Source organism: Lycium barbarum, chromosome 5 (genome assembly GCF_019175385.1).
Source record: "Lycium barbarum isolate Lr01 chromosome 5, ASM1917538v2, whole genome shotgun sequence".
In the NCBI taxonomy this organism is placed as follows: domain Eukaryota; kingdom Viridiplantae; phylum Streptophyta; class Magnoliopsida; order Solanales; family Solanaceae; genus Lycium; species Lycium barbarum.
This window is the reverse complement of record NC_083341.1, coordinates 131,972,871-132,044,959: the sequence shown is the minus strand read 5'-3', so window position 1 is coordinate 132,044,959 and position 72,089 is coordinate 131,972,871. Positions and strand designations below refer to the sequence as shown.

Below are 72,089 nucleotides of genomic sequence, written 5' to 3'. Positions count from 1 at the left end.
TCGGTAAGGAGATCGGGATCAAAAGTCCCCTTTGGACTCACTTCGAGTAAATTAACCAGGATTATAGGAAAATCCGGGGGTAACGGGCCCACCTCGGGCCGGATGAGGTAGCGTGTACGATTTACGCATGTCACGTGTCACAGCGTTGCTTGTGAGGGTCTTAGGGTAATCGGGTCCCATTTATACACGTTATAGGGGTCTAGGAGGTCTTTTCATCATTTGGCACCTTTCTAGTTCAATTCTAGTGAGCAAAAAGTAGAAAACTTTAGGTGCGGGTTCCGGGGAATAGGGTTGTCCCCGAGGCTCGTACCCGACTTAGTACAACTAAGACATGCCATAGAAAGAAGGGTGAAGCCTCACATACCTCTTTCCGCTCCTTTTGATATCCCAAATTCACGTCACAATCTCGTCGAAATCTGCGAATTGGTCATTTTTACCAAAACTTTCATTAGTATACTTTGAGTTAAAATCTTAAGGAAACACTTTGCTACCGAAATTTTGGCAGCATTTCCTCTGTAAGTGTACCAATCCCGAGAATAAGGCTCGGCCCCAAATCAACAACAACCATCCGGGAATGTAACCCGGCCAAACCAACAATGATATTAACAACACCAATAAGAGGTTCAAAGCTCATTCTAACATTAATAACTCTTTATTATACCATTCGACGCTATTTCGTTTTCATTCAATCAACTGCATACGATCGACCCAACACCCACGCTCATACGTTCAAGTACCAACATAAACCATTTGAACAAGATTCAAGAATGCCTCGGACAAACCACAAAATAGTCAAACAATTCAAACAACGCACCATAGAATCCAAAATCTTCCAACTTCCATAGGAACCATCACAACACATTCCTTTCTTCAAAATTCATAATCTATACCCACAAACCACTCTCTTACCACATTATTATCATGATTTACAAGAATTATATTAGGTTCGCATTAGTTTCCACAACAAACCATAAACTACTATAATCCCAACTTTGAATCATTAAACTTATTTTTGCGTTCTAAAATCCACAACGACACAACTAATATACTAAATAAAATTAATTCATCCTTCCTTCAATAAACAACATCACACACGGCCTCAACACTACATACACATTTTCATGCATTCCATCCATTCCTCCACTCTACAACATATACAAATCACCCATAACACAAACAACAATCAAAATACTAAATAAAACAATTGAATCATTGCCTTGCAACTATCCATACACACGGCCACACCTCAACACACACATATTTCACAAATTTCACTCATTTCTACATACTACAACACTTCAACAATATTCATAACACATAAAAGAGGGTTAGTTCTTTACCTTCATTCTTCATCTTCTCCACTTGGTTAAAGCTCATGAATCATCCATATGAGTGCTTTGCTTGCTCCAATAATTCCACCATGTTAAAGAGCATCCTCTACTTAGTATAAAAACCAAAGGAAAATAATTCTCCAACATCAAAATGGAGGGGCTGGTTTCGGCCAGCCCCCTAAACCGAACCCCTCTCTCCCTCTTTCTTTTATTTTTGCTCTTCATTTCTTGTCTTAAATTAGAAGGAACATGTATATATATATATATATATATATATATGCCTATAATTGCAAGCATGTGAGGGGAACATTGTTGACACCCAATTTTGTCCCTCCTTTATTTAATTTACGCGGGTTTCTAAATTTACTGACGAGCTAAATACTTTATTTTTCACAATATTTTATCGCTACTACTATTAACATCGCCACTTTTATTTTCAACATTATGAGCATTACTTTATCACAAATTTTAAATGGTTAGTCATCGTTTTCGTTTCAGGTTCGGATTCGTTAAATTAATTACAAGACAACAATTTGTAAAATCCTTACTTTCTATATACTAATTACTGTTTATCTTCACATAATAAATATTGTACTAGTTATTAATTTGGAAGCCCAAAATAATTAAATAGCGGAGGAAGGATCAACAATTCAACTTAAATTTAGCACTGTCTCCTCTCACCTTAAATTCAACTTGTGTTTCAAATCTCACTTCCAGGCCTTTTTCTCTTTGAAATCTGAGCTTTAAATCTTTCACATATTCGTCTTCAAACCCAATAAAGAATTTTCAAATAGTAACTGTTCTATCTAACCTTGCTTCTTCACATTTCATGAGTAGTTTATGATTTTCCCATAATGACTTTGCTATAACAAACTTATTATCATTGGTTACTACATGAATAGAAACCATCATGTATATATTAAGATGCGTATATGAAAGTATACCCAGTACACATATGGGGCTAAAGAGCTGCTTTTAATAGTGATCATTCTTCTCTTAAATATGAGGTTATTTCCCAGTTTGAATTGTATCAAAGCAGTATGATCTTTGAGTACTTAAATAGGCTTTAAATATGCAAGAATGTGTTTTATTAACTATCGTTATGAGTTATTAAATTGGTCAGCTCTGCGTCAAAGTAATTATGTGCTATTCTAAGCTTTAGTAATTCCCAAACATCCTGTAAGATGCAGATGGACATTATGCAGTTATAACGATATACATTTATGATGCAAATTGGTAAAGTAGAAATCTTTTGTTTAATTTTGGTGCATTGCATAGGGAAAACTGTTTTTTCCGAATCAAGACCTTGCTGTGCATTGGTTAAGTTTGTTCTATGTGTGTATGAAACATAGGTATTGGACTCAACTATGTTTAGTCATTGCCTTCAAAAGAGAAAACTTGTATAAGAATAAGTATGATAAGTGTGAACACACCCATGCTTAAAAGAAATGAGGGAAGGAACTTTAACTATGAATTTTGTATGATTACATTAAGTCCTTAAACTGCATAACCTATGTTTGTTGGTCCTTCATTGTTTCCTCTTTCCCTGATCAGTTGTCTCTGTCTAGAGGAATTGAACATTCTCCATGATAATTGAGGTTTAAAGTTAAATACTATTTTATAAGTTGAATGACATGTCTGTGCCTCTATTCCTCCCTTCTCTTCTTCTTGATGTACTGCTAAGATAAGGATAATTTGCCTAAGATAATCCCCCTCAAACACATAGCTTCCAGTTACATTCCTGGCGAGCATTAGTTAAAAAATATCATCTTTTCAGTTTTATAATCATTGTGTTTGGTTATTAGGAAACGTGAGAGCAAGTGTTTGCTATAATCAGCTAGACTGATTCTTTGTTTTAGTGCAAATTTTGAGACGAGATTGTTGTTGGTGTTTGCTATACTGTTTTGAGGGTATATTTTACGTGTTTAGTCTTATTCGTCGATTATATACTAATCCTTTTCTTTTCATTTTTTTTGCACGACATCTCGCATACGAGTCCAAGCGACTCGTCATATCCTTCCGCATTTGGCGTTGGGCTAAAGCCCAACATGACTCCTCTCGTGTCCACCCCCTGTCGGCAGCAATATATAAATCTGGGCCGAAGCCCAATAGTATGAAGAGTTTGCAGCTGTTGGCCTTAATAAATGGGCCAAACCCATTTACTCTTTTACTCTCTTTATTTTATTGTTGTATATTTTATTTGCTTTGTATGACTAACATCTTATCTTATTTTATTTTCCTAATTCAGATGAATTTTAACAAAATAGTGGGGCTTAGTTTAACAATGGTTAATTAATTTAAGGAAAACCGATCAATCCCATAAGCTTCACTTGTTTTCTTGTTATTGATTTTCAAGAGCATGTCTTTATAATATTTCAAGAAAAAATTAAAAATGTATATTCTATGTCCGTTCTCGCTCTATATCACGTTACAAACAATTTTCTAGAACTCACATTGTAATGCAATATATTTTTCGATAGATGTAAATATAAATTCAAGTATATTTTATGAATACATTTTCAAGAATTATACATATTTTTAGTCAAATTTATTAAATAAAAAATGAGAAAATGAAAGAAAGTCATGGCCTTTTCGTTGTATTTAAGAACATAAGTCTAGACATTTACATTCACATAATATCATTTTATTTAAAGATCATTTTGCGTCAAATTACCTTTTTTTAAAAGATTATTATTCATAGGAAAATCATCCTATTTTATCTACAAATCTTATTTTTTTGGATAACATTACTATACTTTTACTTATTTATTTAGGGACTTAACAATATCCTTAAATATCATTTAACATTTTCCTCTTTTACGCAAAATTATTATGTCTTCCACAAATATCATTCTAAACAATATCATTTTACTTTCGTTTAAAATCTTAACAACATTTATAAGTCGTATTTCAAAACAACATTATAAAATACTCTTTTATACAAATTATTATTATTTTTACAAGTTCTATTTTAAATAAAATTCTTACATATCTATCTATAACTTTAGCCATACTTACAAAACTGCTTTCCTTTTTTCTATAATACTATATTTACATTTAGCCTAATTAATTTTTAGTCCGGTCGGTTAACCATTGTTAATGGGTCTTAAAGGGTGCCTAATACCTTCCCTTTAGACTAATTGAACCCTTACCTAGAATCTTAAGTTTCGCAGACCTTAAACAGAGTTAACTTTAAACATAACTTTAATAAATTTTAGGTGTCCTAATTCACCATGAATAATTAGGTGGCGACTCCTTTAAACAAAACAAACAAAATAACAGGAATCTCCAATACGTCATACTTCTACTTTAACCCGGGTTAAAATGGGGTGTGACAGCTTGGCGACTCCACCGGGTTAAAATGGGGTGTGACAGCTTGGCGACTCTGCTGGGGAATTACTTAGGTTCTAACCATAACGGACTTAGTTTAAATAGGTTTTGTGTGCTTATTTTAATTACTTTATTTGTTTGTTAACTGTTTTTACATGCTATTAATTGTTTGCTTGATATAAACTGTTTGTTTGATATAAACTGTTTATGTGTTACTGCTTTGATAAACTGTCATTCTGTTCATATTTCTTCCACTCCTGGAAAACTCACACATATTCACACACTCAAAACGGCTTCGCGGTTCGCGCCCGTTCACTATTAAATTACCTTTTAGTTGGATCGATCTTGTGGATTTAGTCGATCGGCGGTGCAGTCGACGGCCACGGACTTTTCACTCCCAAGTTGTCCGCTTGGGGGAACCTTGTGTCATAGGAAGCCAACTCTTAGTCAGCTTAAGATAGAGCTAAACCAACACCCTTTATTAAGAGCATACATTTTATGACCTAGGAGGTTTAATACCCTTGGTGTATTAAACCCATTAGACGACTTTACCCAAACGTCCAAGCGGGTTCACGACCCCGAATGACACCAATCATACTTTATATGCATGTTTGAAGGATAATTGTGCCTAAATATTGACTATTTGCTCTAATTAATTAAACTTTAGGAAAGAGGGAATGACTGACGTTTCTATGACAGGTATGCATTTGCGTCGGAGTACAACAAATGACGAAGGGCATCACAAATGGAACTGGAAGTTAGGCATAGAAATTTTATTTACTTTATTTAGATTAGGAAACACCTTATGTTGTATTCATTTGACATGTAATAAATATTACATTATCTTGTACTTTATTTGAGAAATAGAATCTGTTTAATTAATCAAAGCAACGGGATGACATATTATGGCACACTTTACCCTTCAAACAAACGTTAGGCCTACCTCTGGCACAAAGAGGTCACATGCATATTAGGACGCGTTATTGTTTGATATACTTGTTTGACAACTTGTTTGACTTTATTTGATGAATTATTTGCTACATGTCTTACTTGACTTTACGTGATCTTGACTTTACCTAGAGATGTTCATGAGACTAACATCATTTATACTTTATGTTTCTTTTATTTTATTCCCAAAAAAGTTGATTCGTGTTGACACTCGAGCTGGCTGACCATCCTTACCTCACAAGGTCAAAGACATCATCATTACCGCGACGTAGTTGGGCTATTCAAGGAAAAGAAATTATTATGTCTGATGCAACCGCATCTATTTCAACTGGTGTGGAAAACATTGTGATCTCTAGCGATCCGCCCGAGACTTCCGAACACGGAACTGCTATTCAACGGGATGAACATATCGCCCGCCTGACTCAAGAAATTGAGAATCTACGTGGAGAACTAAATCGGGTTAGGGACTTGACCAATTTATCCATCACACCCCAAAGTTCACCCTCTGAACCTACAAATACTGCACCAGACCCACCTCGTTTCCCATCACTCGAATCCCCAGTTCCTGAGCATTTTCCTCCCCGAAACAATGCACCTACCAACAACAACTTACCTCCGATCACCCCCGCAAATCCACCAAATCCATCATCCGCCTATACTCCCCCACAAGGTCAACCACCCACTTACACTAGCTATACTCCTTCACAAAATCAACCACCCACTTACACTACCTATGCTACTCATAATCCACCACCCATCAACCCACCAAGTCAATCGCTAGTGCACACTCCCTATGTTCCTTTGCCCACCAACACTAATCCACTACCCACAACCACTCCTCTAAACCCACCAAATCAAACACCTACAAACACCACTTATAACACACCACCTCCGGTCCAAAACACTCCCATCGCCCAAACTTATCCAACCCAGCATATACACGGGGCACACTTTGTCACCCCTAATGCACAATGCGTTCCTCCGGTATATGCCGCAGAAACACAAGCCTTTACCAATCCAATAACGGTCAGGTTCCAACCCGAAGTAGATCAATACGAAGAAATGGAAAAGGATGCAAAGGCAGGGGCAGATAACATATTGCTAAGAGAGATCCACAGTCTCAAAGAAGCAATGAGAAACCTTCAAGTTGCTAGGGGAACCAAGAGTGTAGAATATAAAGATCTCTGTGTTCAACCTGACGTCGATTTACCCGTAGGTTACAAACCGCCGAAATTTGATACATTCAATGGAACAGGCGACCCTCATACACACTTAAGGGCTTATTGTGACAAACTGGTTGGAGTGGGCAGAGACCAGAACATAAGAATGAAACTCTTCATAAGAAGCTTATCTGGCGAAGCATTTACTTGGTATACACAACAGGATGTCCGTAAATGGCGTGGTTGGAGTGACATGGCGCAAGACTTTATGGACAGGTTCAGTTTTAACACCGATATCACGCCGGATAGAGTCTACATGACTAAGTTAACCAAGAAAGTAGCTGAGACATTCCGCGAGTATGCGTTACGTTGGAGATCAGAAGCGGCCAGGGTTCAACCTCCGATGAATGATAGAGAAATGACTGCTACCTTCATTGAATGCCAGGCTGGCATATTTTATGAGAAAATGATAGGTATGATGGGACAAAAATTCACAGAAGTTGTCCGAATGGGAGAAGCCTTAGAAGAAGGAATCAAATCGGGGAAAATTCAGGATCTTATTGCTTTACAAGCAATAAACAAAGCTATTCAATCTGGTTCTATCAACGGGGTTAAAAAGAAGAAAGAAGATGTCGCTGCAGTCATGAACGCCCGAGGGCATGAGCCGAGCCAAGCCGTTCCATACTTTAACCACCCACAACAACCTTTCTACCCTTACCACTACCCTGAACCCTACCAAGCTCCACTATCCCCTTACCCTGTCTACAACGCCCAAGCAAACTACTACCAACCCCGAGCGTCTCCACATCAAAACCCACGTCCGTATAAACCCAACCAAGCTCCAACTTACCAAAATCGGCCACATACTATACCTAGAGCCCGTCCAAGCCCTGACACCAAAAACACCCATAATTACACTCAGATCGCTGAACCCTTGGCTCAACTATTCGAAAGAATGAAAGCAGCAGGCATAATACAACCGATTGAAGGGAAAATTCCCGAACCTATCCCAAAATGGTTTGATGGTTCCAAACGCTGTGCATACCACTCTGGAGTTGTTGGGCACGCCACTGAAGATTGCTATGGACTTAAAAACAAATCGAAGACCTGATTAAGGAAGGAGTAATCCAGCTCGCTGAAGCTAAGCCCAATGTGGTCAACAATCCTTTGCCTGCTCACGGAGGTGCCAAGATTTGAAGGAGTCCAGTGCGGAAAGGGACATGTCATCAACTTTTGTCGTTCCCGTGAACAATCCAAAGACAAACACACATGAAGATTACTGCTACAACTACTCACAACATCGAGACACCTACCACACGAGGTTCCGAACCAGGGGAGACTCTGAAGAATTGGACTCGTACTCCGTCCCCGATTCGCCGGGAGTCTTGGTAGCATGAACATGTAGTGAATTTGTTTTCTTTTATTGATGCTTGAACCGCACCCAAAATTTTATTTGTTTTGCTTCATCTTGTGGAAGTTTGAATTGCAAAAACTATGAATGCATTTCTGATTCTCCTTAATCATCTATTTTCTACTTTATTTATCAAAACTGTCAACTTTACGATTGTGACATAAAATGAATGAATAGACAACATACATCCCGAGAGAGTAACAACAAAACTAGGGGACAAGACAAGATTCCACTCGAGAAATTGAAATAGCCAATAGGTGATAACATAAGCCTAAAAGCTAGCAATTCAAGAAGAAATCAAAGTACGACATTAGGTTAGATAACCTAGTTTGCAACCTTTCCTTTAGGTGCGAACTACGCTTGACCTGATTCCTCGGTGGATACGTAGGCAGCCCACATAGGGACTCGGTCATACTAGGTTAGATTTTTTTGCCATTTATATGCGTACGAACTACGTTCTAACCTGATTCCCGAGGTGGGATACGTAGGCAGCCCACATAGGGTTCGGTTGCGCTATAACAGAAAATCCAAAAAACCCTTATACAAGGAGAACTACATATGGATGGATTCCCTCGGGGGGATTCGTAGACCATCAACATGCAGGTCAATTATATCTAGATAGAAATCCTACAAACCTTTAGCCATTTACATAACAGAACTACGCTGACCTGATTCCCATGACGGGATACGTAGGCAATCCAGATCGGGTTCGGCCCCTTATTAGAAAATTTTAAACCATTCTTATATACCTTACGAACTACGTTTGACCTGATTCCTGGTGGATACGTAGGCAGCCCACATAGGGACTCGGTCATACTAGGTTAGAATTTTTCCCATTTTTGCATGCGTACGAACTACGTTCCGACCTGATTCCCGAGGTGGGATACGTAGGCAGCCCACATAGGGTTCGGTTGCGCTATAACAGAAAATCTAAAAATTATTACACAAAGAAAACCACACAGGGCCTGATTCCCTTGGCAGGATTCGTAGACTATCAACATACAGATCCGTCGCACTTAGATAAAAATCCAACAAGCCTTTTACCGTTTATATAACAGAACTACGCTGACCTGATTCCCTTGGTGGGATACGTAGGCAATCCACATCGGGTTCGGTCCCTTTATTAGAAAGCTTCAGACCATTTTATGTTTCCGAACTACGTTCTGACCTGATTCCTTTGGAAGGATACGTAGGCAACCTAAACAAGGTTCGGTCACACCACAACATAAGTTTAGCATACCCTTCTGAACCCAAAACTGGGGCATATTTTAAAAAGAAATAGACAAAGGAACGGTTGGACATTGACAAGTTTAAGGCTACCAGACAGGAAATAGTATAGACAAATGACTTTTCAATTGTTTCAGAAGTATCACAATCTGAAGTTGGCACAAATATTTTACAACTTACATACATTTACATATATATCTTTCCTTACATACATACATTTACACATATATATTTCACAACTTATATACATATAGTTACATTTCCTTATACATATACTTACATACCTACCTTTCAAATGAAATACTTTCTTTCAATTGATTCACTACTGTTCATCTACCGAGGCTTGAACGGAGATCACAAGATCCAAACAAACAAGACAAATGGAACGCCAACAACGTCAAGCTTCGAGTCAACATGAATCAACTTCCCCCTCCCAAACTAAGAATTTTTCTTTGAGTGCAGGAACTTAAGACCGCGAGATCAACAGTCAAGTCTATCAATCATGGCAGAAAAGCATCATCTGGCTCAATATGGCCTCGCCTAAAAAGCCAAACGACTTTATTTCTAACTCTATCTTTAATTTTTATTTTCATCACAATAACTTTATGACTTTATATACCTGTTTTGTAGGTTGACGAAGTTGGAGGCGAATTAAATCAGGATCGCACGTCATTAGTTCAGCCTGTCACGATACCATCAACATCATAAGCCAAACGGATATTCTACCGCTTTGCTCCATACTTTACCAATTACTTTATCATATACTTCACCAGCTTTAACCATTTTACTCTGAACTTTGCAAGAATTATTGTCAAGTCCCCGAAGACAACCGGAGACACATCATCAAATCTCTGAAGACAACCGGAGATGTATCATCAAGTCCCCGAAGACAACCGGAGACGCATCATCAAGTCCCCGAAGACAACCGGAGACAGATCATCAAGTCCCGAAGACAACCGGGCATCACTGGGCTATACTGCCCCATATGCATAAGCCAGACGGCTACACATCATCAACTCTAATGATTTACCTTGAACTTTACAGGAATATCATCAAGTCCCCGAAGAAAACCGGAGACACAGCATCAAGTCCCCGAAGACAACCGGAGACACAACATCAAGTCCCCGAAGACAACCGGAGACACAACATCAAGTCCCCGAAGACAACCGGAGACACAACATCAAGTCCCCGAAGACAACCGGAGACACAGCATCAAGTCCCCGAAGACAACCGGAGACACAGCATCAAGTCCCCGAAGACAACCGGAGACACAGCATCAAGTCCCCGAAGACAACCGGAGACACAACATCAAGTCCCCGAAGACAACCGGAGACACAACATCAAGTCCCCGAAGACAACCGGAGACAGAGCATCAAGTCCCCGAAGACAACCGGAGACACAGCATCAAGTCCCCGAAGACAACCGGAGACAGAGCATCAAGTCCCCGAAGACAACCGGAGACACAGCATCAAGTCCCCGAAGACAACCGGAGACACAACATCAAGTCCCCGAAGACAACCGGAGACACAACATCAAGTCCCCGAAGACAACCGGAGGCACAGCATCAAGTCCCCGAAGACAACCGGAGGCACAGCATCAAGTCCCCGAAAACAACCGGAGACACAACATCAAGTCCCCGAAAACAACCGGAGACGCATCATCAAGTCCCCGAAGACAACCGGAGATATCGCATGGCTACACGGCCTCACCTGCATAAGCCAAACGGCTATACACTTACTTTACTCCTTACTTCATTTCTTTATTTCATCATCTACTTTACCTACTTTAACGAATTTACCTTAAATTTCGCAGATATCATTTATCATCGAGTCCCGGAAGACAGCCGGAGGCCTTATCACTATCATTCTTCAACTGTAACTAAAGACCTTATTACATCCTCGACATACGCATCACACATTCATTCAAGTCCCTGAAGACAACCAGAGACAACATTTGGCCACACTGCATCATTATAAGCCACACGGCTTCGTCCTCACTCTCACACTCATATTCACTATCATTTTACACTCTCTATAACTTCAACTTTATTACTAATTTTGATATGAATTTCAGTTTTGGCAGAAAATACATCCTGCAGGGACGCAACACAACGTGGAACTTTATCTTACGCAGTGAACTGGGGCAAATTTTGCTGAAGAGGAATACCAAACTCACAAGCAAAGGTCACGGATCTACTCTCGAACTCAACTCCGCCTACGTCCACAAACACGTGACACGTAGGTCAATTTCTCTTCCATATTTCCCACTAAAACTTTATTTCAATCAACTCTTTTCACAATCTCATATTCCTTTCCACATCCCCAGCGTCTCCATAACTCAACACTGGGGCATGTTTCGAGAAATTTACATCGTGTCTAGTAGAGTCCTACTTATGGGTGTGTTGTGCACAACATTTATAATTAGGAGGCTATAAGCATATGTTCTATTCTTGAACGTTCTCGTCACCTGTCTACAACCCCTCGCAAGATTATGAATCCGCAAAAAACTTTCGAACTACACATGGCCTGATTCTCGTGCAGCCCGAGATATGTAGGCAACTCAAAACTGAGATTCGGCCATAATTTTCCATAATTCCTGCGGTCCTCACAATATTTTCCATCAATTTTCCTTTCTTACAAATTCATATTCGTTGGCCCAAACAAAATTGGCTACTACGTCAACTTCTTCGCCCGAATATTCTTACATCATCTCTGGTCGAAGAGGGGCATCTGTTGACACCCAATTTTGTCCCTCCTTTATTTAATTTACGCGGGTTTCTAAATTTACTGACGAGCTAAATACTTTATTTTTCACAATATTTTATCGCTACTACTATTAACATCGCCACTTTTATTTTCAACATTATGAGCATTACTTTATCACAAATTTTAAATGGTTAGTCATCGTTTTCGTTTCAGGTTCGGATTCGTTAAATTAATTACAAGACAACACTTTGTAAAATCCTTACTTTCTATATACTAATTACTGTTTATCTTCACATAATAAATATTGTACTAGTTATTAATTTGGAAGCCCAAAATAATTAAATAGCGGAGGAAGGATCAACAATTTTCAGCCAAATTAATGGCCCAAAATACCAATACAATATTATTTCCTACCCAAATAAACAACCCACATTTTAATACCCCAACCCACATTTATATCAGCCCATATTTAAATTAATAGTCCGGCCCAATCCCCATTTTTTCCCCCTAAACCTAATCCCTTTCTCTCTCTCTCTCTCTTTCCCTTCAACAGCCGCATCTCACCTTCTCTATCTCTTCTTCTCCTTTTCTTCTTCAAACTCACCATCGCCGCCCCCATTCCTCTTCACACCTACGTTCCTCTCCTCACGTGCTCCCTCTGCACCTCCACACTCCCCTGTCCCCCACTTCGTTCTGCCATCTCCACCATCACTGCTCCCCACGTTACCCTCCACGCTCTCTGACTTCGACCATACCTCTGTCTCCCCCCATGCTTCTGCGACTCCCACTTCGACTTTGTCCCCCACGCCTCACGCTCCTGTTTCCCCTTTTCGTCTCTCTCCCACGCTCTTCTTTCTCTTCCCTTAAACCCTAATCAATACTATAAATAATCCGAATTTGGGAGGAGATAAGGGAGGATTTTTTTGGTGACAAACCGAAAACAACACTGTTGAATAGCAATCCTTACTCTCTACTTTCTAGCATTTTATTCAATTCGCCCGAAAGTGAATACAAAACTTTAGTTCACAAAAAATCTGGAATACTTTCATTCGGACTCGTTTGGCTCAAGGTTCGGGTCTATTCATAACGAGAGAGTAGATTCGACGCCGTCATGAATATAATCTTCTTTGAATTGTTAGTTGCATTCCCTATTTAGTTATGTATGTGGTAGGTTCTGTTAGAAAATTATGATAGGCATTAACATATTTAGATATAATTCTTGCCTTAATATGTACTGGATGTCAACTTGATTATTCTGCTATCATACTTAGATAAAAATCTGATTTAGTTGTTCAAATGATTGACACAAAATGACTGTTTTGAATACTGATTTAGACCATGTGAGTTTTTGACATAACTGTCCCTAAATTAGGAGTCTATGTGAAATTTTATTTGATTATATGCACTCTTAGTATAAATAACCTTGCTTGTCTACCATTCTTGTATGGCATTTTGACCACTTTACCATTTACAACCTGGTCTAAACTTGCGTATCTGTTGTTTTAGTATGTTTAAATAGGTTCAAAATCAACATGGATCAATCTCATTACTTGTTTGGCATGGTATTCATATCCTGATTAGCACATTTATTATGTTCAGTCGAGTTTCAATTTGTTTTCCCCTCTATGTGGTTAGCAGTATCCATTAACATATCTCGCATTACCTACGACTGTTTTAAAAGGACAAATATCCCCTGCATCATCACATGACTATTCGCTTATTCAAAACAACGACGAACTTGATTTAGCTTCAACTGTTGTGTTCATGGACTGTTTTTCGCGATAAGTTCGTTGGGATTGCCTGTATGATACAACTTACTTGTATTAGTGTAATCTGTATATTTTAAACATGAAACTCAGCATGTTAACTGTGCATGTTCAGTCTACTTGATCCCTTTCTAGTTCAAGCTACTTACATTTCGGTTTTCATAAACATGTTCATGTTAGGTTGAACTAGTCGAACATGGAAATTAGCTCATTTAGGTGTACTTAAATGATAGTCCAATCTAGTTAATCAAACCACTGCATATCAGACTTATCCCCTGTATTGAGTTTGTCTGGTTCAGTTGAGCATATTCACGCATTAATTTAGTTTGCTAAGTTGAGGCCACTGGTTTAGTAATTTTCCCCTTCTTTCCATTTCTTTCAATTCTACTTCTTTATACTCGCGTTAGCATGTTAACATTGGGATTCCTGTTTGTTTTGATTCAACCGTAGCTAGCAAAGCTGTTGCCTTGATCTGCATTCTAGAATAACAGAGGCCATAGATCATTAAGATCAGAATTAAGTTAGGTATGAAGTTAACAGGTTGCCTGTTTGATTGATCATTAAGAAAAGAAGAAAGTATGCTTTGTCGAGTTATAATGTATTTTTGTTTATTCTTAAGGATGTGGGAAACCATGTTAATAGAACCCACTGTATGGTTAATTTTAGCACTGTCTCCTCTCACCTTAAATTCAACTTGTGTTTCAAATCTCACTTCCAGGCCTTTTTCTCTTTGAAATCTGAGCTTTAAATCTTTCACATATTCGTCTTCAAACCCAATAAAGAATTTTCAAATAGTAACTATTCTATCTAACCTTGCTTCTTCACATTTCATGAGTAGTTTATGATTTTCCCATAATGACTTTGCTAGAACAAACTTATTATCATTGGTTACTACATGAATAGAAACCATCATGTATATATTAAGATGCGTATATGAAAGTATACCCAGTACACATATGGGGCTAAAGAGCTGCTTTTAATAGTGATCATTCTTCTCTTAAATATGAGGTTATTTCCCAGTTTGAATTGTATCAAAGCAGTATGATCTTTGAGTACTTAAATAGGCTTTAAATATGCAAGAATGTGTTTTATTAACTTTCGTTATGAGTTATTAAATTGGTCAGCTCTGCGTCAAAGTAATTATGTGCTATTCTAAGCTTTAGTAATTCCCAAACATCCTGTAAGATGCAGATGGACATTATGCAGTTATAACGATATACATTTATGATGCAAATTGGTAAAGTAGAACTCTTTTGTTTAATTTTGGTGCATTGCATAGGGAAAACTGTTTTTTCCGAATCAAGACCTTGTTGTGCATTGGTTAAGTTTGTTCTATGTGTGTATGAAACATAGGTATTGGACTCAACTATGTTTAGTCATTGCCTTCAAAAGAGAAAACTTGTATAAGAATAAGTACGATAAGTGTGAACACAGCCATGCTTAAAAGAAATGAGGGAAGGAACTTTAACTATGAATTTTGTATGATTACATTAAGTCCTTAAACTGCATAACCTATGTTTGTTGGTCCTTCATTGTTTCCTCTTTCCCTGATCAGTTGTCTCTGTCTAGAGGAATTGAACATTCTCCATGATAATTGAGGTTTAAAGTTAAATACTATTTTATAAGTTGAATGACATGTCTGTGCCTCTATTCCTCCCTTCTCTTCTTCTTGATGTACTGCTAAGATAAGGATAATTTGCCTAAGATAATCCCCCTCAAACACATAGCTTCCAGTTACATTCCTGGCGAGCATTAGTTAAAAAATATCATCTTTTCAGTTTTATAATCATTGTGTTTGGTTATTAGGAAACGTGAGAGCAAGTGTTTGCTATAATCAGCTAGACTGATTCTTTGTTTTAGTGCAAATTTTGAGACGAGATTGCTGTTGGTGTTTGCTATACTGTTTTGAGGGTATATTTTACGTGTTTAGTCTTATTCGTCGATTATATACTAATCCTTTTCTTTTCATTTTTTTTGCACGACATCTCGCATACGAGTCCAAGCGACTCGTCATATCCTTCCGCATTTGGCGTTGGGCTAAAGCCCAACATGACTCCTCTCGTGTCCACCCCCTGTCGGCAGCAATATATAAATCTGGGCCGAAGCCCAACAGTATGAAGAGTTTGCAGCTGTTGGCCTTAATAAATGGGCCAAACCCATTTACTCTTTTACTCTCTTTATTTTATTGCTGTATATTTTATTTGCTTTGTATGACTAACATCTTATCTTATTTTATTTTCCTAATTCAGATGAATTTTAACAAAATAGTGGGGCTTAGTTTAACAATGGTTAATTAATTTAAGGAAAACCGATCAATCCCATAAGCTTCACTTGTTTTCTTGTTATTGATTTTCAAGAGCATGTCTTTATAATATTTCAAGAAAAAATTAAAAATGTATATTCTATGTCCGTTCTCTCTCTATATCATGTTACAAACAATTTTCTAGAACTCACATTGTAATGCAATATATTTTTCGATAGATGTAAATATAAATTCAAGTATATTTTATGAATACATTTTCAAGAATTATACATATTTTTAGTCAAATTTATTAAATAAAAAATGAGAAAATGAAAGAAAGTCATGGCCTTTTCGTTGTATTTAAGAACATAAGTCTAGACATTTACATTCACATAATATCATTTTATTTAAAGATCATTTTGCGTCAAATTACCTTTTTTTAAAAGATTATTATTCATAGGAAAATCATCCTATTTTATCTACAAATCTTATTTTTTTGGATAACATTACTATACTTTTACTTATTTATTTAGGGACTTAACAATATCCTTAAATATCATTTAACATTTTCCTCTTTTACGCAAAATTATTATGTCTTCCACAAATATCATTCTAAACAATATCATTTTACTTTCGTTTAAAATCTTAACAACATTTATAAGTCGTATTTCAAAACAACATTATAAAATACTCTTTTATACAAATTATTATTATTTTTACAAGTTCTATTTTAAATAACATTCTTACATATCTATCTATAACTTTAGCCATACTTACAAAACTGCTTTCCTTTTTTCTATAATACTATATTTACATTTAGCCTAATTAATTTTTAGTCCGGTCGGTTAACCATTGTTAATGGGTCTTAAAGGGTGCCTAATACCTTCCCTTTAGACTAATTGAACCCTTACCTAGAATCTTAAGTTTCGCAGACCTTAAACAGAGTTAACTTTAAACATAACTTTAATAAACTTTAGGTGTCCTAATTCACCATGAATAATTAGGTGGCGACTCCTTTAAACAAAACAAACAAAATAACAGGAATCTCCAATACGTCATACTTCTACTTTAACCCGGGTTAAAATGGGGTGTGACAGCTTGGCGACTCCACCGGGTTAAAATGGGGTGTGACACACATGCCCCTCTCTAGAAAATTCTTTAGTTTTCATGAAATTTCTTCTAGGATTAAGGATGACTTAAAGTCTTGCCATGCACACTTTGGCCCATACATTTTCCATCACATGGCCAATGTGATCCTTTTGAACCTTCATAATTTTTTTTTGTGAAATTCCCATTTCGTCCCTCGACCTTTCTCAATATGACCATTTTACCCCTAACCTTCCACATTGTTTCCATTGATCATTTTGCAATTTCTCTTCTTGCCCTTAGCCTCTCACAATATTTTCATACTAATAATGGTCATAAATAGTATTCTTAACGACTTGTGCATTAATGTAATATTTGAAAAGGTTTTCGTCCTTAACTTTCCGCGACGACTTTGAAATATTCAAACGTTCAAAATACGGGCCATAACATCCTCCCCCCCTTTAGAACATTCGTCCTCGAATGTTCAACTGGCCTTATGGGGCTTTATAATATTTCGGGAGGGTCCGTCCTATAGACGCTCTCCTCTTTATGCCCGTTCTTGATCCTTTATCTTATCCTCCTTGACCTTTTCACGCATCGTCATTTCACGTCGTAGGTTTCTTTTTCCAATACTCAAAAATATGGCGACCCCTTGTTGTCCTAAGATAATGTGGTCTCTCCCCCTTTAAGGGATTCCTTATATGTCAACAGTTCCTTCCTTCGCCTCGGTGCACGACATAGCGAAATTTTCTTACCATAAGTCTTCCTTTTATTTCCAGTCGACGACATCATTCTCGTCAGCATTCTCATATCTTTCCATCCACCATTGATCCTTTCAAGAGCCGGGGTCTCCTATCATCGTCACCGGACCTAACCATTCTTTTCTCTTACTTCACGTTCCTTATCGTGGCCGCTATTCCGTTGGCTTCACTTGTTTAAATTGGTTTTCAATCCTTACACACTTTCCCTTTGTTCATGTTGCCACACTTGTTCTTTTTACACACCTATACTTGCAATTTCACCTCAGATAATTCCGTGTTCTTCCAGTTATTCCCCTTTTTGGAGGTCTTGCCCATTCATGTTTCTTATCTTTCACTCCTTTAGGATATTTAGTCTCCTTAGCTTCCACCTACTTACCCATTTTCTTCTTCAAACATCATAATATTCAAACTTTTCTATCCCTAATCCATAACGAAAGTAGCGGCTTATCTCGTGGCGCTTGCACCATTTGTTTCACTACCGTTCAGGTTCCGGTATCCCTCTTTCTGTCGTAGCATAGATCGTTGGGACACACGTGTCCACTGATACCTTCACACACGAGATATCACACATGTTCATCTGCACATACACACATGATCAATACCACTAATCCACAAAACGCTTCCAGACGCTATTCAGGCCTATCTGAATTCCCGAGCTGTGAGGTACTCTTTGTCTCTTTACCGAGCTGAGCTGCCTCGTTCTACGCATCTTCTTTAAGGTTTCCAGTCATCCCGTATACTATAGTTTCACTTAGACTATTCTGATTTTCCATTTGTCTGTTATGTTAAAACATGTAGAATTTCTTGAAAACTTCCCAGGGGGTCACCCATCCCAGGATTGCTCCCACCTGAGCACGCTTAACCTTGAAACTTTGCTGGGATCCGATGCCTTAATGCTGATATTTTCGCGTCAACTTCCGCGCATGATCTTTACTACATAATTTGAGGCTAGTCGAGGTCTTACAGATCCCGGGACACCCTCGTAATGCGTCTTTTCTTTCACAATTACCATTTTACCCTTTTTGGGCCTCAGAGCTCATCTTTCACCTCCACACCATGCCTGAAGACCTATCATGCTTTTTCCGTTAATCACTACTATGTACATACATTTTGCTAACCGGAGTCTAGACATAAAGTAAGCCGTAACCTACCTCAGTGCCGAACAGGTGTCACGAACTTCCACGCCAAAGCTCTTTCCTTCTGAAGTGCTTCCGAACGGACAAAGTCGTAATTTAATTAGGACAGATCCTATAATCACTTGCACCAATTACACCGCTTCTTCTTCCTTAATTCAATTTCCTTATGTTGATGCCTCCTTGCACACGTGAAGCACCCTTAGATTTGTAGACCATGTTGCTAATATAGAAACTCAAAGTTGTGTTCTTGCTATGTAAATGGAAGCACGTTAATGCCCCTCCAAAAATTTGAAATGTACAATAGCTAGTGGGGTTGTATGTTGCTGCCCCTCTTTCCATTAAACATATATATTATTATGACTTTAATAAGTAGGTTTCCTAACCATAGTGAATTGTGGGTGCCACTTTATAATTATTACTTTCTAGAAGTGTCTCTAAAGTTGTGGATCTTGGAATTCTGTGAAAATGAAATGGTTTGCCCACCTTTATTTAAATGTTGCTACTCCCCCCCCCCCCCCCCCCCTTTTTTTTTATAATAGTGGTAGTGGATATCTAAGCACTTGTCCCTTAATCATCATCTTTTTATAAAACACGTGTTGGCCAAATATAACATGTATGACCAAAAGTCCTTTTTGTAGTACCTATTCATTGATTTAGTAACATAAGGCATATATATGGCTATTAACAGCAACTGACACGTCAATACACATGAAGCATTTCAAGAATTTAAACCTTATTTCATGGTATTACTAATAAAATATTGATCCATCTTGAGTATCTTATACAACTAATACATATTCTAATATTTCATTAAAACATCTACAAAAGAGGCCACCTATATATATATATTACTTAGGCATTTGTTGTTGCTAAGAAATAGATCACGTTAATTCCTATTGCTCCGTGAATTACGGTTGCTGCATCTGTAAATATTGTGAACGATTTCCATGGACATGAGTCTATTAAAAGTGGTCTTATTCCATATATTTTTTTTGGACCATTCCCACGTGATGCAACAATCTTAAGTGGTGAGATTCAAGATTAGTTGCCCCCACTTGCTATGTGTAATTATTGCAACTTATGTGCTTTTTGAGTCATATTTTCCTTTTCTTGGCATGGCCCTACGTGGCCATATTAAAATGTTTGGATGAAATCTTTGGTTCAGCCAAAGTGAATTATATGTGTATATCTTCTACTAATGGATAGTGGAGACCGCATATAAGAAACATAATTAGTTTCCCCAAGGGTTACACACAAGACTAATAATAATCCTAGTCAATAGTTGCCTACTTTTCCCATGATCCCACGTGGGAACCTCTTTAAAATAAGTATCCAATGCTTATTCAAGAATAATTCAGCCACCTATTCACCTTTATTCCATTGAACTACAGGTGTCTTCCATGATATTAACAACTAACTACTTATCTTCCACTGACACTCTTAATTATTGACATGTTTCCCACTAATATTCTTAATTAATCAATTACTCAAATAATTAATTATGGGCTTGTTCTATTACCCCCCAAATAAAATTATTGTCCAAAACAATTTTTTTACTCAACCATTTTGTTTTATTTAAAAATTATCCACTCCGTCAAATATCATATTTACCCACTTACACCTTATATGTGTGCAAATAATATTTTTATGAATAAACTATTCACACACATTTGATACATATATTCTAAAATTTACTCGTCAATTAAATAAATCGAATCACCCGTTATCGCAAGCTATAGACACCAAAATTAGACCATGAAAAGGGTGTTTTAGGGATATTAGGCCTAAAAGTGCTAAACGACCAAATGGGTTGTTACATCAGATACCAATTAAACAATCGTTCGTCCTCGAGCGACAAGAGAGAATGAACGCTAACGGTAACTAAAGAATCTTTAATATGACCATGCGGGAAACCTCTACGGAATGCGCCATAAACACTGCTCTCTCTCCTTACTAGCCGGAACTCCCTCTAACTTAGATAAAAGACCTAATTTTCATATTTGCAAATTCAAATTTTCCCCCATCCTCGGTCTCTGAATATAAGCACTGCTTTTGTCAAAATGTTCTAATCCTATATAACCAAACCTATGAACGTTATTGAGAGGCCCCAAAATTTTCCTTAGAACCACACCAACCTTAGACTAAGACATAAACCTTGCCCACTCTGAACTGGTAAAGTATTTTGATTTCACTAACCCTTCTTTCACCCTTCTTAAATTTTCTTTGTACCACGACTTCTTAGGAACATATGAAGACCAACCCGAAACCACAACTTATTCTTGCCAGGAAAGACTCCTTGCTTTAGCGGAGCAACCTTAAGCGATCCCAACAAACTGATCCACTCATAACTGACCTTGCTAATTCTAAGTCTTACTTACACCTCCAAATCACAATGCAGGAAGCATACCACTGAATACTCCGCAGAGCCAAATCCATAGGACACCATCAAATCACCCTATAACCTCTTGCGAACATAGTACCTTAAATCATTACCAAGTACTAACGTAACCCATTAATTAAATCATACTTTAACTCAACGGAATCCACAAACCCACTTTTCATGGATAAACCCCAATTTCCTACTTTAGAAATTCTGGATTTAAGTTTAAACTAAGGGATTGAATCAAGGGGAAATACTTATATTATGGTTTAGACCTCACTCCATTGAAGGTACTTGGAGAACGCCTATGAATTCTCCTAGGTCCAAGCTTTCAATATTATGAGAAACTCCAAAGCAACATTAATAACAAAAATGCCCAGCTGTTCTGCCTCGTTTATCGTGCCAAATGATCCCAAAACTCACTTTTTATGCTTCCAACGGATTCCTTGTGAAATTTCACTCAAGTTAGGCTTTTGAATCACTCAATTTGGCCTTATAATGAATGAGATATGGTGGTTTCAAGTTTTGGAAAGAATGTAGATTTTTAACACGAATTTCAGTAGCAATTTCGCAACTTTTAAGCAAAATTACACCAGAAAAACCAGCAGTGAATTCCTTTAGTAAAATTGTCATATCTCCCTCATACGATGGCGAAACGCGAGGAGACTTGTTGCTACAGCTCCGACATTACGATACGGATCTAATGATTCAATCGAAACACGTTTCCCCAAAATAAATAATTTATCCAAATAATTGAATTTCAAAATTTTCATAGTGAAGCCTTCTCCCAAAGTGAATCAAATGATATCCGTTGACTTCAACTTTTGCAAGCAGGTCAAAATAAATACTACAGAGCTTCTAGAATGGACGATACGCCAAAAAGAGAATCGATTTTCAAAACGACCGATCGCTACTCAAACCTGTTAATATTCTCATATTATTTCGTTGAAGTACCCTTGTCAAAAATCATTAATGGAAATAATTCCCCTTTTACCTTTGTTCATAAGTTCACTAACGTGATCACCGATATCTAAAAGTCTTTCACTATTAGTACTAGTCACACCATCATCATTCTGTTACTGTAAATAATTCCATTGACCCATGCCTTATTCGATAGTCCTCAAAAAGGTGCTCACATATGAATAACCAACCCTTACTTAACTATACCGAACCATACACATCTAACTAACCATGTATTATCTTTTTTTTTTGTTTGCTGGCCTTTGGTCAACCCTAAGTCATTGTATTCAAAATCAAAGAAATCCTCAAGATTTAACCTTTGCACAACTTTCCCATAATTCTCATTCGATAACTTAGATGCAGCACCCGATAATCCTTCAACTATACCTCCATCCTTGTCCAATGCAAGAGTTGTTTCTAATTGTCGATCACTGGCTCCCATTAGCCTACGACAAGTTCAGCAGACCAACGCATATACAACTTTAACACTCCCTAATACCAACCCACTATGAAAATGCCCACGAATCAACACTCTTGGCTTCAACAATTTCCTCTATCATCACTAACCTCGAAGATGCTAAGTGAACCCACGAACACACTTTACAAGTGAATGAACACTAATGTCTATTCCACTAGACTTCACTTATCATAAGTAACACTGCAACCTGATTTCTATCAGAAAACCATTCCCGAATGAACTCACAACCACTAATTCTATTCTGCTATCACAATACTAATCCAATTTAAGCCAACTCCACATTTCATAGCCTATACAATATGCGCACACGCACACTTTGCAACTTATCTCATAAACGCGTCAGATACCAATTATTCTGTTCCTATAGTGAAGATTGATCTATTTGAGTTTTTTTTTATGCCTTTGTCACATCATCAAAATAACACTCTTACCAAAATACCATAAGAACTCTTACCTTGCTATACGCTGCCCAAAACCAATCATATCATCGAACAAATCGCTCTTATTAAGCCATAAATGCACTCTTGCCCCTTTCGAGAAAACCTAATACTATAAATATAGAGATTGTATGACCCTATGAATCACCTCTCCCATCTCTTCAACCAACCTCACAATAACGAGCCTAATCACGACTCCACACAGCTGAAACCTCAAGTCATAGCTAGAAACCGAACTTAGTCACGCATCTAAATTAGAATAACATAACTCGTATTGTACCACAACATGTCGGAAACAACCGTTCGCGCAAGAATTTAAGAACGAGCTCCCATTATACGGGAGAAGGTAAAACAGAGAAGTTCATATACCAATTGGGATCGACTAGATACCAATTGGGATCGCCTAGATACCAATTTGAATGAAGTAGCACGAAATAATGAAAGAATCTGAAGTTTCCTAGATATCCCATAGCCTCCCAATTATAAGTGCGGCGCGCAACACACCCATAAGTAGGACTTTACTAGACATTGCTCTTGTACTTATAGATCGGGTAACCTAAGCTCTGATACCAACTTGTCACGACCCAAATCATGGATCATGCGGGCACCCACACTAACCCTCCCTGGTGGGCGAACCCTTCAGGTAACTACCTTAATTTGATACAACATGCGGAATAAATACTTTTATTATAATAAATTCCCAAAACCTGGTCTAGACTCATATAAAAGCTTCTAAGAAGTTTACAATTTGAAGTAGATAACAGACTCAAACTGGATACGATCTCTGTTTAAGGATAGAGAACAACAAAAATCTAAGGAGAGGCTCTAGGTTGCAAGATCTCCAATAGCTCACCCAAACGCCTTTGACGAATGCCTCGAAACGGTCGTGAGACTCCGAACATCACCTGAAAATAACTATACACTCCACAAGGAGTGTAGCAAGAGTAGTATGAGCACAACACAAGGCTCGTAGGTATTGTTATATCCCGCATTTTGTACATTCGGACAATTCAAGATAATTGCGGGGAGTTAAGAGCAAGACTATATTTTGATCTTGTTTAATACATAAGTTGTTTATGAAAATTTTTAATGTGGAAATATTAAGAATGGCTAGGGGTAAAAAGGGAAGCTCTCAAGATGACTTATGAAAATATGGAGGAAGGCTAAGGGCAAATTTGAAATTTGGAAAATAAATTTTCATGAATTACAAAACAAAAACAAAAAGTGGGCTTGGAAATAAATGGGCCATGTGGCCGTCCCAAGTGGGTGTGGGTCAAGGCCCACATGGAGGCCCAAAATATGTTCATAAAAAGATGAAATTTAGTCATATTTTTCATCTTAACACTTGGAATATTCAAGAAACTAGGAGAAGAAAAAGAAGAACAAGGCCTATTCGGCCATAACCAAGAAAAATTGAGCCTCCAATTTTGATCCAAAAAAAATATTTTCTTCTAGTATTCCTACTAATTTGAAGGTCCTCTTTAACGTGGTATAATTGTTGGAGCAAGAAGACTTCTCTTTGTTGCAAGTTCATAATCATAGCCAAGTGAGAAGTTAAGGGAAAGAGGTAAGATTTAATCTTCTTTTATATGTTATGGATGGTTTGTGTATGTTGTAGTATGTAGAAATGGGTGAAATTCATGAAAATATGGATGTTGTGTTGTGGCCGTGTATATGTAGTGTGTGGCCGTGTATGTGTTGTAGTGTGTATGGATGATGAACCAATTTTATCTAGTATTTTGGTTGTTGTTGTAATGGAATCTATGATGAAAATGAAAGTTTAAGGATTCTAATTGAAGTTGTAGTGGTTGGAGAGTTGTTGTAGAAGCTAATGTGATTTGAATATAGTATTCTTGCATTTATGGAAAATAATGTTGTTAGTGTGTGAATTATTGGTGTAGTTTATGAATTTGAAAGAAGGAAATGTGTTGTTATTGCTATTGTTGAACTTGGAAAGGTTTCGGGTAAAGGGGCATGTTGGTTGGATTGTTTAGAATATTGTGTGGATTGTTTGAAGTGTTCTTGAATATTGTTTGAAAGGTTTCGGATTAGTACTTGAATATGTGAGCAAATATGAATTGAATATAAATGAAACGCCGTTGAAGTTTATAGAAAGAAGTTGCTAACGTTAGTATGCGTTTTGAATTGATTGAGGATATTGTTAGAATAACCGTTGGTATTGTTGTTGATAATTTGGCCGAGTTAAATTCTCGAATTTGTTGTTGATAATTTGGCCGAGTTAAATTCTCGGATTTGTTGTTGGTGATTTGGCCGAGTTGGATTCTCGGGGATAGTTGTATTTACAAGGGAGGTGCTGCCGAAATTTCTGCAAGTAAAGTGTTGGTTGAAGATTGAACTTCTAAGTATATATAGATAATGTTTGGTATACATTAATGTTGTTGTAGATCTTGCGAGGCCAAAGACTTAAGTTCGGATTAGCGTAGGGAGCGGGCAAGGTATGTAAGACTTACCCTTTTCTTTCTTTTGGCATGATCTTTATGAAACGAGCAAATGACGTATATGTATGATTTCAAGGAAATTCTTATTCTTAGAGCCACTAGGATGGCTAATATTCTTGACTTCCATAAGTTGTTTCATATGGTTGTGATGCGTATCTATGATGTCCGAAGTTCTGTTTGATATGTTTCCGAATGATATTCGAAAGGTACCTAACATGATTGTTGCTTTGATTTTCCAAAAATGGCTTCTGAAATGTTCGTAGAAGGTTCTGTACTTCAAACGCCCATAACTTTCTTGTACTAAGTCGGATTGACCCGAAACTTGTTTCTGAGCCTTCAGATATCGGTAAGTATACTTGTCCATCGAGTCTTAAAATTGATAATTGGATCAGGCTGCACGTTCCGCTGCAATATAATATATGTATATATGGATCGAGCTGCACGTTCCGCAGCAATATATTTATGGATCGGGCTGAACGTTCCTCGGCTGTAATATGTTATATATGGATCGGGCCGAACGTTCCTCGGGAGTAATATGTTATATATGGATCGGGCCGAACGTTCCTCGGCAGTAATATATTATATTTATGGATCGGGCCGAATGTTCCTCGGTAGTAATATATTATATTTATGGATCGGGCCGAACGTTCCTCGGCAGTAATACAATATATTTATGGATCGGGCTGCACGTTCCGCAGCAATACACTGTATGATGTTCTATGAGTATGCATGCATGGATCTGTTATATGATATATGATGTCGGCATACATGATTTGTGTTTGGAAAACAAACATTCTGATATTCTGGATGATTTACTCACTTTCTGTACTTCTTTTGACATTTGACCTCGGCATACATGATTTGTGTTTGGAAGATAAGCATTCTGGAATTCTGGACAATGTACTCGCTTTTTGTACCGTCTATTTCGATCCTGATTCTGTTTTCAGTATTCCATGCCTTACATACTTAGTGCATATTCCGTACTGACCCCCTTTCTTCGGGGGTTGCGTTTCATGCCCGCAGGTACAGACGCTCGCGTGAGTGACCCGACAGCTTAGGCCATCTATTCTGCTGCTTTGGAGTGCTCCCTTGTTCTGGAGCCTACATTTTGGTACAGACTCTTCCGTTGTATCTATGTATGTATATATTCAGGGGTACGGCGGGGCCCTGTCCCGTCATATGTTTCTGTTGTTATTCGTAGAGGCCTGTAGACATGTATGTGGGTCATGGGTCGTTGTGGTTCAGTTATGTCTGTGTGGCTTACGCCTAAGCGGCTCCAATTGCTATGACAGCCTTAACGGCTTGTGCGTATGTATATGTATATATATGTTTTGGGCGATATGTTTCACGATAGCCTTGGTGGCTTCTGTATGATATGTTTGTTATATGTTACCGCTTAAGATGACATCTGCTCTTAGTATCTGCATAAATTAGAGTATGCTGAATATGAATAAGTCGTTGGTATGCCGATTTGGTAAGTGAGTATGTATGGGTGTCCAGCTCGGGCACTAGTCACGGCCCACGGGGTTGGGTCGTGACAGGTATCATAGGCCGACAACGGTTAGTTCACGCATATAAACAAGAAGCAACTAACAAGTAAGCAGATAGGTAATCAAACACAGTCACAACTCTAGCACATATGAAAGTCTTGCAGTAACGATAGTCACAAGGGATTTCAATATCTCAGGTTATAAGCCTAGGGGGAAATCTATAAACCTCGAGTCCATCAAGCCTCTAAAATAAATACGTACAAACAACAACTCAATAATTCACAAATCAAGAATCAATCAGAGAATGTGCCATGCAATGACATGAATAGCAATTCAAATGCAGTGCTATGCAATGCAATGTCGTGCTATGTAAATGTTATGCAATGCAGTAGTCACCTCTCACGCTCCATTCTCGTACACACATGCTATGGCAATGCCTTATAGTCATGACCCATGGGGGACCAGCGAAGTCCATGTACCACTCGTGCTCTCCGACAAAAACCTCGGAGGCTATTAATTACTCCTAATCTCCGGCAAAGACCTCGGAGTCTCTCAATCACTATTCAATCTCCGGCAAAGACCTCGGAGTCTCTCTGTTACTCTCAATCTCCGGCAAAGACCTCGGAGTCTCTCTGTCACTCTCAATCTCCGGCAAAGACCTCGGAGTCTCTCAATCACTCTCCTCACCATTAGGACAACATAAAAGTAATATGAAATCATGTCATGCATGATATCAGCTTCAACTATATCATTAATATGCAATAAACAAGTACAAGTCATATTATTGTCCATGGTTCCATCATCAATATTACCCTTCCCTTTCATAAGGTGAGTGAGCTAGTATATGATAAAGATACAACTAGGTGATAATTACATCAAATAGCACATAGATAAGGGATGCATGCCTTGCATGAAATCAACCTCAATAATCACCGCAGTCATACGTTCCATAGATTCATACTAGGAAGTGCAATTCAATATTCAATTTCTCAGTAATAACCTTACTCTTCCATATGACAAGTGAGATAACAAGAGAGAGGGAATGATATCAAGTATATGCAATCACAACCATGGTGACAAGCACACATAATAATATCGCAATAATGGCAACAAGCCCACATAACAACTGACGACACCAACCTAGATGGAATTCACCTCCACACCATGCCTGAAGACCTATCATGCTTTTTCCGTTAACCACTACTATGTACATACATTTTGCTAACCGGAGTCTAGACATAAAGTAAGTCGTAACCTACCTCAGTGCCGAACAGGTGTCACGAACTTCCACGCCAAAGCTCTTTCCTTCTGAAGTGCTTCCGAACGGACAAAGTCGTAATTTAATTAGGACAGATCCTATAATCACTTGCACCAATTACACCGCTTCTTCTTCCTTAATTCAGTTTCCTTATGTTGATGCCTCCTTGCACACGTGAAGCACCCTTAGATTTATAGACCATGTTGCTAATATAGAAACTCAAAGTTGTGTTCTTGCTATGTAAATGGAAGCACGTTAATGCCCCTCCAAAAATTTGAAATGTACAATAGCTAGTGGGGTTGTATGTTGCTGCCCCTCTTTCCATTAAACATATATATTATTATGACTTTAATAAGTAGGTTTCCTAACCATAGTGAATTGTGGGTGCCACTTTATAATTATTACTTTCTAGAAGTGTCTCTAAAGTTGTGGATCTTGGAATTCTGTGGAAATGAAATGGTTTTCCCATCTTTATTTAAATGTTGCTACTCCCCCTTTTTTTCTTTATAACAGTGGTAGTGGATATCTAAGCACTTGTACCTTAATCATCATCTTTTTATAAAACACGTGTTGGCGAAATATAACATGTATGACCAAAAGTCCTTTTTGTAGTACCTATTCATTGATTTAGTAGCACAAGGCATATATATGGCTATTAATAGCAACTGACACGTCAATACACATGAGGCATTTCAAGAATTTAAACCTTATTTTATGGTATTACTAATAAAATATTGATCCATCTTGAGTATCTTATACAGCTAATACATATTCTAATATTTCATTAAAACATCTACAAAAGAGGCCACCTATATATATATATATATATATATTACTTAGGCATTTGTTGTTGCTAAGAAATAGATCACGTTAATTCCTATTGCTCCGTGAAATATGGTTGCTGCATCTGTAAATATTGTGAACGATTTCCATGGACATGAGTCTATTAAAAGTGTTCTTATTCCATATATATTGTTTTTTGGACCATTCCGACGTGATGCAACAATCTTAAGTGGTGAGATTCAAGATTAATTGCCCCCACTTGCTATGTGTAATTATTGCACCTTATGTGCTTTTTGAGTCATATTTTCCTTTTCTTGGCATGGCCCTACATGGCCATATTAAAATGTTTGGATGAAATATAAGAAACATAATTAGTTTCTGAAGGGTTCCACACAAGACTAATAATAATCCTAGTCAATAGTTGCCTACTTTTCCCATTATCCCAAGTGGGAAACTCTTTAAAATAAGTATCCAATGCTTATTCAAGAATAATTCAGCCACCTATTGACCTTTATTATCTTGAGCCACAGGTGTCTTCCATGATATTAACAACTAACTAATTGTCTTTCACTAACACTCTTAATTACTGACATGTTTCCCACTAACATTCTTAATTAATCAATTACTCAAATAATTAATTATGGGCTTGTCCTATTACTCCCCAAATAAAATTATTGTCCAAAATAATCTTTTTACTCAACCATTTTGTTTTATTTAAAAATTATCCACTCCGTCAAATACCATATTTAGCCACTTACACCTTATATGTGTGCAAATAATATTTCTATGAATAAACTATTCACACACATTAGATACATATATTCTAAAATTTACTCGTCAATTAAATAACCGAATCACCCGTTATCACAAGCTATAGACACCAAAATTAGACCACGAAAAGGGTGTTTTAGGAATATTAGGCCTAAAAGTGCTAAACGACCAAATGAGTCGTTACATAGGAAAGATAGTTGGAAATAGGGTAATAGGAACTAGTGTGTTTGGTGGAGATGTAGTCTTTCATCCAAATTGGTTCTTTACTTGGTCTGGAAGATTTTCTTTATGCTTCTGCAGATGTGGGATTGTGGATAGGATTGTTAGGGTGCTCAGGAGGTGAGGACAGTACATCTGATGTGAGAGGTGGTGATGCAATGTTGTTAGGTTCAATCCTGGAATTAGGCAAAGAAGTAGGTACTGGTTCTAGTGGAAGGACATCATCAGGTGTAAGTGAATCAGCAACATCCACACCAATGGCTCCTGGTTGAGTTTGTGCAATATCAACATCCACACCAGTAACCTCTGGTGAAGTTTGCTCAACAATTTCATCATCATTATGCATGTGTGTATGATCAGGTGTCTGCAAGACAGGGAGGACCTCTTCTGGTACTTCTGTATTCACAACATTTTCAGTCTTCAAAAGGTGATGTGAGAATGGAACATCATCAAGTAAATAGAGATCTTCTAATGGAGGAGACTTTTGTGATGAGAAGTTTTGGGCCTCAAGGAAAGGAAAGACATCTTCTCTAAAGATTACATCCCTGCTAACAAACAGGTGATGTGTGATAGCATCTAAGAGAATGTACCCTTTCTGAGTTTCTGAAATGTTACATCCCGTGTTCTCATGCGTTGGAAAGTGTACGAGTTAAATGATATTAGTAATGGACACGAGGTTATCCCCTAAGGTTATAGGTGGTTAGATTGATGGTACAGATGTGTTGTAAATATCAGAAGTTAAACAAATAGAAGAAAATAAGTTTCGTCGAGGTTTAAAATTTATTTGAGTGAAATACGGTCCAAGCTATGATATTCCGTATTTTTGAACTAGGAAAGTGAACCGTCCAACATGAGGAAATTTATCCGAATCCGGAGAATTTGGCTATATTTAAGCATGAAAAACAAGAACTTGGTATATGTGAGGAATGAAGTCCAAAAATAATTTGGGCCTTAACAAGTGTAACGACGGTGATTGAAAATTATATTTTATGTATGGCAAACGAGGTTGTGGACTAGTGTTATATTACATGGTCATGATAATGGGTATATGAAGTATATAAAAAATGATTACTATTTAAATGGATTGAGATCCAAAAATTAATTATGTGTGCAATCTATTAAGTGAGAAATTTGCAATGGAGATTAAAGAATTAATTGAGATTAGTGGATAATTATTAGCGTGGGCAGATTCCACACGTGTTATGAACAAATAATAGGCAGCAAGGCATAATAGAATAAACGGAAAAGGGCCAAAATTACCCCTGAACTTTGAAAAATAGTTCATTTATACCCTTCGTTATACTTTAGGGCCAATTATACCCTTACAGTTATACTATGGGGTCAATTATACCCTTATGACTAACGGCTGCCACGTGGCATCATCTCAACCCTTCAAAATTATTTTACCCTCAAATAATTTTTTACCCACTAAAATAACTCAACAATTTTTTTTCCAGTAAAAATAATATGAAATTATTTTTATTTTTTTTCCTGGAAAAAGTATCCGTATTATTTTTGCTCGAAAAAAAAATCGGGTCGGGTTGAGTTATTTTAGTGGGTAAAAAATTATTTGAGGGTAAAATAATTTTGAAGGGTTGGGATGATGCCACGTGGCAGCCGTTAGTCATAAGGGTATAATTGACCCCATAGTATAACTGTAAGGGTATAATTGGCCCTAAAGTATAACGAAGGGTATAAATGAACTATTTTTCAAAGTTCAGAGGTAATTTTGACCCTTTTCCGAAGAATAAATTCAACAAGGTTGATGTAGAATAATTATTAGTTGCTGCATATGTGTCTAATGGTGGCACCTTTAAGACAAAAATCATTATTACAAAGGAATGGTCAAAAAGGGAGTGGACCCCACTGCCCATAATGAGGAATTTAATTATGATCTTGTATATAATGAACGGAAAAGGGCCAAAATTACCCCTGAACTTTGAAAAATAGTTCATTTATACCCTTCGTTATACTTTAGGGTCAATTATACCCTTACAGTTATACTATGGAGTCAATTATACCCTTATGACTAACGGCTGCCACGTGGCATCATCCCAACCCTTCAAAATTATTTTACCCTCAAATAATTTTTTACCCACTAAAATAACTCAACAATTTTTTTTCCAGCAAAAATAATACGAAATTATTTTTATTTTTTTTCCTGGAAAAAATATCCGTATTATTTTTGCTCGAAAAAAAAATCGGGTCGGGTTGAGTTATTTTAGTGGGTAAAAAATTATTTGAGGGTAAAATAATTTTGAAGGGTTGGGATGATGCCACGTGGCAGCCGTTAGTCATAAGGGTATAATTGACCCCATAGTATAACTGTAAGGGTATAATTGGCCCTAAAGTATAACGAAGGGTATAAATGAACTATTTTTCAAAGTTCAGGGGTAATTTTGACCCTTTTCCGTATAATGAATATTATACGTGGGCAGCACAGGACTTTCTATATAATTTTGGTTCTTTTAAATGGAAAAGTCGTGCAACTTAGCAATCTTCTTAAATAGCAACGAAGTGTACTGCAATGGCACTGCAATTTGAGGCAGCAAAGTGTAGTTTTTATCAAGAAAAATACGGGTGTTGGGCACCATTTTAATCTCGTTGTTCGTGTTGCCGTGTTATTGGATTCGGACTTTCTTCGTATTAAAGTAAGGTGGAAGAAGATTATTTCTTGGAATATAAGGTAAGAATTCTCCTCTATTAGATATATTTAAATTCGTCCAGGTCATAGTTAAATTATGACATGGGAAATACGAAATTAATTGCGGGAAATCGGATAAATTGTTATTGTTATCATATGGACTGTTTGGTGGTCATTATAAATTGTTTGGTGTACTGGAATATCGTGGAATTGGCTGTAGTTGTTGTGGTTGTGCTTGTTGTTATACTATGTATATACGAAAATAAGGAAGTGTATACAAGTATCGGTATGGGAATGTATATTGGGCTGTTTTGGAAGTAATTTAAGAACGGATTTAATTCCAGTTTGATATGAAATTGTTGGTATTGTTGTTGTTGGTATTTTTATTGATGTTTGACTAAGTTGGAATTTCGAGGATTGTTAAGTTTACAAGGGAAATGCTGCCCAATTTTCTCTAGAATTTATGACGCGTTCTTATAATCGATTAACTAATGTTAATACAAATTCTCCCGTGAAGGTAACGACGTGACATTGGGGGAGGGCAAGTGAACGATAACAAAGCTAAACGACAAAGGTATGTGAGGCTACTCCTTTCTTTCTAATGGCATGAATCCTATAGCATGAGTTCTTTTCCTCTTCATGAGTTCCTATTTTCCGGAAAGCTAGAAGCCTAAGTCCATAAATGTCTATATAAGATAAGAGATATGATACGATGATGCCATATTGATAATGATGCTATTTATTGCTTACACTCACCTTATGTACTAATTCCTTCAAGGTGAGGCAGAATGTCAATAATTGCTCCATAATGAAATGAGGGGATCACGACCTTACGCCACCCCGATAGAGTATAGTTGAACTTGAGTCTTATGCATGTATGATACGCTCAAATTACACCTATTAATGGTATAACGCGGACATTGTCAAATATAGTAACCCAACAAGGTTGGGGTCGAATCCCACAGAGAACAATATGTAGGTGATTTAAGCAGATTAGGAATTATCACTAACAATAGCTATGCCCGAACGCATCAATGGTGGTTTTTGATAAGGTTTTTATAAAATATGAAAATATAAATTCTAATCTAGAAAGCAAGTAAATGGATCAATGGCAACAAGAATAGAAGGAGGGAAACTACTTCTCAAGTAACGATCCAATCTATTTCACGAATTGTAAATAATAGCAAGTTTATGTTATTTAGCCTCGGATAATGACTCTAAATTAACTTCTTCCGAAGATTAACTAGATTACCCAATTGAAGATCCCTCAAGCAATTAGGAGCATTAAGAACACCCGAATATGGCTACAATTGGTATTGCCTATTCCTAGGTCAATTTCCATTAGATGAGGGTTAACGCCCCAAATTCATATTAATTATCCTATCCCAAATCCGTTTTTCCTCTTCCGAGTTTCAAACAAAGTAAATGGGCAAGTTCAAAGGTTAGCTAATCCCTTGAAAACATTCAAGAACAAGAATAATTAAAATAGCAAAAACTTACTTGATTAAGAACAATGCAAATGAATAAATAAGCACAACAAGAGTGTCAATCTTAATTGTCACCAAGAGATTTCCATCAACAAGGATTAAAATGAAGAAAGAACAATTTTTTGTAGGAACCCTAGCTTCCAACTTGTGGGAGCTGCCAAAGATGTCTAATATTTTGCCCTAATTTTCTATTTATATGAACTGGAATGGAAGAAATCGTCAAAATCCGAGTTCTGGTCGAAATTTCCGAAAATCCTTCAACGCGATCGCGCAATGTGTCTGCGCGATCGCGTGGATGACGTCAGCTCCCCTGCTCCCTTAATCGCGATCGCGTGTCGAGCCTGCGCGATCGCGTGTCATTAACAACGCGCGTGGGCGCGGTCGCGTTACATTCCAGCGCGAACGCGTGGAGTGCAATTCCCGCGTGGGCGCGATCGCGTGGGTACTCTGCGCGATCGCGTAGAGTATTTTTCCACGGTATTTTCCAGAACTTCCAGTTATTTCCAGTTTTGCAACTTTTTTGCTTGTTTTCCACACTTAGGCTCTAGGGACCTCGTATTACCTGAAACATGACAAAAACTACGTAAAATGACATAGACTTGCTTAAAAACAAGTAAAACTTATAGTTAAAAAGCATCGATTGTGGTGTAAAATCACGCCACATCAACACCCCCAACTTAAAGTATTTGCTTGTCCTCAAGCAAGCCATACAAAACCATTACTCAATCTAACACCTAGATATTATAGAATAACAATGTCTACATTGGTTTTGACTTTGAACTACCGGCATGCATGTTTTTCTTCCAAGGACCACCCCAATTTCTGTTTTAAAGCAATATGCACAACTCAAGAACACTACGACTAACAATGAAGCTTCAATGAATGACATTACATTATCGAACATATTATGGTGCACACAAACGCTACTTTAGGCGGTCACTTTATTTTGTTCAATTCTCATCCTTATGCCCTCACATAGACCAAAGAATGTCCCAACACACATATATACGACAAGATTGGGACGAAGACAAAAGAGAAGAGAAAAACACTCACACTCACAAAGACAATTCATATTTACACATGCAAATACCATAGGCTTGCCCTTATTTTCTATGTTCTCATCCTAGGATCGTTCGGTTGTGATCTCATTAGGACTTGTTTCGGCTTGTAATGTAGGTTTAGGGACGGGTCGGATACTTTTTGGATATTAGTGACTCACCCTCCTTGAACACTACAACATCTTGTCACCTTAATTCGCCTCTTTTCTTTCCACCCCTTTATTTTCTTTCAGTTTTCGACCTCGATGTGGTTTTACTTCTAACCAACTTACAATTCTTTTTGCTTTACAATTTTCTGATTTTTTTTCTTTTTTTTTTATGTATATATATATACGCAGCTACCACATCGAATCTTCACTAGCAAACTCCACCACCCCCAACTTATGTTTTGAACATATACTCCACATTTAATTTACCCCCAACTTAGGCATTTTGCCTCATCTAATTAATAGCATCAAGGAGGGAACGGGTGTGAAGATGGATTAATTTCACAAAGGGTAAGGTTTCATAATTGGCTAGCCAAGAAAAAGATCAAAAAGGCTCAAAAGGGAAACTAAGGGTATTTAACACTTTTGGTAAGGCTTATTTAGGCAAAGTGACTATTTCAACAAAGAAAGCCTAAGATCATCTCACAACCAAACTAACTTTCGGATTTCATACAAGACCAACCGGGCAAGTTCTAGATTATACATGCATAAACAGAATCAAACTAACAACTCACACACACATCGGCATAAGGACAATAATTTTTACACTTGTGACCTCCTAAGTAGTAATTCATCACACACAACACCCCAACAATCATAATGTCATATAAAGAATCAATCATGTCAGACAATAACTGTTCTAAGTATGCATTTTTTAAAATTTCGAGGGGTCTAAAATTTCAACAAAACACAATACATGCCATTAGTTACCAAGTAGTACCAAATAAAACAAAATTACTCTATTCAACCTAAGTAACATCCTAAACATGCCAGTTTCAACAAAATAAAACCCCCCCAGGAAAAGAACTCTGGCAAAGAAAAGCCGAGGAGGTTCCTACCCCTAACTAAAACAACTTGCAGTGTCCTCACTGCAGTACATCAACACAGAAAAACTTTTTTTTTTCATACCTCCTAGCACTGCGTGCTAATGGTCATCTCTGCTCACCCTCTGAACTGGAGCTGCTGGGCTCTGGCAGGACAAAATCGTCCTCATTTTCCTCCTCTTCGTGCTGTGCTCCGCATACACTCCTCAGAATGCTCATCATTTTGTTCAGAAATTTGCTTTGCTTCTTGGCATGCTCCCTTGCCTTTTTCTGCCTCCTCTCTATTTTTCCCTGCTTTTCTTTGATATGCTTCATGTCCTCCACCACACATGCTAATGTTGGACCAATAGGAACAGAGGGAGCTATAGATGTGCCTTCTCCATGTGGGCCCGCAGGGAGACTAGCCACTAGCTGCTGAAGCCGATTGTCCACCCTATGGACCTGGGTGGAGATATATTGGAAAGGCCTGGCGGCTTCTTGCAGTGGTGGCAAGATTGGTATAGCCATGGGGGGGGGGGGGGGGGGCAGATGCCCCACCAATCGAATCTGATGCAGTAGATGTGAACTGCTCAAATGATGATGTTGCTATATCAATCTTCCTTTTCTTCTGTACATTACCAGGCCCTCTCTTTTTCAACGGATAAATCGGTCCAGCAGGCCCTTTTTCTCTGTCGCCTGGTCTTGTGGGCACTCCATCAGTGGAGCACAAGTAAGTGATCAATGATAGGAAGAATAAGCTCTTGGTCCGTTCAAGCACCACCTCCCGGATTTCCTGCATAATGAGCCTCCCCACGTCAACAGGCAATCCTTCCATCACAGCACAAATTACTTTAGCCCTCTCAAGCGGCACCTCTGAATCATGTTTTGAAGGCAGCACCCTGGATGTGACAATATCAAGCCAAGTTTTGGCTTCAGCGGTGAACTCTGCAGAGTCAATCCTTTTGTGCATTGTGTTTAGCCACTTTGGTTGTTCCCCACCGTGAAGGTGGGTCATAAACCATTGTTGCCGCAGGTTTTCGTACATCTGTGCCATCTCGCTGTTGTCACCATCCTGCAGATTATAATAGGCATTGATTCTTGAGGAATTGCACAGGACATCCACACCTCTGACTTTGACAATTGCCCTATGTGTAATGTCTTCCTCTGCAGCATTTGCGTAGAATTCCCGCACCAGAGTATGATTTGCCCTGATTGGTTCATCTGCAAAGCGTATCCAGCCGCTTGTTACCAACCTTCCATAGAACTCGGGCATCTTTTCTTCCAAACTTTCTGTTACAAAGCCCCTCTCTTCAATGAAGCTCTTTCCCAACAGTCTATCATATAGCTTCGAACATTTTGCTGACTGGAAGGTGGTGGTGTCATAATATTCAATCAAGGGTACTTGGGCAGCACTGGATGATGAAGCCATTTTTTGAGTTTAAGTACCTACAAAACAAACACAATGCATATGAACACCTACAATGATGTATATGAGGAGTTGGGTTAAGGACATTGGGCACCCAAGTTTTGAACAGCTTTGTGCGAGCATTCTGTTTGTGAACTGGGGATTTTCCTTCAGCGCGATCGCGTGACAAGGAGTCGCGATCGCGCCATTTTGCTGTATTTCTTCAGCGCGATCACGCAAGGAACTGGCGCGATCGCGTCATTTTTATGACTTCCTTAACCGCGATCGCGGTTCAACAGTATGCGATCGCGCCATTTTTGTCCATTATTCAGCGCGTTCGCGGCTTGTATTGGCGCGATCGCGCTGAATCGTTTCAGATTCTCCCAAGCATTTTCACAAACAGGTTATTGGCATCATTTTTGGGGCTTCAATTCAACGATTTTAAGCTTGTGTTTTGCCCATTTTGTTTTCTTATATCAGCACCCAACGCTCAACTCACAACACTCAACAACAAACAACAATTTGTATAACAACAAATTCAACAATTTCATCATATATTCATGCGTAAACAAGTAAAAGAAAAAAAAAGCTTTCACAATTTCTAACATGGAATGATGATGAAAACAACCCTAGGAACAAGACAATGAAAGAATCACATACCTTGTGGTTGCAAGTTGAAGAATTTTCGTAAAATTTGAAGTTGAATTTGAGAGAAAAGTGGGAAAATTTTGAGAAGAAGTGAAGGAAATGAGGGGTTTTGCCCTCTTTTGTTCTGTTTTGATACCTGGAAAGCGCGTGTCTGCGCGTTCGCGTGGCCTTAAGGCGCGTTCGCGCAGAGTTTTTTTTTTTTTTTTTTATTGCTTACCGCGTTCGCGTCTGTGTGGTGCGCGATCGCGCAGAGATAAATTAGGCACTGTTTTTCCAGACTCCGAAAATAAGCACAGAAACCAGCAGCTACTGATTTGTGACTGTTCTGAAAACCCAACCTGCTCAAAACAATTCCAAAAATTGTGAAATTTTGCAGATTAGTCACAAATCATAAACTAAACAATTCTAAAAAATCAAATTTCAAAAATGATTAAAAAATTTAAAAACGATGGGTTGCCTCCCACCAAGCGCTTAAGTTAACGTCGCGGCACGACGGTTACCAACTTTACCGCTTTTCTCGCCATTTGGAGCTTATGAATTGGGCACCTAACTTGGAATCAAGTTTGTGACCACGAGCAGCGGGGGGTGGTAAATATCTGATCACGCCAAGTAAAATATTGTTCATTCTACACTTCTTGGCTTTCAAGTGAGGAATGTCATTTTGCCTTGTTGAATTTTCAAATTGCAGAATATAAGGCTCTTGAACTTTTTGAACTATGACATCCTCTTTTTCCCCCGGATTGGGGTCAACACCAACCATATTGTTCAGAACAATGGTTGACTCCCATTCATTTTTTTCTTTGGCATTCCCAATAAACTCATCTTCATGATTTACCCTTTTATCTTGAGCATTGGGTAGTTCATAATGATTTGCCCGTGGAGGATTTTCTTCTTCTTTCATCAAACCAAGTTGGAGACTAGTTTCCAAGTACTCTTCAAAAGCTTTTTGATTTTCATTACCCTCACCTAGTAGACACTCCATCATGAGTTTGAACTCACCAATTTGGCCATGCTCACAATAAAAGTCATTACTAAACAAGTTTTCATGGAAAGATGCCATTTTTTTTTATATAAAATAAAACATAGAAAACAACTACACAAATATTTACGGGTTCGGATCAAAGCAAGTTAGCTTATTTCCTAGATTAGCAAAAAATACACCAATTGTTCCCCGGCAGCGGCGCCAAAATTTGATACGCTCAAATTACACCTATTAATGGTATAACGCGAACGTTGTCAAATATAGTAACCCAACAAGGTTGGGGTCGAATCCCACAGAGAACAATATGTAGGTGATTTAAGCAGATTAGGAATTATCACTAACAATAGCTATGCCCGAACGCATCAATGGTGGTTTTTGATAAGGTTTTTATAAAATATGAAAATATAAATTCTAATCTAGAAAGCAAGTAAATGGATCAATGGCAACAAGAATAGAAGGAGGGAAACTACTTCTCAAGTAACGATCCAATCTATTTCACGAATTGTAAATAATAGCAAGTTTATGTTATTTAGCCTCGGATAATGACTCTAAATTAACTTCTTCCGAAGATTAACTAGACTACCCAATTGAAGATCCCTCAAGCAATTAGGAGCATTAAGAACACCCGAATATGGCTACAATTGGTATTGCCTATTCCTAGGTCAATTTCCATTAGATGAGGGTTAACGCCCCAAATTCATATTAATTATCCTATCCCAAATCCGTTTTTCCTCTTCCGAGTTTCAAACAAAGTAAATGGGCAAGTTCAAAGGTTAGCTAATCCCTTGAAAACATTCAAGAACAAGAATAATTAAAATAGCAAAAACTTACTTGATTAAGAACAATGCAAATGAATAAATAAGCACAACAAGAGTGTCAATCTTAATTGTCACCAAGAGATTTCCATCAACAAGGATTAAAATGAAGAAAGAACAATTTTTTGTAGGAACCCTAGCTTCCAACTTGTGGGAGCTGCCAAAGATGTCTAATATTTTGCCCTAATTTTCTATTTATATGAACTGGAATGGAAGAAATCGTCAAAATCCGAGTTCTGGTCGAAATTTCCGAAAATCCTTCAACGCGATCGCGCAATGTGTCTGCGCGATCGCGTGGATGACGTCAGCTCCCCTGCTCCCTTAATCGCGATCGCGTGTCGAGCCTGCGCGATCGCGTGTCATTAACAACGCGTGTGGGCGCGGTCGCGTTACATTCCAGCGCGAACGCGTGGAGTGCAATTCCCGCGTGGGTACTCTGCGCGATCGCGTAGAGTATTTTTCCACGGTATTTTCCAGAACTTCCAGTTATTTCCGGTTTTGCAACTTTTTTGCTTGTTTTCCACACTTAGGCTCTAGGGACGTCGTATTACCTGAAACATGACAAAAACTACGTAAAATGACATAGACTTGCTTAAAAACAAGTAAAACTTATAGTTAAAAAGCATCGATTGTGGTGTAAAATCAATGTACTATGATAAGCATATTATGACAAGCATATTATTAAAAGTATTTTTTATGAGCATGTCATGATCATATTACACCGCGCCTAGTTGGCCGGGCAGTCACCGCCAAGACGGGCAGCTATACGGATACACCATGACCTTTTGGCATGGGCAGACACCACTAGTGGGCGGCATGAGATGGTACCCCGGACGCGGGAGGCCTGGACGTTGGCTAATGTTATTAATTATCACACCGTTCCGATTGTCACGACCCAGCTAGGGGCCGTGACGGGTACCCGGGGCTAGCCACCGAGCACCACTTGTTCTAATACTCATCTTACTCATTTAATGCCCTTTTACCAATTTTATACACGAATTGTAGGAAAATCATATTTTATATAGATACATAAATACTTATTTACATTTGCCTCTCGGCCATCAAAATAATATATACATAATAATAACATCTTGTGAGACCATCTGACCCACACTGCGTATCTACGAGCCTCTACTGACATACTAAACATATAGACGGAACAAGACTCCGTCGTGCCCAAAATATGCATGTATACCAAAAGAAGAATCATAAGCACCTCCGGACAATGGAGTGCTCTCAATCAGCTGACAGCTACTAAGGGTCTGGACCAAGCTCACCTCCCTGTCTACCTGTGGGCATGAACACAGCGTCCAAAGAAAACGAACGTCAGTACGAATATTGTACTGAGTATGAGAGGCATAAATAATAAAGAAAGACAGTGTTAATATAATGTGAACATCAATATGAAACATCTGAATCTGAATGACAATCATAAAAGAAGTAATGCATGCTGTCTTACTCATACTTATCATAATTTCATATATGCATAATATGCAAGCTGCCCGTCCATATCGGAACGGTGTAATAATCAATAACATTAGCCCGCGTCCAGGCCTCCCGCGTCCGGGGTACCATCTCATGCCGCCCACTAGTGGTGTCTGCCCATGCCAAAAGGTCATGGTGTATCCATATAGTTGCCTGCCTTGGCGGTGACTGCCCGGCCAACTAGGCGCGGTGTAATATGATCATGACATGCTCATCAAAAATACTTGTAATAATATGCTTATCATAATATGCTTATCATAGTACATGCATAAGACTCAAGATCAACTATACTCTGTCGGGGTGGCGTAAGGTCGTAATCCCCCGATTTCATTATGGAGCAATTATTGACATTCTGCCTCACCTTGAAGGAATTAGTACATAAGGTGAGTGTAAGAAATAAATAGCATCATTATCAATATGACATCATCATATCATATCTCTTATCTCTTATCTTATATAGACATTTATGGACTTAGGCTTCTAGCTTTCCGGAAAATAAGAACTCATGAAGAGGAAAAGAACTTATGTTATAGGATTCATGCCATTAGAAAGAAAGGACTAGCCTCACATACCTTTGTCGTTTAGCTATGTTATCGTTCACTTGCCCTCCCCCAATGTCACGTCGTTACCTTCACGGGAGAATTTGTATTAACATTAGTTAATCGACTATAAGAACGCATCGTTATTTCTAGGGAAAATTGGGCAACATTTCCCCTGTAAACTTAACAATCCTCGAAATTCCAACTTAGCCAAACATCAATCAAAATACCAACAACAACCATACCAACAATTTCATATCAAACTAGGATTAAATTCATTCTTAAATTACTCCCAAAACAGCCCAATATACATTCGGATGCCAATGCTTGTATACACTTCTTTATTTTCGTATATCCATAATATAACAACAACAACTACAGTCAATCCCCTGATATTCCAGCCCACAAAACAGTCCATAACGATCATAAAACAGTCCCTAAAATATCATCGCAAAACAACCACAAATATTATACCAAATAGCTCCAAAATATAGTCACAAAATAGCCACGAAAATTACATAAAACAGCCCCAAATATCGGCACAAAACCGCCCGGTATACGCTTTGTATACAATATCTTTATACACTTTATTCTCCGAAATTCAAGAACAACAACTTATCAACAACATCAACAACAATATCAACAACCTCATATAGCAATATAAGCACCTAGAAATCTCTCAAAGTTCCAATAAAAAACAACCCTCAAGGCAACCATATCAACCAACTAATCTATGACTTCATAACATAATTCCCTTCACTTTAAACTAGGGAATTCTTCCATGAATAACTTAATTAACAAGAATAAAGTATATTACATACCTTATTGCCCAGAAAACTCAACTAAAATCCTAGCTCCAAGCTTCAATAATCAACCACACATCAAGCACCAAATACTATAATCCTTTCTTAACTAGTTTACAATTTCCTAAGATGAAAACTTGGTTTGATTTGGAGGAATTCAACTTGAAAGATTTAGAGAGCTTTTAGGAGGGGTTGGGAGGGTTTAGAGAGAGTTTAGAGTGAGAGAGAGGGGTAGAAAATGAAAAACAATCAGATTTTTTTATGGTTTTTAATTTCTGATTTTTACTGTTCACCGGGTATTGTTCATCCGCGTCTACTATTCACCCGCAAAATTATTTCATGAACATCAATTTTTTTTTTCTGAGGTGTAACACCGATATGGACGGGCAGCTTGCATATTATGCATATATGAGATTATGATGAGTATGAGTAAGACAACATGCATTACTTCTTTTATGATTGTCATTCAGATTCATTTCATATTGATGTTCACATTATATTATCACTGTCTTTCTTCATTGTTTATGCCTCTCATACTCAGTACAATGTTCGTACTGACGTCCGTTTTCTTTGGACGCTGTGTTCATGCCCACAGGTAGACAGGGAGGTGAGCTTGGTCTAGACCCTTAGTAGCTGTCAGCTGATTGAGAGCACTCCATTGTCCGGAGGTGCTTATGATTCTTCTTTTGGTATATATGCATATTTTGGGTGTCATACCCCATTTTAACCCGGGATTAAATTAGAGTACAACATATTGGAGATTCCTGTTTTTTGTTTAATGTTAAGGAGTCGCCACCTAATTATTTACGGTGAATTAGGACACCTAAAGTTAATTAAAGTAATTATCTACAGTTGATTTTATTTTAAAGTCTACGAAACCAAAAGATCTGAGTAAGGGTTCAATTAGTCTAAAGGGAAGGTATTAGGCATCCTTTAAGACCCATTAACAATGATTAACCGACCGGACTTAAAATTAATTAGGCTAAATGTAAATATGGTATTATAGAAAAAGGAAAGTAATTTTGTAAGTATGGCTAAAGTTATAGATAGACATGTAAGAATACTATTTAAAATAGAACTTATGAAAAATAATAATTTCTATAAAAGAGTACTTTTAATGCTATTTTGAAATACGACTTATAAATGTTGTCAAGATTTTAAACGAAAGTATAATAGTGTTGTTTAAAATAATACTTGTAGACGAGATTCAACAAAACGTGAACTTTAGATAAAAAGTTATATTGTATGAGTATTGCAATGTAGAAAAATCTGTACTTATTTTTTTGTAAATAGGACGCAAAAGGAAGTAAGTTTTCTTTCTCTTTTATTAGCTTTATTTAATTAAAATATGCATTAATTCTTGAAAATGTATTCATGAAATATACTTGAATTTACATTTACATCTATCAGAAAATATATTGCATTACAACGTGAGTCTATAAAATTGTTTGTAATGTGAACTATAGAACAAGAACGAATATAGAACATACATTTTAATTTCTTTTGAAATATTATAAAGACATAATTTTGAAGATCTGCAAGAAAGCAAGTGAATCTTATGGGATTGATTGGTTTTCCTTAAATTAATTACCCATTATTAAACTAAGCCCCACCAGTTTGCTAAGTTCATTTAAGTTAGAAAAAATAAAATAAGGTAAGATGTTAGTCATACAAAGAAAAATAAAAATACACAAAAATAAAAGGATAAGGAAGAGAGTAAAAGAGTAAGTGGGTTTGGCCCATTCATTAGAGCCCAACTGCTGCGAACTGTTCATGTTATCGGGCTTAAGCCCAGTGAATTTCTTTATATTGCTGCTGCAGGCTGTACACTACTGTGGGGGAGGCTGACTCGATAGAGAAATTACGTTGGGCTTTTAGCCCAACACCGAATGTGGGAGATGACGAGTCCTCGGACTCGCATACGATGGTCATGCATAAAAAGAAAAAAAAAGAAAAAGATTAGTATCTACTCAACGAATAAGATTAAGCATGTGAAATATAAATTCAAAACGAATCAGTAGATTATGTATATATTGTATAAGTTCGAATATGTCTCATGTATACACATTCATAAAGAGGTATAGAGGGGAAATATGATTCTTGGTAACACAAAAAAAATGTTTATAGTGCTGGCACAGAGAAACATTATGACATCCATTCAAAGTAAATATTAATATCATCCTATAAGTATGATCTCCAAATAAAAGAATGTATATTTCGTAATTCTTCTTAACAATTGAAAACTATTACAATGATTCCTAACTTATAAAACATGATTCTCATACTGCTATTTGAAATCAACATGGGGTACAAAGAAAGAATTATTTGTGATTCATGAAAAATTACACCCAAGTTGAGCAGGATATAATCATAAAGTAACCTTAAACCATTAAAACAAAAGCATTTCAAAGCTAAAGGGGACAAGCACACATCCTTAAACTGGCAGAAAACTCATACACTGTAATAATTACTTTGAAATAAATCCATCTCAGCTGACACTCAAAATTTTTCATAAGTAAAAGAAGAAAACGTAGGATAGGGGACCATGTTCATCTTGTCAAATTTCAACGTACATATTTAGGCTAAAGTATAACTTAGTTGAATCAGGCAGGTTCTTTTCAGGCATTGAAAACAAGTATTATTTTGTTCCTCTTAAGCACATATTCAAACACATGCTAACAGTCTAGAATCTTATATATTGATCACACATTTGTCATTTCACACTTGGAGAGGACGTAGCAGGATCCAAGTTGCTTTGAACATGTTTCATGTAGGTGATAACTCATGGTCTGTTCTGGGATACTCCTATAGGGAAGTGATACTTATAATCCTTTGTAGTCATAGCACAACGTAGTAATAGGAAAGTATACAAAGACCAAACGTAATGAGAAGAAGCCAAAATGCACAGAATCATCTGTTGACTCATGTTAATTCAACTGTAATGCTTTAAGCCAACCGAATGATTCCAGAAATATCCATGTTTTCACGTATAAATCTTCTTTGTCAAATATATAATAACCACAGTTTCCTCAAACAGTGAGACAGATTTAATCCTAGAACTATACTATACAAATTTTAATTCAATGTGTACATACTAAATGAGATTATTCTAAAATATGCAAAAGGCATTCCACAACATTCAGCAAGCAATCAACCAGATATGCCTACTGGATTCACGTTTAGCATGGCATATACAAATGCCTGGTAACAGAAGAACACAACAAGGGAAAAAAAAAAGGGAGGAGGTGCAACATGATGAAAGTAAAACAGCTACAATCATGAGCATTAGGCAGAACCAATTGAATATAGTTAATCAAGTATCTGACAGGTTCTTTAATATTTTTTGTTCAAACACGGAAGCATTCACACTAAATGATTTACTCTCGTATAGTCACAAGAGGAACTGAGCCGGCATGACTGCCTAAGGGTAGCAAATACCAAACACTTTTTAGGCTAAGTAAGTCTAAAGAATATGCGTTTAGCAAATTCATGTAACACTTTCAAGAGACAAACAGTATATGCAGAAGTGGGTAAAAACAAGGGCAAATTCAGCAGAGAATGAACTTCTTGACATGCAACCAATATTTCAGCATTAATCAGTCACTAATGCACCTTAAGACGCACATAGAATTCACTTGAGAGATGTTATATGTATGCAGAATACTGGACTTGAACTTACAGTCCCCTTTAAACTTGTTAAAACATTCGTCAACTATTTTTTAACTAAATAAGACCATATGAGTTTATGCTGAAGTCAACAGTCACATGACACCCCCTAATAAGCCAAATAGAATTTTAGTGGTGTCATGCTAAGCTGAGAATGAACAAACTAGTGGTGCATACATGGATACATGATTTCCTTCAAGTGAAAGATGCACAATTATAGTTAAGCCAGATGTAAACCTCGTGCATTACTAATCATTCAAGCATGCAAAGCAACCTTAAACAACCATAGACATGTGTTTATACAGAACCCTCCTAAGTTAGTTTAGGCTTTAACCAACCATAGATAAAGCTAAAATTTGTAAGCAAATTTCCCAAACATGTAACTAATCATTTACAGAAAGAAACTTACGACAGATCACCCTAGTTCAGATTGAAGATAGCAATGTACACTGCTAGGCTTGATTGGCAGACCGAACAATCGCACTAAACAAAAATGGTTAATTAAAGCTAAACGTGATTGGTGCATTACTGAACTGTAGACTAACCAAATATATGAGCTAAACATGAGTAAAGATCTAGCATAATCAGACAACAAGACAATCAGCCAAAGGGGAATTAAAAAATCGAAATTAAACTAGACCAAATTGAGACATAAACATATAGATACTGTTTAAACTACTAAACTAAAACTAAACCAAACTAAGACATGAACCAATAAATATTATTAACCACTAAACCGAAATTAAACTAATTAAAACAGGGACATACATAATGCTATTCAGTTGTTAAACTGAAATTAAGCCAACTAAAACCACTAACATGTTGAACACACAAATACTTATTAAACTACTAAGGACTGGAATTAAACTAACTAAAGAAGAGTTGTTTACCCTTTTTGTGTGCAGTGAACTGAGGTCGTCGGGGTCTCGAATCCACTCTCGAATAACGACGAATGATTTCAGAATTCGAATTACAACAACCAAAAGGTTCTTTTTTTTTTCAGAAGTGTTCAAAAAGCAGACCCAAATGATTCATCGAATCTTGTGTTTTGTAGTGGAATTTGTAGATTCCAGACCTTGTTCAGTCTGTTTGAGGGGGATTTTTCGGGTCTGTCCCCTCTCTTTTCGATCTGTTTCGATCTTGTTTTCTTTGTTTTTAATTGATTTCGTTTTCGCTCCCCAAAAAAAATCTGCTCCAGTTCTAAAGCAAAAATGTTTTTCCCCCTGTTATGAAGCACAAACTCTTCCTTTTAAAGAGGAAAACGAAGATGGAGAAGAGAGAGGAGATATGGAGAGAAGGGAGCGTGTGTCGGCTGTGGGGTAGCGGCGGCGAGTGGAGAGGAGCGGAGGGAACAAGTGAGTGGAGAAAGAGGATGAGTGGGGAGGAGCGTGGTGTGGGGTAAGGAGGAGTGGGGAACGTGGGGTAGCAGTGTGCGGCGGTGAAGGAGAAAAAGAGAGGAGTGAGCGGCGGAGGATAGAGAGAGAGAGAGAGAGGCGGAGAAAGAAAAGAAAGAAGAAGAGTGAGGAGGGATTAGGGTAAAGGGGTAAAAAAAATAAATGGGCCGGGTCGGTAATTTTTGGGCTGGACTGAACTGGGTCAGGTAGTTGGTGTAGGATTTGGGCTGATATAATGTGGGTTGGGTATTAAAATGTGGATGATTATTTGGGTAGGGGAATAACATTGTATTTGTATTTTAATCCATTAATTTGGCTGAAAATTGTTGTTCCCTCCTCCGCTATTTTTTTTTTTTTTTTGGGCTTCCAATTTAATAACTGGTATAATATATATTATGTAACGACAATAAATATGTAAAATAAATATTTTGCAAAGTGTTGTCTTGTAATTAATTTAACGAGTCCAGACCCGAAAATGAAACGATGATGAACTGTTTAAAATTTATGATAAAGTAATGCTCATAATGTTTAAAAAATAAAAGTAGCAAAAATAATAGTAGTGAAAATAAAGTATTTAGCTTGTCAGTAAATTTAGAAGCCCTGAGTAAATTAAAATAAAGGAGGGATAAAATTGGGTGTCAACATTGGGCACGACGGAGTCTTGTTCCGTCTATATGTTTAGTATGTCAGTAGAGGCTCATAGATACGCAGTGTGGGTTAGATGGTCTCACAAGATGTTATTATTATGTATATTTTATTTTGATGGTCGAGAGGCAAATGTATATAAGTATTTATGTTTCTATATAAAATATGATTTTCCTACAATTCGTGTATAAAATTGGTAAATGAGTAAGAATAGTATTAGAGCGAGTGGTGCTCGGTGGCTAGCCCCGGGTATCCGTCACGGTCCCTAACTGGGTCGTGACATGAAAAACCCATCAAAATTGTAGCCCTAGCCCTCTCAGTGAACTTATCTCCTTTAGGTACTATAGTGGCATAACATAAACATCCTAGAACTCTAAGGTGTTGGATGGACATTTTTCTCTTAAACAACATCTCACAAGGAATCAGCCCCCCCCCCCCCCCCCAAAGCACTAGAAGGAAGCCTGTTTATAATGTACACAACAACTTTAATGCATAACCCCCAATACTTGATAGGAATACGAGCCTAAAACCATAAAGCTCTAGCAGAGTCTAAAATGTGTCTGTGTTTTCTCTCCACAATGCCATTCCGTTGTGGAGTGCACACACAACTACTTTGGTGTATGATTCCCAATTCATGAAACAATGTGTTGCACTGAGAATTAAAGAATTCTATGCCATTGTTTGTTCTAACCACTTTAACTATCACACCAAACTGATTTTTTATCATATTCAAGAAAATTCTTAATGCTACTATAACCTCTGTTTTAAGTTGCAATAAATGAACCCAAGTGTATCTAGTATGGTCATCAACAATCTTTAAGAAGTAACTTTTCTTGTCAAAAGTTTATGTTTTATAAGGGCCCCAAAGATCCATATGTACAAGATGAAATGCACAGTCTGCTCTTGAATTGCTAGTTGGAAACATCAACCTAGCCTGCTTAGCTATGGGGCACACATGACATTTATTATGTAAAGAACTACTAGTAACATCCTTTAGAAAATCCAGTCCTTGCATTGTGCTTGGCGAAGATTGTCCAAGCCTTCTATGCCACAAGGTGAGTTCATCCTCTCTCTTTATTGTTGCTGCTACTTGCATACCATTCCTTCTCCATTTATTTACATCATCACTCAAAATGTATAAACCTTCTCTTTTTTTACCAATCCCCTTGATTTTGCCAGTTGACAGATCCTGAAACACACATATGTTAGCACAATGAAGCTCTTTGGTTAATTTTGACATTGACAATAAGTTGTACCTAAATTTTGGAACATGCAGCACACATTGTATAGTATCACTGCCAAACAACTTTGCACTACCAAAGTGTGTTATTTCAGCCTTTTCACCAGTTGGCAACTGTACTGTATCACCTGATTTTCCTACTGATTTGACAACATCCTTGAGCAGTTTTAAGTCAGTTGTGACATGGTGTGTAGCTCCTGAATCTACAATCCATTCATTATGTAGTATATGTGACATCAAACAAGTAGCCATACCTGTCAGATTGCCATATTGTTCAGAACCACCATCTTTGTTCAGCATTCCAAGAATTTGTTTGTATTGGTCTTCACTAAACAGAGTCCTCCTTCCAGCTTGTTCAGACACTTGTTGTTCTAAATTTGGATTGATGTTCATGGTAGAGCTCTCACCAGCTATGTTGTTCACAGCAGTAAGCCTTCTCTTATCTATTATTTCAGGTGGAAAACCATTAATTTTCCAGCACAGATCCTTTCTGTGACCCTTCTTCCCACAGCATTCACAAATCATGAATGGTTTCTTTCCTTTGCAGGGATGTCCCCTTTCCAATTGAGTTTTGATAAGGTGGTTGATCCCGGCCAGATGAACCCTGATAGCCTTGTCCTCTACCAAACTACATAGCTAGTGGATCATTTTGTGTTGTTACCCTAGCACTAGAGTTCACATTTATTGAGGTATCACTCTCTACTTCAGTTATCATGGCATAGGCTTGGTTAATTGTTGGTGCAATTGTTTTTAATAAGATTCGTCTCCTATTGTGATCATAAGCATCATTTAAGCCACTTAGGAACTGCAATAACCTTTGTTCCTGAAGATGCTCAACATAATCCTTAGAGTTTGGACATCCACAACTAGGAGCAAGCACAATCATATCATACTCATTCCATAATTCCTTCAATTTCGAATAATAGACTGAAACAGAATTTGTACCTTGTGATAAAGTCGTAATTTCTTTCTGCAATTGGAAGGTTCTCATACGATTTACCTTGTTGAATCGCTCCTTCAGATCTTCCTAGACTGTCTGTGCACTCAATCCATATACTATTCCATTCAATAAATTCTTCTCTACTGAACTCATGATCCCTGAATGAACTATCGCGTCACATTTCTCCCACAAATTCTGTAATTCTGATTTTTAATCTTCCTTTTTACACGTTCCATCAACAAACCCTAGCTTTCCCTTTCCTAGCAGAGTAATTCGCATGGATCTGCTCCATAAACCGTAATTTTCAGCTCTTTTAGTTGTATAGGAATTGATAACGATCCTGAAGTGTTCGATGCTTGCAGATACAACACGTGGTGATGATCAACTTCCGCCATTGTTGAGTTTTCAAGCTCTGTTGGCATTTTTTTTGTTAATGTATCAATCGATCTCTAATTCTGCTTTGAAATCTAGGTTAAGATGAGAACGATGCACGATTATCGGTGTGCAAAAAACACCCGCTCTGATACCATATCAAATTTCTAGCTATGGAGGAAACATGAGATGATCATGTGAAGAATAAATGAGAGAAAAATGATTCAACTTTCAGTTACTTATACATATGGCCTGTGCTAACTGCCTACAGCTGGCAACAGTTGTCACTTGGATATTTTCAGCTAACTGAGCTTTCAACTAACTATCAACTAATTACCATGTGCACTGCACGTGCACTTGTTTACAATGAATTTCTCCTTTTAATAATTACACCTTCATCTTGGCTGTCTAGCAATTTAAGTTTAGGCCGCTTAAATTTGAAAAGGAAACAAAAAAGACAACAAAAGATAAGAAATTAACATTACATTAGAATTCATGAGGGAAAAAAACATTACATCTTAGTTTGCTTAAAGGAGATTGATGGCCGTTAATTCGATCGAGATTTCTTTTCATGATTCAGTCAATTTGCAAAGTAAATCATGCATGAAAATTACATGGATAATAACCAAGAACAAAGTAAAACTCTCAGTTCTCGCATAGTTCAAAAGGAAATAAAAAATGATAATAAATAAAAAAGAAATAATGAATCCATATTCAGGTGGAAAAAAATAATCAACACCAATGCTTGAAGCTCACAATTACCAGAAACACATGGAAGTTGGACTTTGCCGTTGAGCCTGCATGGACTCCATCAACACAAACAACTTTTTCACCTGTCTCGCCCGTAAATGTATTTTAACCTGTTGTAATAAGTATTTATCCTATTTTTAAGTTACTAATCTCCATCTTTCATAGGGCGTGGTTTCTGTTGTGCGGTTTAAAATTCTGGACAAAAAAATATTTCAAATGTTTCTTGTTACATGTTTTAGGAAGTATTTCTCAGTCTGGAGCTTTATGTACCGCTGAAACAAAAACCCAAAAAAAGAAAAGAAAAAAAAAACAGGTGCCAAATTGATAGGAACCGTTTTTCCTTATCTGTTATAAAAGGGAAGTTAGTTGACACTCTTTCACCTGATAATTACACTATGTATACGTCGATAGATCAATTATTTATTTATTTGTGTAGACATACTATATGTGAAACATTTCGGCTTCTTCGTGAGGTTATTTCTTTATATTTTGAATTTCTTTGGTGAAAATTCTGATTTCGTCACTGGCTGAGTGTCGCTAATCGTGCCTACATGAACTTGAAGAAGCAAGATCAACTTCTCCTCAATTATTGTCTCATCGCTAACTGAAGGACTACTTGCACGAATCGTTGAGTGTTCATCATCACAGCAGATTTTACAAGCTCTAGAGAATTTTTGTATTCACTTTTAAGATTTCTTATTTACGAGTTGGTAGAGGTCTATGCAAACACTCCCCCCCCCCCCCCCCCCCCGGGTCAATATAAGACGGTTTAATTTAAAAAAAAATAGAACATCATACTATCGAGATTGAAATTTAATTCAGATTACAAATCCAGGGAGGGACCATGTCTATGGTAGATTACTTGCAAAGGGTGACAAACTGAGATTTTTATGATGTCCTTGAGATAATTAATTTACAACGTAAATTATAGTGTCATACAGATTGAAGGATAACAAATTTCAGTTTCCCTATGATTTTTATTTTGAATGCTTATCCATTTTTCTCTCGTGTAAAAGCAAAAACGTTACTAACACTTTTTGTAATGTAGTAGTTGATTAATGCCTACGTACGTAAATTATATTAGCTTCATCCATATATTTAGTTTATAGCACAAATGTACATGTATTGAGGGAGTTATGATTTACCGCAAGACAATAATAAACTTTAATCATATTTATTTTCTTCACACTAAACTTAGTGTTGAAGGGAATAAAAGACATACAAAGGCCACGTTTTATTTAGAAACTAAACACACATATCTGTGAGTTATAGCAAGCTTATTGGTAAAGGGAAAATTACACTGCGTAAATAGAGCTACCAGGCACATGCCGTGTATGATTCACCATACGGGTTCGTCTGCACCTTACAGGTCTTGCAGATATTATACCAGCTATTGCACACACTAGGATCGTTCTCACAACGATCGCCACAAAATCCTCCCATAACTTGCATTTTTGAGGTTCCTGGCATATCAACTGCACAATATAAATATTGGGATTAAGATCAATGTAAGATTAAACCGAAAATTATAATCTAAAGTTAAATGACGTAATGAAATGTATATAATGTATTTATGTGCGCAGATAGTAACACTGTTCGTGGAATCCTCTGGTTGTTGGTTAGAGCTATATTGACATATGTACGTTTAATGTATCCTAGTGCATGATTTTTCTTTAAATTGTAAACAAGAGAAAAAATAAATGTAACAAACCAATGGTCATGGTTAAGAGGACAACGAAGAAGATAGCAAACTTGTTCACTGCTGCCATATTTGCAAATTAACGCTTTGGATTATATTTGCAAATTAATAAACAACAAGTAAGAGTGTGTAGTGATTTCTTTCATGGAGAAGGATCATATTTATAAGCCCTCAAGTACACTATGTGCAAATTAATTAAATGCTCATTAAATTAATTTGTCCATTTTTTTAAAGTTTAATAAAGAGAGTTTCAGCGCACGTTATGTTGACTGACTCGACGCTCACATGCGCCCTCCCTCGCCGATGTCTCGCCCGTTATTAAGAAGTTACATGATAATATTATTATAATAACATTATTATTATGCAATGTTTATTTTAAATATAGCTACTCTATTATCAAAATCCATTATAATCTTTTCATATCTTTTCTCTGATCAGATATAGAGAGCGTTTCGATACAAAACGTGATACTATTAATGATGATCTATTTTCAAAGCATATAAGTCCTACGATTCAAAGTTGAAAATTGAAATTGCAGCTTCATAATTTTTTTGTTTTTGGGTGTTCCACCCGGTGTTCTATATCCGGATTGGGGGTCTGACTAATGGGGATTCACTCCGCGTAAGATCCGTTTAAGGAAAAGGGCTCCCGAATTTTTTTTTCATATCTAGGTTCGAACGCGAAACATTTGATTAAGGTGAAGGAATCGTATCCATTCCACCACAACCATTATTAGTGCAACTTCATAACAGCAGGCGTTGAAAATAAATAAAAGCTTCGCCATAGAAGCATGTGGAAAATAAGATGTGATTTGGGTGGGAATTAAAGAATTGGAAAAATCTCAGTATGATGAGAACGTACGATTGAAAGAGTTGGTTACTTTGAGTAACTTGCAAGATAGCTTTAAAAAACTCATCAAAGAATTAATATTTGGTATGCAAGGTTAGAGCTGTAAAATTAAACATATAAAATCAAGGAAAGATATGATCAAATAAATTAAGAGCAGAAATTCGAAAGGATACTTCTCAATTAGTACAAGTGATCAAGAACAAAGTTTATCCAACGTATGATGTAATAATTATATAGGCTTTAAAATACTTACTTTATTCAGAACTCATTTATACTAATTAAGGCAAGTCTTAATATAAACAAGGTTTATTCAGCTTATTTAAAAAAGGAAAAGGCCTATTTCTAATATTTGAGGCAATTTTGATCATTTTTCCTTTGTAAATCAAACCTGCTAAAGGTCTGTTAGTTTTGAGGGGTATAGTTAGGCAGTTGGTTAATGACGAGGATTATTACACATACTAATATACGTAATCGCGCGATGCGCAGATTGTTTCAAAGAAATAAGAGTGGAGATAGATAATTGCAATAATATTTTCTTTAATTTCTCATCATATTGAATAATGCTAGCAGAACACCAGTGTACTCTTCTTAATCAATATATATATTTAGGTACAACATAATTAATTATATCATAAATGTGACTAAAGAACTTTATTTTAAAGGATGGTAATAGTTTTAATAGCATCAAAACATTCTGTCAAGGTGACTATAAATCATTGATTGCACAAAAAGATAAGCATCATGCACTTACAACCATCAATGTCGTACTATCCAATTAAATAAAGTTGTGATCCAACTTCTTGGAGTAACTTCTGAAATTTTCTTTATGCAACTTTCACCACATCTCATCTATGTTTGTATGTAACTAATATGTGAAACTATTATAACAATCATCTTAAACTGGAATTTTAAATTTTGAAGACACTTGAACTTCACAAACTTATTTTTTCCCCTGAAAATAATCCAGGATATATCTCTATTATAAGGATCATAACGATAATTTGCTTGAACTTCTGTTGAGCTTATCCCTGAGCTTCTAATGCAGCATTCACTGAAGTACTATTTCAAGAGGTAGTTGAGGATCTTTCCATAAGAAAGGATGATGATTTGCTTGGCGAATTGCTCCGGTGATCATTATCTTCATTCGCAGAATTGTGAGCGCAACAATCCCCGTGTAACCCAACGCCAAAACCAAATGTTATTGAAAAGACTACAGAAACCAACATCTAACACCACCACCACCACCACCACCACCACCACCACCACCAACAACAACAATAACAACAACCCAGTGAAATCCAACAATGTGGGGTCTGGGGAGGGTAGAGTGTACGCAGACCTTACTCCTATCAAGGTAGGACGGCTGTTTCCGAAAGACCCTCGGCTCAATAAAATGATGTGTATCCAAATGACTCTTGTTGTACCCATTTGTTGGTGTTGTATGAACAATATTAGCAGGAGGAACATCTTCATTTACTTCTCCATATTTTGATGTTAGAAGAGCATAAAAATTCCAGGCTACTGGATTAGATCAGTAGTGCTAATCTCAGACAAATAGGAATTTTACGGAAATAGAACAAAGTTATTGAATAGGCCAAATCGAATTTTAGGGACCTTCTCTTTCATTGATAATCACGGGATGAAAAATTGAAATAAGACTCATGTTTTTCGTTAAGGTATTAACAACCAATAATCCAAACATTTGTATGTCAGATCATAACCATTTGAGAAATCATGAAGCAACTGAAGAATTTCTAGATCATATAGTCTTTTGTCTGTAAGCTCATATTATAGACCATAGAAGTATGATGACATCGAAAAAAGATAGAAGTGTCGGGGTAGGGTTTTATCAAAAAAAATGTTGAAATCGCGGTCCTAGGAGGAACCTCGGAAAGGAGGCACATTAGTGAGATAATCCGCAATATCAAAGTCATATGGACTTTCTACGATATTAGTCTGCTTAACTTTAGGGAGATTAGTGAAACGATCAATCAACCTCAACTTATTCACCAACTTAAAGTGACAATAAGCAGAGACTTACAATGATATTTCACAGAATATTTCTTGTCAACCAAGCCTAAATGTTGTAAAGCCATCCTTCCATTCTCCATTGGTATACTGCAAATGCAATCCACCATTACCAATAGATCACCGTGTTTAAACATAATTCCAACTTGCGTCTCATTTTCAATGAAATATACCCAATAAAAAATTGTGAAATTAAAGGAAACAAATCATATAGTAATCGACTAACTTTTCTATTCCTTATTTTCATATATTAAATTATCCGTTATTTACGATTTTGAATTTGTCTAGATCTTTGTTATAAAATCTACATATACTTCTAATAGTTATTTTTATCATTTGAGATCTTCTCTTTTAACAGTGAAAACGACGATTATGTTTATTTACATTGTCAAATAAAAACCTTGGGCGCTGATTTCAGTCCATAGTACATTTCAAACTTTTATATTTTCTACTTTATTCTGCTACTTCTTGAATGTGATGAAAGCCTCCACAAACTTATTTATCTCCAACCTAAGATGATTACACAAATATTAACAGTTCAAATCAATTAAAGAGAGCAGATTTTTTTTTCCATGAAAGAGTAATAATATTTCATTCACGGATCAGAAGCTACAAAACCAGTATTTTTCAAATATCTGGGACCTCCATAGAATTTCGATACATTACTGCATAGAGAATTAAACAAAGAGTAAATTTACCAATAGGTCGGTTATCTGTTCATTGGGAACAATAAGCACACTGACTGCTATGCCACTGGCTGTAATTCCACTCCTCTCTGTTGCAGTTTTAAGAATTCAGAATTTCATACCATAGACTCCTTGTTTTCTTGACTTTCCTCCATAGAGAATTGTCCTCGTCTTTAAGCAAAGCAATAGAAATTCTAATCATACAACGGTTAAATCACTATAGACTAACTATTGTTAAAAGAGAGCGTAAATTATTTATAGCAAACCTGTACCTCCTATTAGGTTTTTTGGGTTTGTATTCAGCCATATGGCTGTAAAGAACACCTTTTATCATCGCGTGTGTGTTGAACACTGTCAAGTTTTCATCCAATGAAACTAAAGGACCTTAAGTACAAAAGACTTTAAGATGTAAATAGAATCTTTTTTAATTATCTAACTTATGTGAAATGAAGCTGATAGACGGTTTTTCTTAGGTAAACACTAAATGAACTGTATGCCTATTTTTTTCCAACAGTTTGATGCCTATATACCATATGATAAAAGAAAATAAGGACAGGAAATTAAACTCTCACACAAACGCATAAGCAGACATGGAGAAAGTAGAGGGATTTCAAAATGCTAAAAACCAAACCAGACCTTCTTCATTCGTTGATACAAAATTTACTTCACAAACCCGTACTTAATTGGCAGCCTCTCTTCTCTAGTTCCTCCTTAACCTGCTTTTCACAACCATCAAATAACTCAGTAGGATGATAAAAGCTTAACAAATCATTCAAGAAACCGGATATTGTTACTTTTGCTTGAATTTTTTTTCTGTGTAATCAGTAAAAATTTTGTGGAACTTAAAAAAAAATACCACCTTGTTTACATATGTATGTGATCGCCATCTAACAGTGAGCCATTGAGGATGACCAAAGAGCTGCAAAGAAAGAACAAAAGTGAGTACAAAGACAACAAAATGATATGTAGAAGTATTCAAATTCAGTATCTTCTATGAACCAAATTTAGCAATTGGCTATAAGCTATACAAAAAAAGTGCTCACTGAACACTATGTATGAGAATTAATTCTACCTGCAGAAGATGGTGTTCCGACAGAATGACATAATGGAATACGCATAAAATCCCATTGCTCCTTCCGAGGGCATGGACCAAATTGAAGCACATATTGGAGCCTGCGAAACATAACAGTATTCTCACCAGATAAGCTTTCCGAAATAACTTGATGGGATTGAATAAAATGTCGTAATGTTTCATTGCAATCAATGAGAGGATTGTTATCATGTTCCTCAATGTAACTGCATTGCAATAGAAGAATATTCATGAGAAAATAAACTTCATTGCAAATAAACAGCTCTTTCCTACAGAAACTGTGCAAAAACAGAATGATTTATTCCATTTTCATCAAATGCATGACTTTCAAATGAACAAAAAAGAACCTCTGTGCTCTAATGAGATTAGTAAATCAACATGAAATGGAATTGATTGATTATAAGAAGTCAAATATATAAAAATAAAGAAGTTATATTGGTACCTTATGACATCCTGCTTGAACCAGATAATTTAAAAGAAGAAGTAGTCAGTTTCTTCAAATAGGCTGTAAACTTACCATAAATAACAAATGGAATTTAGCCATCGTTCCAATTTTTTGTTTAGATTCTGATGCTCCGGTGAAGCAAAATCAATGTTTTGTAGAGTGATTCCAGTAACGCCTTCTCAAAGATTCTTCATCTCCTCGTGTATATTCAGTTCCTTGCCGAAACTGGCAGCACAAAAGAAAAGAAGTTGAGAAGAGGAACAAAAGAACCTGGTATCCATCGATTTAAGTATCCAGTTTTTACACAAAAACCACAAAAAACGCTAGCATTTACATATAAACTCACCACTCACTCAATAGGTAAAGTGGTAAGACAGGGCATTCATGTTCAGTTAAACGAATAACTAAAAATTGTATAAACCCATTTTTACAATCTTTAGAGTCTAAATATTGGAAAGTTTAAAACTTGGGAAAGGATTCTCTCACCAGTGTTATGGATCAAGGCTTGTAAAATTGGCTTGAGTTCTCAGAATAGAACGGTTCATCACTGCAGATAATGAAGATGCTAGTGAGCTAAAAGCTAAAGTTATTACTATAATTTATGGACACTTGATAGTAAAGCTAATACTGGAAAAATATCTATACTTCAAATTGACATAAAAAATAATAACAAATTCGGCACTCACCATATAGACGAAGAAATTGGACTCTATTATTTCATTTGGCGCGTCTCAGCCACAACTGTGAAAAACTTTGAAATTCAACATTTTTTTTTCCAGCATAGTTATCCTCCTTATATAATTTTTTTTTTAAATAAATAGAAAGAGGAATAAAAGAAGTAAACTGAAGTAATTGATTGGAATAGACCCATATATGAACTTCGAAATGTTCGGTCAGTGAGAACTATACATAACCATTGTCCATTCATATTAGGAGGAGGATTGACAAAAATTCCAAGAAAAATTGTTCATCTAAAAATGGTTTAAAAATACCTTATTTGAATCAATAGTACGGCCTCTAACACCTTTATATATTTCTCCCATGGTGATTTCTTCTCTGGCTTGAATGCAACTGGGTTTGCGGTTTTCATTTGATACGGGTTATTGGGGTGCATTTTTCTCTTTTTTTATTTGGGAAAAGAGTTCAAAACACACTCAAACTATGGCCAAAGTTGCTATAACACACCTGAACTTTGCGGGGGTCCTATGACCCCCCGTACTTATTTTTTGTGTATTTTGTACGCTTTTATATGGTGACCTGTACAAGCGATTGTATCTACTTTCTTTGAGCGCGTAAGATTCCATATAAAAGTGTAAATAATACATAAAAAATAAGTCCAGGGGGTCATAGACTCCCGCAAAGTTTAGGTGTGTTATGACAACTTTGGCAAAATCTGGTCAGCAAATTACTGTTCATCTTCTTCATAGAGAACTGGACTGAAATTTAATCCTAATGCACTTCAAATCTCAACCAAACATCACCAAATTTCAAATTTGAATTCCTCTCGACGTTCCAGTTCTTTTGATATATCACCCACTCGAAATGGAGCTCATTTGCGGCAACCAGAAAATTCGAGTTCGAAGCTTCAAGCTTTGTTCATGGCAGTCATGGAGTCGTTCAGTTCTTCTTCACGTTCCAGACGTCTTCTAAGCTCGAGTTCAGCTTCAAACAATCAGCAACCAAGAATTTTATTCATTAAATCCGGAATTTGAAGACCCAGATCTGAAAGCTTCAAGTCGAAACTCGACGTCCCTAATGGAGTTTTTGTTTACTGGTTCTACTATCTTAATCCACTATGATTAATCATGCTTTCAATGTCGACAATGTCACAAATCCTATATAATATCGAAAAAGACTCGTTTGATTTGGTCGTTACAATGGAGTTTTTTTGGGTTTGAAATTTTGGAAAGTGGAGAAATGAAAAATACCCAATTGAAGAATAATTAAATCTTTTAAACTCAACACAAAGGAAAGCAAAAAGACACAAATTCTTGAACAGTCACAAACTCAACACAAAAGGCACAAAGCAAAAAGGCACGATAATTGAAAGAAAAATTAGCTCTAACGACTGGAAAAAAATTTGGTCACTATAAGTGCACTTATAACGATCGGATTCATCTCCCTTCATTAAGAAGTGGTCGCTAAATATCAAATTTCCTGTAGTGGAGCGCGTGCATACACTCAAACGAGTTTGAGTGACTTTGTCCATTTGAAAGCATAGATAATACACAAAAAATAAGTCCAGGGGAGTCATAGGACCCCCCGCAAAGTTTAGGCGTGTTATAGCAATTTTGGCCATAGTTTAAGTGTGTTTTGAACACTTTTTCCTTTGAAATATCGAAATCGAAATATCTGTTTGCCAACTCGCAAGCGACAGTTTCCTTATTTGATTATGAAAACAAGCAACTGCTCTCAAAGATTCATTATTTGTTGCTTCTACTAAAACGCCAAAACCATCCTGGTGGACAGTGTTCTAATCTCAAACTAATTCCCCTACATGGTAATTTAGGGGAGCTAAGAGAATCAAAAAATGAAACAGAAAGCGTGGAAACTGACAACCATAATCCAATTTGTCAGTAGAACCATTGAATATCAAGATTTTAGATGTTGCAGGATAATGTTAATCTCTATAGTTTTTGTCAAGGACAGCACGACTGAGGACAAGAACACCTACATTAAAGTTCATAAAAATCCAACACTTACTCTAATAGCTGTAAATTAATAATAATCCCTAAACCAAAACGATACTCATAATCACACATCAGTAATAACACCAACCATAAATCGAAACCGAAAATAATGGTAAGACTTCTGAAACATAGAAACACTATATTAAAGTTCATCAAAATCCAAAACTTACTCAAATATCCGTAAATTAACAATAATCCCTAAACCAAAACCAATACCCATAATCTCACAGCAGCAATAATAATAATAAAAAAAAAAACAGATTCCAACGTAAAACAACTACATTAAGGTTCATCAAAATCCAAAACATACTACGATAACCATAAATTAAAATTAACAATAATCCCTAACCAAAACCAATGCATGGTCATAATCAGTAATAGTAGCAGTAACAACTAACTTAAGGTTCAACAAAATCCCAAAAAACATACTTAAGGTTCAACAAAATCCCAAAAAACATACTCAGGAAATTAAAGCGAAACACTTATCATCCTAGCTTGAATTTGAACATACTGAGAATCTTCTTAATAGGCCAGTTTCTACCACCTGCCGGCGCCTCAGCCCTAACCACCAGATTCCCGATGTCCACATGAATCTGCATAGTATTACCTCCCGTCCCCGCAGCCACCACCTGCTGAGGCTCCCCCTCCACCCTCCTTTCTGTTGGTCTTGAATTTGAACATACTGAGAATCTTCTTAATAGGCCGGTTTCTACCACCAGCCGGCGCCTCAGCCCTAACCACCAGATTCCCGGTGTCCACATGAATCTGCACAGTATTACCTCCCGTCGCCGCAGCCACCGTCTGCTGAGTCTCCCCATCCACCGTCCTTTCTACCGGTTGAATCTCCCCATCTTGTATCACCCTTTCTGCCGGTTGAATCTCCCCATCTTGTATCTCCCCATCCACTGTTTGTGTCCCCCTAGCCCCATCCCCGTAGCCACTGGTTGCGTCCGCCCAGGCGTTCCCCCTATCCGTGCCTCCGTCCTTACCACTAGTTGACCACCCCCAGCCGTTCCAGTCGGCGCCTGCTTGAACATAGACGGAAATGGCAATACTAGCATCTCAAAAACATGCTTCAACATGATTAAGACGACAACAAATGTAACTGCAAACTTAAACTGCCATTTTTGCTTAAAATCTCTAAGACAAAGTCCAAATAAAAGGCCACACAAAGAGTTGTGAATGCCAAAATCAGTGGTGGCTGGCTAGATTAGTAAGGTACCAAAGAAAAACCCGAGAATACAAGACAATATTGAAATGATTTGCAGGTTATGAATTGGTGTACACTTTGAAAAAAAAGGCAAGTAATAACCCAAAAACGGACCTAGCATATTACACATTTTTGCTAATGGTGGTCTAATAAGGGGGCTATCACGTTCAAGAACTCTACCTAAGGCAAGACTACCCATGAGAATCACAAGTCCTCCTACTGCTACGGGAAGAGAACACATATAATACCACAACCTATTTTTAGCATGAGCATGGTGGAAGGCATACCATACCATTAAACCACCGGACCCCATAAACAAAAGACCTGAAGCAGTCAAAGTGATATGTCTAATTTGTTTTAGAGGGGAGGGAATGGTTGGTTCTGATTGCTGGAAAGAAAGCAAACCACACTTATGAACTGAACCGTGAAACGAATAAGCAAATTACACTTATAACATAATCCTCGGGGTGGTGTGGAGGAGTTTTGAATATTTGGGGTGAAACGTATAAGCAAACTACACTTATAACAGAATGCTCGGGGTGGTGTGGAGGAGTTTTGAATATTTGTGGTGAAACGTATAAGCAAACTACACTTATAACAGAATGCACAAGGTGGTGTGGAGGAGTTTTGAATATTTGTGGACAGGGTGAGGTGATGTTTGTATGGGGTAGAAAACTAAGTAGTGATATAAAAGGTGGTTAGTAAAAATATCATCATTGCTAGTAAAGGTATCATGATTATAGTGTTGGTCTTGGGAAACAAATCTGCTTTTGCGGTAGATTGGTTTTTCGACTACAGAGAGAGAGAGACGAGGTACAATATTTATTCTTTTTTTTTTTTTTTGGTTATAAAAGATTATTTTATATTATGCTAAGGCATTACAGTGGTAGCTGGTACACCATTAGCAGAAGTAGTAGTAAGTAGTATACTGGTACTGCTCGGTGGAATAACAACCTTATTCTGTCGATGATATTGCGTGCACCAATACTGTCACAGTCCTAATGCACTATTCCTCCTTTATCAGCTTTTGTCCTATTATTATATTTAATTTTTTTTCTTTCCTTTTGTCTAAACTGGATAAAAACAAACTTTACGCCACCATGGTCTGATTTGCTTATTTTCCCACTCTTAGGTTACGAGTGCATATTACTCCCTCCGTCCCATAATAAATATCATCTTAATAAAAAAATATGCATATTAAAAAATTAATAATATAATGTAAAGTTTATTAAATTCTCCTTATATAATAAAAATAAATAAAAATAAGTTAATTTTTCCTCTTGATTAGATCATGCACAAGTAGTAATACTTTTAACATTGGGTATATCTACTAATATCAAATTACTATAAGGCTTGTTCAATCATCATTTAGGTGTAACTTTAATTTGTCCTTTTTGTGTAAAGGTAGAATTGAAAAAACTAGCCAATTTATATCTTATTTTTTTAAGATGATACTTATTATGAGATAATTTTTTTTTTATTAAGATAATATTTATTATGAAACGGAAAGAGTATTATCCAAATCAAAATAAAACGAAGAGCATTGGGATGTGGAGGAGAGGGAGGGGGTGGGGTAACAAAGGTGTCAGAGAGGTTTTGTTTCACAAAAAAGGGGATACAATATTTGAGTAATGATGGAAATGTAAGTGTAGTTTGAAATATGTGAGAGGAGTCCCACATCGATGGCCAATAGCCATTGATTGGCTATAAAGAGCCATTGATAACAAAACGTTGTGTCTGTTCAGAAAAGGAGCGTTTCTTCAGGAATAGTCTCCTTCTAAAGTTCTATAAGTACGGACTCATCCCATAAGAAGCGATACAATTTGCATGTATGATAAAAAGCGTTGTTGTATCCTGATAGAGATTTGCTTGTAATCCCTAGAGAATATACAGGCATAAACTCTTGAAAGATAGTGACCTTTCACGCCTCAAAGCCTTTAATTTTCTGTGTTTCTTCTCTAATTTTTCTAACAATTTTCAACAGTTTATATGCTATGGACAAATTATTGTCTGCTGTTGAGAATCCAAAAGAACTAATCAAACTAGATCGTTCTGATGGATCAAATTTCACTCGCTGGAAGGACAAGATGATTTTCTTACTCACTGCGCTGAAAATATTTTATGTCCTTGATCCATAGCTGCCTGCACCACACGAACCTACCCCAAAAGATACCGATGCGACCAACGCAGAGAGGAAGAAACGAGAAGAAGATGAACTGCTCTGTCGAGGTCATATTCTGAATACTTTGACTGATCGGTTTTATGATTTGTACTCCAATCTGAAATCTCCAAGGGAAATCTGGACGGCGTTGCAGACTGCATATGAAAACGAGAAGCGAGGTATCGATAAATTCCTATCCTTGCAGTATTTTGAATTTAAGATGATAGATACAAAGGCTATAATGGATCAGATTCATGAATTACAAATCTTGGTATCAAAATTAAGCGATCTTGAAATGAAAATTCCTGATGCACTTCAAATAGGTGCAATCCTTTCGAAACTGCCTTCTTCCTAGAATAACTATAGTAAGAAAATTATGCATTCTACTGACAAATTGACTGTGGAACAATTTCGCACTCACCTTCAAATTGAAAGTGAGACTCGTGCTCGTGATGCGGTTGCTCAACCCTCTAGTTCCACAGTAAATGTTGTTAGTCAGAATAATTCGGGAAACGAAAATAAAAATCTGAAAGTTTCCAAGAAGTCTCTTAATAAAAAGAGAAAGAATCAGAATTGTTATCATTGTGGAAAGAAAGGCCATAAGATGCGAGATTGCAGGTTTAAGAAAGCAAGAATAAATTTTCTTTCAGGAGATAATGGAAAATCTGGAAATTCAAAGAAGGTAAATGCAGTTGAAAGTTCTTCACAAGGGCTGGTTGCTATGATATCTACTATACCAAGTGAAATGGTTAAAGAGTTGAACATGGCTGCTACAACCACAAAGAATCAAGACTGGTGGTTGGATTCCGGTGCAACAATTCATGTCTATCACGACAAGAATATGTTCAAAACTTATTCGGAAGTTAAAGATTCTGAAAAGGTGTTGATGGGCAACCATGTTACAGCCGAAGTTGCAGGAAAAGGAACAGTTGAAATCAACTTCACATCCGGATAGAAGCTGACTCTTCTTAATGTGTTCCATGTTCCTGAAATAATGAAGAACTTAATTTCTGTTGGTTTACTTTCTAAGAGAGGTTTCAAGATTGTAATTGAGTCTGATCATGTAATTGTGTCTAAGAGTGGTTTGTTTGTAGGAAAAGGGTACCAGTGTGATGGCATGTTAAAACTAAGTGTTAATGCAATAAATTATGCTTCTGCTTATACCATTGTGTCTGATTCTTATTTATGGCATGCTAGATTAGGACATTTAAATTTTGGTTCTTTAAAATATATGTTCAAAAATGGTTATATCACTTGCAAAACTGAGCATGAAGGAAAGTGTGAAATATGTATACAAGCGAAAATGACTAAGAAACCATTTTGCAAAGTTGAAAGGTTTACAGAATTATTGCACTTAGTGCATTCTGACTTATGTGAACTAAATGGAGAATTAACTAGAGGAGGAAAAAGATACTTCATTACTTTTATAGATGACTTTTCTAGATTCACACATGTTTATCTACTTGGAACAAAAGATGAAGCGTTTGAGAAGTTTAAGGAATACAAGTCAATTGTGGAAAATCAAAAGAGTAGCAAAATAAAAATTATTCGAAGTGATAGAGGTGGAGAATATCTTTCTTCTGATTTTAGTAAGTTTTGTGAAGAGCATGGTATAATACATCAAACAAGTGCTCCTTATACGCCACAACAAAATGATTTGGCCGAAAGGAAAAATAGAACATTAGTAGATATGATTAATTCTATGTTATTAAATGCACATTTACCGCATAATTTGTGGGGTGAAGCTTTACTTACTGCTTGTTATATATTAAATAGAGTGCCTTCAAAAAGTGTGCATGTTTCACCTTATGAACTTTGGAATGGTAGAAAACCTAATATCTGTTATTTTAAAGTGTGGGGGAGTATATCATTTTATAGGGTTCCTGATCATCAAAGAACAAAGTTAGGACCCAGAGGAATAAAATGTATTTTTGTTGGATATGCACAAAATTCAAAAGCATATATATTGCTCGATCCAGAATCTAATGTTATTGTAGAATCTATTCATGTTGAATTTTTAGAAAATAGATTCATTAATGACACCATTGATGAGCAGTTGATTGAAGAAAATCGAAGTAGTCTTGACACACAAAAGATGTCACATTCTGATATTTCAAATAAAAGGAAAAGTGATAATATTCAGTTAGAGCCTAGAAGAAGCCAAAGAACTAGGAAAGAAAAAACTCTTGATCCTGATTTCATTGCTTCTGATTCTATAGTTTTTCTGGTAGAATGAAATAGAACCAATGTATGTAATCAAATACCAATTTCGCTTAATATAGAAGAAGATCCTAGAACATTCAAAGAAGCTATGGCTTCAAGAGATGTCGCTTTTTGGAAAGAGGCAATTAATGATGAAATGGACTCAATAATGTCCAACAATACTTGGATTTTAGTTGATTTGCCTCCTGGATCTAAACCTATAGGTTGTAAATGGGTATTTAGGAGAAAATATAATACAGATGGTTATATTCAAACCTTCAAAGCAAGACTAGTTGCAAAGGGCTTCACACAAAAAGAAGGCATTCACTATTTTGATACCCATCTTGTATCTCCCCATCCACTGTTTGTGTCCCCCTAGCCACAGACCCCGGAGCCACTGGTTGCGTCCGCCCAGGCGTTACCCCTATCCGTGCCTCCGTCCTTACCACTGGTTGACCACCCCTAGCCGTTCCCGCCGGCGCCTGCTTGAACATAGACAGAAATAGCAATATCAGCATCTCAAAAACATGCTTCAACATGATTAAGACGACAACAAATGTAACTGCAAACTTAAACTGCCATTTTTGCTTAAAATCTCTAAGACAAAGTCCAAATAAAAGGCCACACAAAGAGTTGTGAATGCCAAAATCAGTGGTGGCTGGCTGGATTAGTAAGGTGTCACGACCCAGCTAGGGGCCGCGACGGGTACCCAGGGCTAACCACCAAGCACCGCTCGTTCTATTACTCATCTTACTCATTTAATGCCTTTTGATCAATTTATATTCAAATCATAAGGAAATCATCTTTCATTTGAAAATCATAAGTACTTTTATATGCATAAGCCTCTCGGCTATCAAAACAATATATATACATAGTAGCAATCTCGTGAGACCCTCTAACCCATACTGCGTATCTACGAGCCTCTACTGGAGTACTAGACATATGGACGGGACAAGACCCCGTCATGCCCAAAATATACATGTATACAAAAGAATAATCATAAGCACCTCCGAATGATGGAGTGCTCTCAAATCAGCTGCTAGCTCCTATGAGTCTGGATCGAACTCACCTCCCTGTCTACCTGTGGGCATGAACACAGCGTCCAAAGAAAACGGACGTCAGTACGAACATTGTACTAAGTATGAGAGGCATAACAATGAAAATATGTCAATGAGATAAAGGAAGCATCAATAAGGTGCAACTGTGTATGACTGTCACTTATAAAAGAAATAGCGCATGCTGACTTACTTCATATCTATCATCATATCATATATTGTTGCAGAACGTGCAGCCCGATCCATATATCATCATATATCAATATATTGCCGCGGAACGAAAGGCCCGATCCATTACCCATATATCCTGCGTCCGGGATGATATCATAAGATACCAGCTGATCAGGTGGCTATGCGTCTATAGCGCCTCACCTTTTCCCCATGTCCCCTATGTACATATACATATATAATATACATAGCATGCATTAGAGCCCAAACAAAAGGTGCACTTTATCGGAGTGACGTAAGGTCGGTAACCTCCGATTATATTATGGAATAATCATGATCGTCATGTCTCACCTTGAAGGAACAATTATTATCAGGTGAGACTATCAATGAAAAACAACATCAAGAGGAAGCATAGAATAAGGTCATAAATCCCATAAGGCGTCAATTCATATACTTTGGAATCCTTAAAAATAGTCATCATTCATGAATAAAATTGAGAAGTCAAGAAATAGCTCAACATTTTTATATCGTCATTGAAATCGTAAACTTGGAACCTCTAAACACGGAATCATCATCATCATAGTCATCGTAGGAAAAATATTCTCATCTTTGACATCATCATTATCATTATGAAAACAGGTTCATCGTTGTTATCACAAGAGCTCACGGAGCCATAAATCTCTTATTTAGAAAAATACGAATATTTTGGAAAACACTTATGAATTATTAGGAAAGAAATCATGACTTGGAGTCATAAACATATAACATTTGGAAACAAGGAAGATATGGAAACATTTATGAAGCGATAACATCGGAATCATGCCTTTGAAAGAAAGGGATGAGCCTTAACATACCTTTGTCGTTTAACTAATACATCATTTCCTTGTTCTCCTTCGATGCTCACGTTTCTACCTTCAAGAGAAGTCACATGAACGTTAGCCAATCGGTTACTTAAACGTGCCCACTATTTCTAGGAGAATTTGGGCAGCATTTCCTTTGTTTATACAACTTTTTCCATATTCTATATCAACTCCCAAACGTTCATAACAACATTCATCATATCGAATCAACAATCGTCATTTGTCTACATTTACCACATTCCACCATTTTTCTCCAATTTCTCCACATTTATGGGTTTTAGCTCATCATCACATTTTCTCATACATCACACCTATTTCATGGTCTACACGTCATTTATAACATATTTATACTCTCAACTCATCAACATTCATAATTTAATCCAACTATCATTTAACTATGACACTATTCATATTTTATGACCCATTTACTACACTCTTCTATAATCCAAGTGTTTCAACGTATAAATACTTCAATCATCGTGAGAAAGTCATAAAACTTAACTTAGATGTGGTAGGAACGAGCCTTGAGTAGCAATACTCTTCTATACCAAAAACCCTAACTCCCTTCCTTTGAAATTTCTTAGCTTGATGAACTTTGATGTGCTTCTTACACTTAATTTTGTGGGTTTGATGAAGTGGATCTTTAGTTTCACTTGGATTCTTGCATATGAAGTGTTTGGAAGGCTCTAGAGAACTCTTCAGTCGTGGAGGAGAAATGGGAATGAAAAAAAAGGACTTGGGTCTCTTATTAAAAGCTAAAAATCTGACCCGTCGGCAATTTTACGCCAGCTTTTACGGGCCGTAAAAATGGCCCGTAAAACTGCCCAGTCAAATATGGGTTTCTGTGACCGTTTTACGCTGGTCTGTGTCAATTTTACAGACCGTATAATTATTTTACGGGGCGTCAAAATTTCTACGGACCGTCAAATGGTCCGTAGAACTTTTCTGCTCAGACAATCTATCGTAGAATGGCCATAACTTTTTATCCCGATATGCTGTGAGAGCCCACGACCTATGGTTGGAAAGCTCTTTCAATTATCTACAACTTTTATTCTTGTTCCTTGTCCATATTCCAAACTTATAATGTCGTTTTGGCCCCTCCAAGTCAGATCATCCGAAAATGTTTCCTTAAATCGCCCTTTTAGATGGCTTATGCCCATATTTGGCTTATGGGTCCTTCTTGAAACTTACTTAACACTTCATTACCAATATAAGGGACGTTATAACTCTTCTCCAAAATTTAATTAAGCCATCATTAATTCGATACTTGTAATTCTTGCCCGACACGCAACGTATACCTTGCTTTCCTTAACAACTTTCGTCTCCTACCTCAAATGTCTTTGAAATCCCATTTAGAATCATTAAATATTATTTCTTACTTATCAAAACATCGTATGCATCATGCCCTTCGTCAGTCAATTCACTGTGCATGAACGGAAAATTTTTCCAAGGTGTAACATAAGATACCAAGAAAAAACCCGAGAATACAAGACGATATTGAAAGGATTTGCAAGTTATGAATTGGTGTACACTTTGAAAAAAAAAAAGGCAAGTAATAACCCCAAAAACGGACCTAGCATATTACACATTTTTTATCATGGTGCTCTAATAACGGGGCTATCACGTTCAAGAACTCTACCTAAGGCAAGACTACCCATGAGAATCACAAGTCCTCCTACTGCTACAGGAAGAGAACACATATAATACCACAACCTATTTTTAGCATGAGCATGGTGGAAAGCAAACCATACCTTTAAACCGCCGGACCCCATAAACAAAAGACCTAAAGCAGTCAAAGTGATATGTCTAATTTGTTTTAGAGGGCAAGGCATGGTTGGTTCTGATTGCTGGAAAGAAAGCAAACTACACTTATGAACTGAACCGTGAAAAGAATAAGCAAACTACACTTATAACAGAATGCTCGGGGTGGTGTGGAGGAGTTTTGAATATTTGGGGTGAAATGTATAAGCAAACTACACTTATAACAGAATGCTCGGGGTGGTGTGGAGGAGTTTTGAATATTTGTTGTGAAACGTACAAGCAAACTACACTTATAACAGAATGCTCGAGGTGGTGTGGAGGAGTTTTGAATATTTGTGGACCGGGTGAGGTGATGTTTGTATGGGGTAGAAAACTAAGTAGTGATATAAAAGGTGGTTAGTAAAAATATCATCATTGCTAGTAAAGGTATCATGATTATAGTGTTGGTCTTGGGAAACAAATCTGCTTTTGCAGTAGATTGGTTTTTCGACTACAGAGAGAGAGAGACGGGGTACAGTATTTATTCTTTTTTTTTTGTTATAAAAGATTATTTTATATTATGCTAAGGCATTACAGTGGTAGCTGGTACACCATTAGCAGAAGTAGTAGTAAGCAGTATACTGGTACTGTTCGGTGGAATAACAACCTTATTCTGTCGATTATATTGCATGCACCAATACTGTCACAGTCCTAATGTACTATTCCTCCTTTATCAACTTTTGTCCTATTATTATATTTAATTTTTTTTCTTTCCTTTTGTCTAAACTGGATAAAAACAAACTTTACGCCACCATGGTCTGATTTGCTTATTTTCCCACTCTTAGGTTACGAGTGCATATTACTCCCTCCGTCCCATAATAAATATCATCTTAATAAAAAAATACGCATATTAAAAAATTAATAATATAATGTAAATTTTATTAAATTCTCCTTATATAATAAAAATAAGTTAATTTTTCCTCTTG

At 36.9% G+C, this 72,089-nt stretch overlaps 1 protein-coding gene and 2 long non-coding RNA genes across 3 annotated transcripts; all 3 read right to left on the bottom strand.

Annotated features, from left to right (window-relative positions):
• Window positions 1–50,786: 50,786 nt before the first annotated feature.
• LOC132639830 (uncharacterized) lies at window positions 50,787–51,493 on the bottom strand. Its single transcript, XM_060356231.1, has 2 exons — window positions 51,395–51,493; window positions 50,787–51,128 (listed from the first exon to the last, which is right to left on the bottom strand). Exons 1-2 carry the CDS (start codon window positions 51,491–51,493, stop codon window positions 50,787–50,789), a joined length of 441 nt encoding a protein of 146 aa, XP_060212214.1.
• Window positions 51,494–53,375: 1,882 nt separating this feature from the next.
• On the bottom strand, window positions 53,376–54,030 carry LOC132642749 (uncharacterized). The gene is made up of 2 exons (XR_009583322.1): window positions 53,932–54,030; window positions 53,376–53,695 (listed from the first exon to the last, which is right to left on the bottom strand). It is a non-coding gene; the product is annotated as an uncharacterized LOC132642749 (long non-coding RNA).
• A 2,082-nt stretch (window positions 54,031–56,112) lies between these two features.
• LOC132642747 (uncharacterized) lies at window positions 56,113–58,658 on the bottom strand. Its single transcript, XR_009583321.1, has 4 exons — window positions 58,555–58,658; window positions 58,342–58,401; window positions 57,495–58,198; window positions 56,113–56,886 (listed from the first exon to the last, which is right to left on the bottom strand). It is a non-coding gene; the product is annotated as an uncharacterized LOC132642747 (long non-coding RNA).
• Window positions 58,659–72,089: the final 13,431 nt, after the last annotated feature.

Excerpts from the sequence above, each read along its gene's own strand:
- LOC132639830 (XM_060356231.1), bottom strand. The coding sequence starts at position 51,493 with ATGGCGGAAGTTGATCATCACCACGTGTTGTATCTGCAAGCATCGAAC. Across the intron at positions 51,129-51,394 it reads TAAAAGAGCTGAAAATTACG|AAAGAAATTACGACTTTATC; the intron begins GTTTATGGAGCA and ends TTCCAATTGCAG.